This window comes from Typha angustifolia, chromosome 7 (genome assembly GCF_048772165.1).
Source record: "Typha angustifolia cultivar Huaian chromosome 7, ASM4877216v1, whole genome shotgun sequence".
Taxonomy (NCBI): Eukaryota; Viridiplantae; Streptophyta; class Magnoliopsida; order Poales; family Typhaceae; genus Typha; species Typha angustifolia.
This window is the reverse complement of record NC_133245.1, coordinates 13,389,381-13,456,042: the sequence shown is the minus strand read 5'-3', so window position 1 is coordinate 13,456,042 and position 66,662 is coordinate 13,389,381. Positions and strand designations below refer to the sequence as shown.

At 37.8% G+C, this 66,662-nt stretch overlaps 7 protein-coding genes across 11 annotated transcripts; 3 read left to right on the top strand and 4 right to left on the bottom strand.

The window, feature by feature from the left end:
• Window positions 1-1,774: 1,774 nt before the first annotated feature.
• Window positions 1,775-16,362, top strand: LOC140761907 (uncharacterized). Its single transcript, XM_073099434.1, has 18 exons — window positions 1,775-2,488; window positions 3,185-3,295; window positions 3,487-3,543; window positions 3,692-3,768; window positions 3,877-3,976; window positions 7,530-7,603; window positions 9,008-9,108; window positions 9,335-9,438; window positions 10,293-10,346; window positions 10,442-10,497; window positions 10,589-10,627; window positions 10,940-11,081; window positions 11,206-11,390; window positions 12,533-12,600; window positions 12,750-12,822; window positions 13,108-13,169; window positions 13,512-14,778; window positions 15,868-16,362. The coding sequence occupies exons 1-18, from the start codon at window positions 2,408-2,410 to the stop codon at window positions 16,124-16,126; spliced, it is 2,910 nt and encodes a 969-aa protein (XP_072955535.1). The 5' UTR covers window positions 1,775-2,407; the 3' UTR covers window positions 16,127-16,362.
• Window positions 16,363-16,759: 397 nt separating this feature from the next.
• On the bottom strand, window positions 16,760-27,312 carry LOC140762578 (uncharacterized). Its single transcript, XM_073100452.1, has 6 exons — window positions 25,034-27,312; window positions 23,749-24,094; window positions 23,083-23,137; window positions 19,527-20,800; window positions 18,108-19,331; window positions 16,760-17,025 (listed from the first exon to the last, which is right to left on the bottom strand). The coding sequence occupies exons 1-6, from the start codon at window positions 27,136-27,138 to the stop codon at window positions 17,002-17,004; spliced, it is 5,028 nt and encodes a 1,675-aa protein (XP_072956553.1). The 5' UTR covers window positions 27,139-27,312; the 3' UTR covers window positions 16,760-17,001.
• A 2,134-nt stretch (window positions 27,313-29,446) lies between these two features.
• On the bottom strand, window positions 29,447-40,043 carry LOC140762506 (uncharacterized). Of its 4 annotated transcripts, none has more exons than XM_073100356.1 (17): window positions 39,784-40,040; window positions 38,340-38,746; window positions 38,139-38,260; window positions 37,717-37,859; window positions 37,047-37,348; window positions 35,265-35,323; window positions 35,078-35,172; window positions 34,866-34,968; window positions 34,675-34,769; window positions 34,530-34,592; window positions 32,815-32,890; window positions 32,609-32,717; window positions 30,947-31,059; window positions 30,536-30,594; window positions 30,271-30,379; window positions 29,806-30,187; window positions 29,447-29,721 (listed from the first exon to the last, which is right to left on the bottom strand). In XM_073100356.1, exons 1-16 carry the CDS (start codon window positions 39,786-39,788, stop codon window positions 30,053-30,055), a joined length of 1,995 nt encoding a protein of 664 aa, XP_072956457.1. In that variant the 5' UTR covers window positions 39,789-40,040; the 3' UTR covers window positions 29,447-29,721; window positions 29,806-30,052. The 4 variants fall into 4 exon arrangements, with proteins under 4 accessions (XP_072956457.1, XP_072956458.1, XP_072956459.1 ...); XM_073100357.1 differs by having other exon boundaries at window positions 39,875-40,039; XM_073100358.1 differs by lacking the exon at window positions 29,447-29,721 and having other exon boundaries at window positions 30,049-30,187; window positions 30,540-30,594; window positions 39,784-40,043.
• Window positions 40,044-42,234: 2,191 nt separating this feature from the next.
• LOC140762254 (pentatricopeptide repeat-containing protein At3g29230-like) lies at window positions 42,235-45,429 on the top strand. 2 transcript variants are annotated; one of them, XM_073099949.1, is made up of 2 exons: window positions 42,235-44,672; window positions 44,873-45,429. In XM_073099949.1, the coding sequence occupies exon 1, from the start codon at window positions 42,341-42,343 to the stop codon at window positions 44,096-44,098; it is 1,758 nt and encodes a 585-aa protein (XP_072956050.1). In that variant the 5' UTR covers window positions 42,235-42,340; the 3' UTR covers window positions 44,099-44,672; window positions 44,873-45,429. The 2 variants fall into 2 exon arrangements, with proteins under 2 accessions (XP_072956050.1, XP_072956049.1); XM_073099948.1 differs by having other exon boundaries at window positions 42,235-44,730.
• Window positions 45,430-45,796: 367 nt separating this feature from the next.
• On the bottom strand, window positions 45,797-48,854 carry LOC140762256 (uncharacterized). Its single transcript, XM_073099951.1, has 3 exons — window positions 48,376-48,854; window positions 47,898-48,011; window positions 45,797-47,057 (listed from the first exon to the last, which is right to left on the bottom strand). Exons 1-3 carry the CDS (start codon window positions 48,493-48,495, stop codon window positions 46,875-46,877), a joined length of 417 nt encoding a protein of 138 aa, XP_072956052.1. The 5' UTR covers window positions 48,496-48,854; the 3' UTR covers window positions 45,797-46,874.
• A 321-nt stretch (window positions 48,855-49,175) lies between these two features.
• On the bottom strand, window positions 49,176-53,162 carry LOC140762255 (uncharacterized). The gene is made up of 5 exons (XM_073099950.1): window positions 53,065-53,162; window positions 52,651-52,709; window positions 52,466-52,563; window positions 49,737-50,053; window positions 49,176-49,651 (listed from the first exon to the last, which is right to left on the bottom strand). Exons 2-5 carry the CDS (start codon window positions 52,657-52,659, stop codon window positions 49,284-49,286), a joined length of 792 nt encoding a protein of 263 aa, XP_072956051.1. The 5' UTR covers window positions 52,660-52,709; window positions 53,065-53,162; the 3' UTR covers window positions 49,176-49,283.
• A 9,316-nt stretch (window positions 53,163-62,478) lies between these two features.
• On the top strand, window positions 62,479-66,336 carry LOC140761963 (cyclin-dependent kinase inhibitor 4-like). The gene is made up of 3 exons (XM_073099525.1): window positions 62,479-63,174; window positions 65,281-65,481; window positions 65,698-66,336. The coding sequence occupies exons 1-3, from the start codon at window positions 62,756-62,758 to the stop codon at window positions 65,765-65,767; spliced, it is 690 nt and encodes a 229-aa protein (XP_072955626.1). The 5' UTR covers window positions 62,479-62,755; the 3' UTR covers window positions 65,768-66,336.
• The last annotated feature ends 326 nt before the right edge of the window (window positions 66,337-66,662 follow it).

Genomic DNA, 66,662 nt, shown 5'->3' with positions numbered 1-66,662 from the left:
ATATTTATTTACAGCCACTAAAAGCTTCAATTATATATCATTAATTGAAGAGGGGCCAGCGCATTCCATCCACAATATGTTGGAACTTGGAAGCATTGCGTTGCTTCGATGGTTATCCAATCCACCAACAGGATGTGATGGGAGAGAAAAGCATATCCTTGCCGACTTGTGAATAAGTTATTGTTTTAATCATCGTTTGTCATAGTAAACTTACTTAGGGGGTGGCAAGGTTTGTTTGGTTCGAATTATGTCATCGTAATGTAAATGTTTAGATTTCTAAATGAAATATCGAATGACATAAATTATTTAAACTTATATAAGTTATTTAGATTATAAATATTATTCAATTATTGTTTGATTCATTAGTTTTGCAACAGTTGAAACTAAAAGATTAGCCAGGGATATAACCTGGGTAATGCAACTTGCAGGTGGCTTTGCTCAGACCTAATTCATATCTGTATTCATCTATCAAAGACATAAATTTCTTTATTTCTTCCTCTGTCTCTCTCTCCTTTTCAACTCATCTAACATTGAGACCTTTTCAATTCTTTGATACACAAATGAGTTATTTTCTATTGTTTGGAAAAGGAAATGTGGAAGTGCTCTTTTTTGGCCCCCACATACCATGCCCCATTATCTTATACACAAACCAAAGTCCAAAAGCATATCCCTTTTCTCCACCAAATGCCAAGCTTTTCTAGTCAATGGAAAATAAAAATAAATCATGGACCTCATTTTCCAACAGCTAATGTCCCCATTGACCACTTCCTTATGGAAAACGAAGCATCACAAGTTAAAATCGCCCTTTGGAGTCCACAAGTTTTTCTTTTTCACCCATTACTACTATGCCAATGCCCCTGTGTGGAGAGATGAGAGAAAGTGGCCACTGGTTTCACACCCACATCACTCCTTTTCCTAGTGGGTGGATGTAAGGAGCCGGGTTGATGCCGGTTTTATAGATACCCTTGGATGACTAATCCAGGTACAAAAAGTAATTTGACGTTTAGATATATATATATATATATTTTTTATAGCATGCTTCTCTTATAAATTTGCTATATAAGATAATCAATTTGCTACAAGTTTTAAGCTATTAAGAAATAGATATAGTAGTACTTATCATATATGTCATGACTCATGAGAGATTCGATTAATGAAATAAATCTCAGTTATATAATGTTATAGGAGAGCACCGGATTCGATAGGTTGGACCAATTTGGGTCTGATTTCAATATGTGCATGGCTTATTCTCTTTTTTAAATTCCAAATTAGATGGAAATGAGGTGCTTTTGTGCAAATATTACAAACCAAAACTCAGGATATATCTCACACGGTTAGTACGTCGCTCACGACCACGTTAAATATTCGGAGCCAAATTGGGCCGCATAAATTGTTAGTGCGGATCATCTTATCATGACCGTTTGAGAAATTATACGGTGGCGTAGTTTACCTCCCTCCATATAATTTTTTATGGTTAAGTTCGTACATGCAGAGAGACTTCGTACGGAGAAGAAACGGAAGGAAGGTGCCGAGTCTAGAAAGGTAAGCGGCATCAACGTTCCACATCGGCGCCGGACGCCAGAAAAATCCATAGGAAATCTTCGAACCCACTCTGACGTCCGGATTTACTAACGTCGACACGTGGTCGCTTAGCTGTTGGCCACGTTATCAGTTGTTTTTCTCTTCTTCTTTTTTTTTTTGGTTGAGAAAATAAATATAGGGATTTTAAAACTGGGTGAAAATAAAATGAGGAAGGTACGTTGAGTCTAAGTACTTGAGGGCTCGCTTTCACGGTAGTTAATTGCGAAAATAAAAAAGAGGAAAAAGAGGAAGGTATCTGCATTTCTTCGTCCCCAGAGCTACAACGATCCGAGTCGTTTGGAGAGTAAGGGTTCCCGACGCGACTGAGGGAGAATTCGGTTCTTGATTCGATCCTGTGGCGCCGAATTGGGGCGCTTGGTGTGTGAGTTCTTCTATCGGATCGACGGTTCCTTCGCGTGATTTCTGCCGGTTTCTTGGTGTTATTTGTCTCTTTTTTTTGTTGGGTATGAAGGATTAGATGAGTTGTTTTGGGTTATGGATATGGTTTGAGGGTCGGCGTCGATGGAGGTGTTGCGGTTTTGGATTTTGAGGGTCCTTGATTTGTGGATTTATAGGAATTTAGGGGTTTTGTGATCAGAATAAGTGTAATCCAGAAGGAGGTTGTTTGGTAGATTTTGAGTCTGTATCAACAGTGATCTCTAATTTTAGTAATTGTTTATTCGCTGGGGTTGTAATCGCTCTTGAGGGATTTTTGTGAGGATTTGCCTACCTTGAGTGGTTAGTTTTAGATTTAGGATTGCTAATCGAGGGAAGGTTGCTCTTTTTCCTCCATTGAGATTTTGTGTATCTGTTGATAACGGTAAAGATGGTGAGTGCACATCTTTTCCAGTGTAGAAAGCACTCATGGCCCGCGGACGAGTATGTTAGTAGAGCTACTTTGCAATTGGTGAGCGCCTATCCCTGTCGATCTAATTTTATATTTAATACTCTTTTTGCCAATATATGTTGATTCTGATAGAAAAAGTTCAGTCCTTTTTTTTACCTTCTTAAGTTTGTTGCAGAGAATCAAATATCGAGCAGTGGAGAGCTGTTATCCCCTTCTCTGCTCTGATTACTTGATTCGTATTTCTTTCTTTGTAAACTTAGGTCATCTCTTAATGCTTGTTGATCTGTCATATGACGCCTCCATAAAAAATGCAATGTAACTTACAATTGACCCTTTTTTCTATAAAATTTAGATGTCATGTTTCTGATCTTAAAAATGAATTTGTTTTGCCTGAACATGCTAGGGGTGTAATTTGTAGAAAAAAATGTATGTTAAGCATATTTATGTGGAGAAGGATGAGGTAAAGAATTATGCATATATCAATAAATTTAAAAGAGAATATTCTACTTTGTTAAAGGTCTGGTGTAAATGGTCTCATCAAATCTAAATGTAGTACTTAATCTTACAAGTTTGATGCACCTAGGTGTCTCAGTTATGGTATGCAAATCTATATATTTTTTTTAATATAAAAGAAAGCTGTTCTGGCGGATATATAGTGTTAATTCATCCGGAGAGTCTTTCCATAGCAGCCGATTTTGTTTGCCAAGTCCAATCCATTTGCAACATTATGCTGATTCTCATTTTCTGTTATTGCAGCTGGACTTTGATGGTGGAGCACCTCCAGAACAAGCATGGAGAAGGAGGTTAAATAGTCATGCTAACATATTGAAGGAATTTAGTGTTACATTTATGGAAGCAATTAAAATGGTATGTTTAATGCTTCCTTCAGTCCATGTTTACCTTTTAGTGAGGATGTACTAGCTACAAATTGTTTCATTGCTCTTGATGTCTTCTTATTTGATTGCACAAAAAGCTGTCTTAGATATACTAGCATTGTTGAACTCTTATTTGATTGCACAACAATCTAGCTTAGATTTACTTGCATCATTGGTGTGCAGATGCGCCTAGGTGTGCGTCTTTGGTCATATGTTAGAGAAGAAGCTTCTCATGGAAGGGTAATTTATTCAATCTCTGCTGTTTCTCCTCTTCACTGTGAAGTACTAGATAATCTTGTAAAGCATGTTTTTTTTATATCATAGTGTTTTTCCAGTTTGCACCTTGTCAAATAACATTGCCTTTTCCCATCTTTTTCCACACTTGTAGAAAGCACCTATTGATCCTTTTACACGAGAAAGTTGTAAGCCCTCGGCCTCCCAAGGAGTTCCACTTGGTGGGATGGGGTATGCAATTTTAAGTTATATTTAAACTCTAGTTCTTGCATTTTAATTATTTTCTTCCTTTTCTTTTTAAGAGCTGTTTTCCTAATTTAATTTAACCATGTTTTGCAGTAGCGGCAGCATCTCGAGAGGTTTTAGAGGGGAGTTTAAGCACTGGCAGATAATCCCTGGTTCATGTGAAATGTCACCGGTGATGGCAAACCAGTTTTCTGTAATTCTCATATTCTTTGTCTTTTTATTACTTGGCTATTATGTTCTACTTGCACTCTGAAACTTCAGGGGTTATGGCAATGGCAAATTAGTTTTCAACAATCATCTGATCTTCATCCTTCTCTTACTTGGATTCTTAATATATTTTATGTACTTGCACTCAAACTTCACGGGTGATGACAAAATAGTTCTCAATAATTATCTGATCTTCATCCTTCTCTTACTAGGTTATTGCAATTTACCTACCAATAGATTTCATTGCTTGCTCTCTTATACTTTAATTTAAGTTTGTTTGAATTTTACTGTACTTTCTTTACGTAAAATTAACAGTCTAGAATAGTATGAAATATGATGAAAAGAGTATCTTGTGGTGCATTTTGTGAATTTCCCTTGATATCCCATTAAATATCGTGTTTACGTGTTGTCGGGGCTAAGTTCAATAGGGATGTAGGTTAAGACTTCTCCAACTATCAATTGCTAAATCACGCACTTAACTAATGATCTTATGAAAGCGGATATAGTGATTATTATATACAATGTTAAAAGGTATTTATGATAGCTGCCTTGGCAGGAGCAGCTAATGGACTGTGCAGCATTGGGCATATGAGGCCTAGCAAGGCAATCAGGCTGCATATGCGTCTTTGTTGATGCATACACAGTTTCTGGCAGACCACTAAAGTAGTTGGGTCACATATGTAGTTTATGGCAGCCATTTGGCAGTTTTAGATGACCATTTGGTAGTTTAGGCGGAACTGTTGCTGGTGAGGGTGCAAATAGGTAGATTAGTCAACTATTGAAAAATCATGATGCTAACGGCTTCTTGATTAAAGTATCATCTGTAAGTTGTAGTTTTATATATCTAATAAAAACATGATCCCAAATGTTATTTGTGTGTATGTAATATGGTTCCGCACATATCATTTAGTACTCTTATACATATACTAGTTTATTATTAGAGAAATTTGCATTTAACATCTTGCATGTTCACCTATTTGTGGCATACACCTTCCATTTTCAATATTTATAAATCGAGTTCTACATTTACCAAATATTTCAATACCTTGTTGTTAGATCTGTTTACAAAACTCTCAGCCCCCCCTCCTCTTCTCAAAAAATAGCTTATCCAACCTAACTTGCCCAACACAAGATAAGGAGAACTCACTTTCATTTTTGGTTGGGTCCAAAATTGTGCCCTCGACCCTCGTACTTCAAGATTTTGGCTAAGAAAATGAAATCTTGTTATGCCCTAAAAGAAAGAAAAAATAGGTGCATTTTAGACATTTTAAAAAAAGAATGATTTGGAATGGATGGAATATTCCTTTTTATGTCATCTACCCAAACGGTGTTAGTGTTAACCTAACCTAGCATATTTCATGTAATGTAAATATTTGTTAGAACGTAGGGTCCAATTTGTAAATATCGAAAACACAGGGTGTAAACTGCAAATAGGTGAAAGGGTTGTTTTGTAAATACAAATTGTTATTTATGCTAGACTGAGTAAGCGTCTGCATAAGTGCAATGAGGTGGGTGGGCCACTCATACTGTGGGCGCTTTTTACATCATTGATTATATTGGTGCTTCTACTTTTAGGATTATGTTGGAAACTTCCAAATGACATTGATAAGAAACAATAAGCAACATGTTGTCATCCTCTTCAGGCCAAATTTGCATTTTTTTCTCTTTTATACATAAATTATGACTACAAAAGTTTCCACGAGCGGACTTTGGAATTTGACAATATCAGAAATGTTGCTACTCACAACAGTGAAGCTATTTTAGAACTTGCAAAGCACAACCTCTTTAGTTGTCTTCTGTTGAAATATACAGTTCCTTGAATCACTCTTTTATAGTCTTCCTCTCATTCCTTTTCTTTGTCCCTAACCTTAGAAATATAGATTTATATAGATTGTTTTCTTCTTGCAAAATTTTTAATTGTTTTAAGTGGTAACACCAACATTCAATGGATCATGTATTTGTGGATGACCTGCTCTTCTTATAAAGTAGATTTATATGTTAAATAGAACGTAGTTTGTGCTTTGGCAATTGGCTGAATTTGGAAACTTCTTTATCCACAATATATTTGTGGTGCAGGCTGATAGGATTCTGAATAATTAGGCAAAGCATAGTATGCAAGTGGGAGGATGCCAACTTTGGTTATTTGATAACTTTTTGAACAAAACAAATGTCTGGTTGCTCTTGTAGCATACTTTAACTTTCCTAAAAAAATTGATGTTGCTTTGAGTATGCATTTATGTGCGCATGTGTGTGTGTGCATGCACTCACACTTGAAGGTGTTAAGAGTAGCTTCTAGGGTATCAGTCTCCAAGGAAATTTGTCAATATATGGCTTCTAGGCTATATTTTTATATCAATAGGACAATATCTCATAGCTATCTTTCATGAGTACCTCATGCTATATGTTTCTTATCCTCATTGGAACTAGTTTAAGGTTTAAACTGGACTATATGCTCAATCGTTTGTTCTGGGGATCCACTATTTTCATTGAGACTGTAAATTTTTACTACTACGAGAGGGACAACTGTTTACTATATATGTAATTGGTGCATTTTCTAAGTTCAGATGGTAGTGTTTGGGTTCTTGCACCAAAAATATGGGAGTTCAGATTTTTTTGGTTGGTTGTTTTTGTTAGTTGCCACTTGTCACTATGGAGAAAGAGATGAAAAGATTTGGTTAGAGTCTGAAGAGAACACATGCAGGTTCATTTATTGACAGAGGGGATTAGCAATGAGAGAGCATAATGAAGAACATCATAAAAAGGTTTCCTAGGTCAACGTTCATTAGGTTGCTATTTTTATTGTTGACATCTTCTAGGTATCCACTTTATTACTTCATCTGTATACTTTGGTTATATAGGATTCATAACCTAGGTGGTTTGGCAAATTTAGGAGAGGGGGCTTCACAATTTGATGAGGTGGATTATTTATCTCTCACAGGCATCATGGTGACCAGAAGATGGTTCTCCTTCAGTAAAGAAAGGGATTGCCACTTTTCAGGATCTAGTACCAAACATATTTGACATATTTGTTTTAGCTCTTCCAGGATTGACCCAAAAAGATTTCATTTTACCTGTAACGTATCATCATGTTAAAGGACATGTCTCAGACTCTCTCGTACCGTAATCATATGTTTAATATCTCAGTCCCACTCTCCTTCATGACCTCATTTTACATCCCTTCCGATTGTTTTCCATTCTTGCATATCATTACATGTGTGGATGCTAATCTGACCAGATTGAGAGGAAGGTTGGCAAGCCTTGTGAGGTGGGGTGGCCTTTTAACAGTTGAATGTCTGATATTTCTGTGATTCTGTCTCTAAATTGTGGAGAAAGTAGATAGCTTTTTTGCATCTTTTAGCATATAAAGCTCTTGATCTGCATTTGGGACTTGAGAGGTAATATTGTCTAGTGTTCCATTTGATGCATTTTTTTTGTATGTAATGATCCTTCTGTTTACTGCAATAAGATGGATGGCTGTGGGTTAAATACATAGTATGTAACACATATTTCTTATAACCCGTTTTCCTTTTGGTCTGCAGATTTTCATATCTCGAGATGGAGGAAACAAAAAATACTCATCTGTTTTAGCTCCTGGCCATCATGAAGGTCTAAAGTAAGGACACTCTTCATTCTCCTGCTTTATTACCTCATTTCTTCCTCATCTGCAGATGGCATGAACTAGTTGTGTCAATTCTGTTTACATGCTAAGTTTAATGGGCCGATTTATCTCTGCAAATTAACTTATACATTTGGAGGGGTCGCTTAGGATGAAGGTTAGTCTTGGTACTTGTGCACATCATGTCATAGATCATCCTCTCTAGCAAAGATGATAAGGCTACTTATTTGTTGACCTTCAGGAACCCTGCATTGAAAATCCTTGTGCTCTTGGACGACCTTTTCTTTCTTTGTTGATTATACACTAATTTAAACTTTAAAGTGCATTTGAATAGGTTTATGATAGTTGTCAATTATGGTAGGGATTCTCAGATGTCATCTTTGGGTTTTTTTTGTTAATATAGCATTTTGATATATAATTCTTGTTGGATTATAGTGCAGTCATTGTTTGTAACTTTGTATCGGTTTGGCCATTGTTGTGCTTGTTGCTCATATATGTTACATCTTTCTGTATGCTTAATAATGCTAACCTTGTCGATTGATAGCATGTGAATCGAATCAGAAGTTGATTGAAAAGTTTGTAGTCTGATTGATATATGCTGTTCTATATCTGCATTGGCGATTGAGCAAATTGTGCTTTGGAAGAAAGTATGTTTCTCTACAGACTCATTATTTTCATGTTCTTACATGTTAACAAGTTGGCACAAATCTATCCTGGAAGGAACAATTGTCATCAAGGAGGTCATACAATCTAAAGGATCTATTGCGATTTGTAACACTTTTTATATACAAAAGGATGTCTGAACAAGCTATCCCCAGTGGGCAGGGATGGCTAAGAAATGTGTGCCTGATTATATCCTAGGTTAACTAATAAGTTGCCAGGTTGTGGATTGTAAAAGTTCCTCAGATGGAAATTTCTTATTTACAGGCCCAATTGTAATATGAGCTTGTGATTTTCTTTGGATCTTCCATAACAGGAAGACCTTGGACAGAGTAGGTTCCTGGCAGAAAGGCTGAGAATAATCTTTTCTCAATCTTTCCTGTAACAAGGACATCCTATTCTTCCTTTGCTGGTATGCCTTAATTAGACTAGTTACTTTGAGTTCTGGCAGTTAGTTACTACTTGACATCTAGTGAGGCAGCAGCGGAAGCAGTATCTAATATATAAGATGGTGATATTCCAAGGACCGACCTGTTCTTGTAAATGCATTAATATTGAACTTCAGTTGAATGGCTTTCAAGTGCTAATCACTTTGGCAACACTCTTCCAACATGTTCTTACAACCTAATTGTGTGACTTAACCTTTTTATACTTGTTAATTTTGGCACTCTTCTTTAGTAGACTACAACTTCTGTTCCAAGTTGTGTACATATCGACTTAATTTCCTGCATTCTTTTTCAGGAAATTAGGTGATGAGGGGATTTCATCATGGGACTGGAACTTGAGTGGTCAGCATTCCACATATCACGCGTTGTTCCCTAGGGCGTGGACTGTCTATGATGGTATGATCTGGTTTATTTTTATAAATTAATGGCTTACATATTCTTTAGCCATTTTAATTAGGATGTTTATTAATTGGAGGAATCAACTGATAGTGATTCTTCTCATCTTACTTGGAGTCTATTGATGGAAAACTTAGCTTATATGTGTGGTTCATTTAACTTTTATAGATAAACATGAAAACATGCTTATATTCTGGTGAAGTAATATATTTCCCTCATTATATAGGTGAACCAGATCCTGAACTTAAAATTTCTTGTCGCCAAATATCACCATTTATACCTCACGATTACCGGGAAAGCAGTCTTCCAACATCCGTGTTTGTTTACACTGTAAGTATGAGCTACCACTAAGCTATGACATATCTGATATCCTAGTAGGCAGTAGCAAATGACATGATAATAGAGGCTGATTAAAAATACTTTCTTATGGGAGATTTGTGCTCTCTGGAATATGTCAACACTCGTTTTAGTTGGTTTTTGCAGACTTTACTAGAAATCTTATTCTGTGCAAGCTTTTTTTCACATAACTACAAATAAAATTATTGGTATAGTAAATTACTAATTGCACCAAATCCTGTTAGAAGCAATATATTTTAGAACTCTACCTAGAAAGGTACACGAAAAAATTCTCGGTATTTGCAATGTTTGAAGCAATGATGGCCGTGCCGGTCGGTACTTGCCGTGCTGGCGATACGTGCATACCGGCACGTGGCACGAGGGTGTCGCACGGCACCTTTCTTAGCAGCACTTTACTGAAGACCTTCATTGTTGTGCTCGAGGTCGTCGATCATGTTGCGGATGCCCTAGCCTTTGCTCGCTGGAGGAAGAAGATGTACGAATGGGTCGGGTTGTTGAGTTGATTTTTTTATTTTTGAATAAAAACTTAAAGTTGTGGATCTGCGGTCGGCGACCTTGGGCACAATGGGCGACAACGACGAAGCGCTACTAGTCTCCCTTCTCTTTTCCTCTTCCTCTCTTGCGGCACGTGTCATGCCGACCACCGGTCGGCACAGCCATCTATGGTTTGAAGTTTACATAGTTTAAATGTTATTGATCGTTGATCATGCGACATGCTAAAATCTATTATTTGCTACCCATATTGCATGTGAGTTTGTGACTTTATTGAATATTACTACTTTATAAATTGGTATAATCACATTGTAGAAGTATTCTCTTAATTGTAGCTTGTGAATACTGGAAAAGACAGAGCAAAAGTAAGCCTGCTACTGAGCTGGGCGGTAGGTGATGTTTTGCATCAATTTATATTTTGTGCTGTATTTGTTTGTTCTATATGTTTTTATAATTTTGTTTTACCTATTTCATGTTTGCACAGAATTCCATTGGAGGAGTTTCTCACCAATCTGGAGGTCACGTTAATGAGCCTTTCATGTTAGTGAAACTTTATTGCATAGTTTGTAAATGAAGTGATGTTTACTAAATCCTTGACATTGATGTCAATCTTTGCTCTACATCCATGCAGTGGAGAAGATGGAGTTTCTGGAGTCCTCCTACATCACAAGCAAGTGTCAACCCTTGATTCCTCTATTGTGATGGTTGGTTAGCAGATTTCCCTTAGGTTGTTCCATGCAGTTGATGGAAAGCCAAGTGCCTGCCCAATCTTGTTCCGTCTCCCCTCTAATAAATTTCTTCCATTTTGAAGAACTTGTTTGTTTCATCAGGCCTTCTCTTCTATGTACCAACTGCCTTTTTGACACTTCAAGTCCATTTTATAAGCATGATGTTTCTATCTACTTTTTATTTCTTTCATTGTAGGTTTGGTCCGTGCATTGTTTTAAACATATTTTGCTTATCTGTACTTGTAAAACTGCAGGACTGCAAAAGATAACCCCCCTGTAACTTTTGCTGTTGCTGCTTGTGAAACTCAGAACGTGAATGTCACAGTTTTGCCAGTTTTTGGTCTTTCTGGAGACAACTGTGTTACAGCTAGGGAAATGTGGGGTACCATGGTTCAGGTTATTGCTCCTGTTATGTTTGGTCATTAGTGTAGTTTGGTTTTGATGCTGTTCTTGACCTTTGGTTGCTAATTGCTTTGTCTATGGTTATCCTTGCTTAATGGCAAACTTTTACCATCTGAAGGATGGCCAGTTCGATCGAGAAAATTTCAGCGCTGGTCCTAGTATGGCTTCTTCCTTGGGAAATACAGTTTGTGCAGCAGTTTCTGCCTCTACCTGGGTTGAACCGCATGGAAGATGCACTGTTGTCTTTGCATTGGCTTGGTCATCACCCAAAGTAAAATTTCAGAAGGGCTGCACATACCACAGGTAACTCTTCCATTTGATCCTTTGTATGTAGAGTCAATTTTTCTCTTTATTTATTGCTTGTCCTGCAATGTGGACTGCTCTATGATTATGTCTTATTGGAAGTTAGTACTCAAGACTCACTTGTGATGCCCAAAGTGTGGCTCTCCTACTTATAATAAGCATATGTAAGAGATTATGCATAAGTTTTGATCAACTCCATGACCCAGACTTGAGTATTTGGTTTAAATCTTGAACACGATTATCTATTACTTAGCATGACAAAATAGCATGTAAGCTTAATTTTTAAAACATGCAACTTTCCCACTATAGTTCTTTCTGGTATGGAATGAGTCACTGCTGGCGAATCCAAAGACAAAGCTTTAGTCTTTGTTGACAAGCAAATTGAGGGCATGCCACCTGTAGTTTTATCGGGGGGATGATTTTTTCTTGACATGCAAACTTTTTGAATAGCTTTTATTTTTGCAAATGTCAGGAAGAGACGTGAAATGGTTGTGCCCTGTTTGAGTCTGAATGCCTTGTTTTTTACCTTTCATATTTTTAAGTGGTATTGGCGCCAAAATTTAGGCTTATATAGGTCAGGCTCTGTTTTCATTATCTTTTACCTGGTTAATGGAATTAATTGCCTCTAAGAATAAAGCTTTTTTAACGAGCTCTGCAAGTGGCTGTCACTGGCATGCTATACTGTTGGAAGATTTCACTGACATTCGCTGGAATGCTATACTGTTGGCAGATTTCACTGACAGAGGAAATGGATTGTAGGAGAGAATCTTGGTGGTGGACTGGAAAACCCTACAGATACATAGTACTAGTCATGCATCCTACTAGCAATCCAAATAATCCCATTGTTGCTGGAAGATCATGTTTTATTAGAAGATATAATGCTGATTTCATTTGTTGAACACTTGCTGTAGGAACATGGAATCAATTCATTAAGAATTCGTTATGGTTAATTACAGCATTGAGGTTTACTTTATTGCATTATCAATATGTCTTTCTACAGGGCTCTTGATTATGTTGAGCTGACTCCATTTGGGGTAGAGTTAATATCTGACATCTCAATGTTCCAATTAAGACTTAAAAATGTATCCATGTCCTTTTTCTTTCTTTTTTACAGATCTTTAATGGCTACTTTCCTATTGCAGGAGATATACAAAATTTTATGGAACTTCTGAGAGATCGGCTGTCAATTTGGTTCATGATGCCTTGATGAGTATGATTTTGATCACTAAAATCTTAAAATGTTGGAAATTTGGAATTAAGAGCTTGTTTTTGTGGTCTGGATTGCATTTCTCTCGAAATTTGCCTGTTTCTAGTTTTTTTGTTTGCTGCTGATCTTTTCTTCATTTATTTCATTGTCAGAGTATAAGTGGTGGGAAGAGGAGATTGAAAAGTGGCAGAATCCTATACTCCAGGATGGAAGACTTCCAGAGTGGTAATTTCACCTTAACATAGACTTTTTACTTTCTTTCAATTCCTTATTGCTGTAATCTTTGGGGTTGTGTTCCATGTTCATCATCTGTTAATAATTCTTTTCATATTTTTTTAATACCTTATCTTTCATTCTTGCTATTTGTACATATTACAACCTCTGAACAGCATTTTTTATTCCATATCTGATTCAATAGTTATTGCTTAGTTTTCCTCTACAATTAATTTTGTTGTCATAATTTTAAACTTGCATCCTATTTGAACTGAACTTTATTTTGCATGCTTTCAGGTACAAATTCACTCTATTTAATGAGCTTTACTTTTTGGTTGCTGGGGGAACCGTTTGGACAGGTACTTTATGCTTGTTGTTGTATAACTTCTGTTGAAAGTATTGTCAAGCCAACATTACTAGCTCTGCAAAAGATTATGTTCTCAAGTTAACCCCAGCTAGAACAAAGTGGTATCCGAGAGACCTAGGCTTCCTCTTTTTATTAATCTTGGTATTTGTATTCAGCGATCTGCACGAGCCTATTAATTTGTTGATGAAATAATTGGTATTTTTATGTTGTCCCTAGTGCTTATGCACTCTTTAATGTTGTTACTTGTCTTAGGAACTTCATGGTTTTCTTGGTTATTTCATCATTCTCTGTTGTTTAGGATGTTGTCTTATGTAGTTTTCTCTGGAATATGCAGATGATGGAGCTCCTGAATTTGATGATAAGTCCAGGCCTGGTTCCTACACCCACAAATCTGTTAAATTTGTAAATAAAGATGTGAAAAATGTATCTATAAAGAATACCCGTTCTAATATGGTTGAGGAACAGATTTCTTCTGACAGTGAGCTAAATAATTGTGATGAGAAGATGACAGGCCGCATTTCGCCAACTTATGATGACATCTACGACCATGATTCTCTACAGGATGGCCCTCTTCTGCATCCGCAAAATAGCCCTGAAAATGTTGGGAGGTTCTTGTATTTGGAAGGAGTAGAATACATCATGTGGTGTACATATGATGTGCACTTCTATGCTTCTTTTGCTCTTCTTGATCTATTCCCAAAAATTGAGTTGAGTATTCAACGTGATTTTGCCAGGGCTGTTTTGTTAGAGGACAAAAGAAAAGTTAAATTTCTAGCTGATGGTAATTGGGGAATCCGTAAGGTCAAAGGTGCTGTTCCCCATGACCTCGGAACGCATGATCCATGGCATGAAATGAATGCCTACAATATACATGATACAAGTAAATGGAAGGATCTAAACCCAAAATTTGTGCTACAGGTCTATAGGGATTTTGCTGCAACTGGTGATATGTCTTTTGGTAGGGATGTTTGGCCTGCAGTTTGTGCTGCTATGGATTACATGGATCAGTTTGATCGTGATGGTGATGGCTTAATCGAGAATGATGGATTCCCAGATCAAACCTATGATGCTTGGACAGTTCATGGAATAAGTGCTTACTGTGGATGCCTCTGGCTTGCGGCCCTACAAGCTGCAGCAACAATGGCTCAGCGTCTTGGAGATCAAGCATTTGCTGAAAAATGCAAGGTTAAGTTTATGAAAGCCAAGCCTGTGTTCGAAGCCAAGTTGTGGAACGGCTCCTATTTCAATTATGATAGTGGGACAAGTAGCAACAGTCGGTCTATACAGGCAGATCAACTGGCAGGGCAATGGTATATAGCTTCTTCAGGATTGCCACCAATATTTGATGAGGGTAGAATTAGGAGCGCTCTTCAGAAAATATTTGAGTTCAATGTAATGAGGGTGAAAGGAGGACGCATGGGAGCAGTTAATGGTATGAATCCCAATGGGAAGGTCGATGAATCTTGTATGCAGTCACGGGAAATCTGGACAGGTGTGACCTACGGTGCTGCTGCAACAATGCTTCTTCATGGGATGGAGTACCAGGCTTTTACTACTGCAGAAGGTATTTTTATCTCTGGGTGGTCTGAAGAAGGATACGGGTATGTATCTGAAAAATTGATCCTTACTTTCAATATCTGTGATTTATACTTAGTCTCTGATATTCTTTTCTATGCATTAGTTAATCAACCTGACCAATGTTATTATTGATGATTTGCTTATTTATTTTTAATTTCCTTATATTTCCTTTTGACTGGTATTTGTCTGGAGCAGTCATGGCTCATCAATGCATGTAAATTTAACAGGAATTACAATCTGTGCTTCAGCTTCCTTGTGTAGGGTGCTCGTTATTACTTAGTTTATGGCTTTATGCCCCTTCAAGACTGTTCTTTTACTCTTCTTTTGCCCCCTGTAATTGTGTAGTCTGTAATTTGTAATCCCCTTAGGCTGGAAATGAGGCTCAGTCTCCGCATTCTTTTCTTTATTCTCTCAGTGCAGCGGGGTAGGGAAAAGTTACCTAGGAAAGAAAATAAAGATGATTTTTTCCTTTTTGGAAACTTTGCTTTGTTGACAATTATCTTTCTTGTCTAATTGTGTTGCATTCTATGATTTTTTAAGTGCTAGTAGTTAATCTAATAGAACTAGGTATTTTCATGATATTGTGACTGATCTATGCCTCTCCGGAGCAGCCATGGCTGGTCAATTAACTGTGGAACTTTATATCTTTGGAAGTATTTTATGAGAAATTACAATTTTTTGCTTGCTCTTATAAAACTAATGTCTGACACTAGATGGCTTTCCTTTCAGAGATCAAAACTGCATAGGTTGTGCCCCTACTAGAATGTTACATTTCTTTCCTCTGTAATTTTATAATCTGTAGCTTAGATTGTTTTGGGCCTTGGAACTGTCAGCTCTGTCCATTTTATATCTCTGTCAGCATTTCTCTTTGCCACACTTCCTGTGCTACTGGTCAGAGGAATGTTATTTGAAAAAACAAGAATGTGGACACTTGGCAGATGATTTGTTTTTCTCGGAACTTCATCTTTTGTGATTATTTTAGCTTGCTGGCACTTGCATTATATATGTATTGACATATTTCGTGCCTATATATTCGCATTATCAGATGTAATAATTCTTGTGTTTTAGTTCTCTGAAGGTTACTAATTCTTGGTTCTTGTGGGCATGTATAGGTATTGGTTCCAGACTCCGGAAGGATGGACTACAGACGGGCACTATCGATCCCTAATATATATGCGACCCCTTGCAATCTGGGCTATGCAGTGGGCACTATCTCCTCCAAAGACAATTCTTGATGCACCGAAGATAAATATCATGGACAGGATTCACATCTCCCCTCTCACCATCAGAGTTCTTAATGAGTCACATGTCAGAAAACTTGCGCCAAAGAACAGCTGTTTTGGTAACACTGTATTTAACTGTGAATGCTGATCAACCTGGCACTTGAATGCGTAAAACAACACATATGTACGACATTTGATTTCTGGCTTTTCTGACCCTTAAAAAGAAAATTACAGGGTTAGAAGTTTTTCCTCAGGCCTAGGAAATAAATCTTGTAATAAGTTTGTAGTCTAGAGTGGTTAAGCAGTGGAAATTTGGTTGTTTTACAGCATTCTCTTTGTATAACGTTGTATAATATGTTTCTGTTAAAGTTCATATGTTGGTCATTTCTTTTGACGTGTATGGATTGCTAGATCGTGTCCTAGATATTCTTGTCAAAGTTATGTTTTCATGTCTTTTGCCCATGTTAACTGGACTCCATATTCAATTGTATTCTTATTGGGGATTCATCTTGGTCCTACGAGTAACGAGTAGTCTGCTATTGTCAACCTAGGACGCTCGCAGATTTTTTGTTTTTTGTAGAAAAGATGCGGGGTGGGTGCCAAGCAGACGATCTCCAAGTTAAGTTCCATTTGTTCCTCAGAGATTTTATTTCATTAGGAAATTTGTACGATGAATAATTATCTGAAAGCAGTTGAGAATTCAATTCAATTCTTTTCCTCTGATAGGATCTACTTAGAAGAAGAGAAAAGAAAGAAAGAAAAGATGCAAAGAGTGCAAAATATGATTTCATAATCTTAAGACAGGTAATCTGGTTACCTGCATTATGTGTTTTGATAATTTGAACACACCTAGATATTTGGTAATACGTAAGGTTAAATTCATCCAGTCCACTTCGTCTCCCTAAACAAAAAAGATAAAGAAAACCAAAGACAAAAACAAATCCATTCAATTCATTCTGCTGAACGATAGCTCGTGTGAAGAAAGACCTATTCTCCCGGAATTGGCATCCTGCCTCGTAGCATTTATCTGACTAATTTTCTGCTTACCTGGACCAGAGACACAAAAAAGTATAATTTATTCCACTGTACAAAAAATTAGCACAATAGAACTGAAGAAGAGGAAAGGATTTAAAAAGGAGCCAATGTAAACTAAATCCTTACTATGAGAGATGAAGAATTGATGATCTTAAACTATTCGTAGCAATATGATGTGATTAATTTGAGAGCTTGTGTCAATATGTGGACGCTTCTGGTGAAGCCATTGGTAATATGGTGGCAATGGTGCAACGCAACTTCAAGAGTGAGGCTATGGGTTAAGACCTACAGGAGATAGTTGTATAGGGATCATTACGATTTACGAACGTACACTTGATGGAGCAAGGTACTGGATCAATGTATGCCAGTGTTGGTTTGGAACATAGCCTAGATGATTGTGTTCATCATGATTACCGAATAAAGATATGGCAATCTACGAGAGTAGACTCGGACAACCCATACAAGTGAAAGAGGGGAAGATTAAATAGAAATAGAGCTTAATATAGAGCGGTTGGCACACAAATGGAGTATGCGGAATTAATTCACACAGGATAAACAATCAAAACGAGAACTATACTTACATTTCTGAGCCAAAACCTAATAGCTTAAACTCTATCGCCCACCTTTAGAAACTTAGAGACTTTGGGAGGGTATCCACTTATAACTTAGAATATCACAAATTCAAGTCCACCTCTAAGCAAATTTATTATGGACAAATTATTTGGGTTTTGATAACTTAGCTAAGTTTGGCAGCTCAATTCAACTTAATTTAATAGCTTAGCATTGTGTTGGCTTAAAGGAACAGCTCAATAGCACAGTAATTAAGAACTCAACAACACAATGACTTGGAGCTTAAATTAGATGGTGGCTAAAAACTTAATGAAGCCTAAATAATAAAAAAAATAACTTAAACTCTTGGATTAAGTTGGTTCATATGTGCGTTTGTCAAGACCTGTTTGTTTCACTAGGACTAGAGTTACCATCTCCCTAACATTGACATACGTGAGCAATACAGCTAATTAATGGATGGAATATATTGCAACATTGATGCATGACGCATCTAAGTAAACTAATCTGTGGATGAAGTTTCTAACCTGATTATGAGCACCGGATATATCCTCAAAACCATATGGGCACCAATTCTTCAGTGAAGAGCAGCTGCAGTGGATGTCGACGACTTGAAGTGCATCTGGAAGACGCGCATCTTGAGAGAAGCTGAGCTCAGGACAGTTTTTCAGTTTTAGCTTCTTAAGGGAATTCAGGAGTTGTAGGCCATCGACCGAGGAAATCTTGTTACAAGATTGGATCTCTAGTGTCTCGAGTGCGTCCAGTGTGCTTGGAAGTGCCAGGCTCGTCAGGTTCTGCAAACCTTCAATTTTTAATGTTCGAAGAGATTGAAGATCTGGAAAAGGAAATTGGCCGCAGCAGTGAACAGAGAGTTCAACCAGGGATATAAAGGAGGGCAAACTCCTTAGCCTGGGGCATCTACTAATGGAAACACTCTCAAGGCGAGGGAAATCCGTTTCGTTCACATCATTCCAGCCTTCCAATTCATACATCTCCCACAGCTTCAAACTTTTTAGTGATGGAAACCTCCAAGCATAAGCACCACCAAGATCCGATGCTACATGGCGAAGACCATTGACATTTTGCATGAAGAGGTACTGGAGATTTCCTAATCGACCAAGGTTTGGGAGTTCATGACATCCATAGCAGTTAACAAGTGTGACAGAGGCTAGTTCAGAAAAAGGATTTGCCAACCAGGTAGGAAATTTAAGACCACAGTAATCTCGGATGATCAGCTCCTCTAGAGATTCATGGGGCCGAATGTTCTCAAGAACTTCTCCTGCAGTCGTTACTCTCTCAATACCTTCTAATTTTTCCTCTCCTCTATTCCATTGCAATGTCAATTTTTTGAGGTCCCATATATCCTTCAGGAAGGCTGATCTGGCATCGATCCCCCGGCCCACATTCTCAAGACATCCAATGCGAAGGTGGCCTCTGAGTCCATTCAAGTTCTTCAACTCTGATAGCTTGCATAGTTCTCCAACACTAAATGTTCCTAATGTCTGAAGATTGGTCAGGCGTCCAATCCCAAGAGGAGTGCGAATAACTCCCGTCTCCTTCCACACATCAAGGTGCCGCAGGTTAACCAGGTCCTTTATCCCATTCGGCAGGTCACACAGACAACAACAATTTCGGAGTTCCAATGTCTCCAGATTGGAGAGTCTGCATATCGAATCAGGAATCTTTCTGATGTTCGTGTTATTGAGACCGAGGAACTGCAAGCTCTCCAAGTATTCGATCGAATCAGGCAACTATTTTATACTCGTGTAACTCAAATCCAGAGTTCTTAAGCATCTTGATTTCGAGAGAAGATCGCTTAGGGATGCTAGATTATCAACATAAAAAAGACTGTCGACTGATCTCAATGGAGAGCTATTTATGACTAGCAAAGAGTCCAAACCTGTGAGCTCTTTGAATGGCTCAAACTCTATTACGGGATCGTGTACTGTAGGAGAAAATGATAAGTGACGAACATCTTCGGATATTTCAGATGATAACTTATAATCTTCTGCTCTCAAGAATGCGTCACCTGAAACAGATCGTACCAGATCGCAGAGTAGCTCATGCATCACGAACTTTCCTTCTTCAAAAGTATGAAGAGGTGAACACTGAAAGAATTGCATGCGCAGCAAGTCGTCAAAATACTTATTAGCACCATATTCTCTTCCTCCTCCATGAAGAAGACCGAAAAAACTAACGTAGCTACGATGTCTCCCTCCTAGTCCTGGTGCATCAATGAACCCTTGAGACAACCATAATCGGATTAGGTAGTCCTTCTCGAATATGTAACCTTTTGGAAACAAGGAGCAATACATAAAGCACTGTTTTAGGCTTTGTGTCAAGTGATTGTAACCCATTCTTAAAGCCGGCAGCATATTAACCTCCTGTCTACTCATGTCCCATAGGTCACTCTGTAGAACAGCATCCCACCATTGCTCATCGGATACTATGCCGCGGCCTAGAGTTCCGCTGACTACTTTGGCCAGTAATGGAACTCCTTTGCACTTGGCAGCAATTCTTTCACCAATTCCTACCAAGTTTGGAGCATCATTCAAAATCTCTGGACGAAGGAACCAGTTGCTTTTGATGATCCTCCAACATATGTGATCTTCTAAAGGATTCAGCTGATGCGAATGATTTAATCCCTCGATATTAGCAACCAGTTCAGTCCGCGTGGTTACGACGACAACGCTCCCTTTGGCACCGGCGCTTAACGGGGGAAGCAGATCGCTCCAGAAGTTTGGATCCTCGTTGAAGGCGTTGTCTAACACGAGCAAGAACCTCTTGCCCGTCAATTCCTCTTCCAAGATTTCTCGAAGTTGATCCAGATCGGTCAGCCCACCACATGATACGCCCGTAAAGCACTCTATAATCGCTCTTAGTAACACTCCCATATGGTTACATCTTTCGGCGGACAGGAAGACCCAGCCCTTTGCATCGAAGTACTCGCACACCCATGTGTCGTGGTAAGCAAGGGAAACGAGCGTGGTTTTCCCGAGGCCACTGGCTCCCACCACACGGACAAAAGAAACATAGCGTCCCCGACAATCATCCGACAGTATCAGCTCTATGATATGTTCCATGTCATCCCCTCTGCCAAAGGAATGGCGCGACATACCTGGTAAGCTGGGGGATTTGCCCCGGACCTTTCCACTCATGAGGGGCTGAGCGCTGGACTTTGACGGCGACGGAATTCTTGCGTGCTCCATCTCCTTTTTACCTTCAAACCAGAACGATAGGATTGCGGAGAAAGAGAGGAGGAGATTCTTCTCTACGCTTCGTAACTTTTGATTGATTGATTTATTTTATTATTATTTTGGGTGAAGAGAATTCAACACTTGATGTAGTTAATATATATATATATATATATATATATATATATATATATATATATATATATATATATGAACGAGTAAATCTGGATCACGGGCCACAGTAGGGGTTGCCTGTGAGTGCCTCGGCCGGACCGAGTTTGGGATGGGCCATTCCCATTTTTTTTTTCATAAGCATTCCCTTAAATAAAAGGCAAAAGAAAAAGATAGAAAGTTGCTAGTTAATTAAACTCCTAGCCGTCGTGAAGACCTCTTCATAGGAGGTCAATGAAGAAGAAAAAGAAGAACTAAATTTGTAAAAGGGTGTAACATTGGAGCCTGAGACAAATGAGAGGCTAATTATAAGGCCAAGAAGAGAGATTAGAAGGCCAGCACGCTATTTAGATATGCTAGCTTATGCACTTTCGGTGGTTAATAAAAATTCTCCTACTATCTTTAAAAAAACCATAATGAACACTAAAAGTACAGTTTGGAAAGTGGCAATGAATAATGGAATGAAATCTCTTGATAAGAATAGACGTGAGACTTGGTGCAGCTTTCTCAATGAAAAAAAGTAATTGGATGCAAATAGATATATGCCAAGAAGAAACATCCTCAATTGAAAGGCGACATCATATACAAAGCTAGATTGGTGGCAAAAGGTTACGCCCAAAAGGAGAGAATTGATTATAATAAATTATTTTCTGCAGTTGTGAAACATTCATTTATTTATATTTTACTAGTTTTGGTAGCACAGTTTGATCAAAAGCTAGCTCAGATTGATATGAAGACTACATTCTTACATAGCAATTAAGAGGAGAAAATTTATATGTCCCAGCCCGAAGGATTCAAAGTCAGTAGGAAGGAGAATATAGTTTGTAAATTGAAGAAGTCTAATATATGGGTTGAAGCACTCTCTAAGGCATTAGTATAAATGATTTGATCGATTTATATAGAAACAGAAGTATAAGAGAAGTCAATATGATTATTGTGTCTATTTTAGAAAGCTTCAAGATGAATCATTTATCTTTGCTTTTATATGTAGATGACATGTTGATAGCATCTAAGAGCAAAGTAAAGATTGATAAATTGAAGCTTTAATTACATAAAGAATTTGAAATGGATGATCTAGGAGAGGCTAAGAAGATACTTGACATAGAAATTATAAGTGATAGAAGAAAACGAGCAGTATACTTGACACAAGAACAATATTTGAATAAAGTATTATAGAGGTTTGGCATTGATAGTAAGACAAAATCAGTTGTCATACTATTGGCACCTCATTTTAGACTTGGTGTAGCTATGTCATTGAGTATGGATGTCGAGAAAGATTTTATGTCTAAGGTACCATATGCAAACACAATTAGAAGTCCCATGTACATGATGGCGTGCACTAGGACGAACATCTCACAAGCTATCAGTATAGTTAACAGATATATGCATGCTCCAAGGAAGGAGTATTGGCAAGCAGTGAGGTGAATTTTGGGGTACATTCATGGTATCTTGAGAGGACTGAAATTTGCAAAAGATGACAGACTTGGTCTATATCTTACTGTATATGTGGTTTCAAACTATGCAAGTCATTTGGACAAGCGCAAATCTACTATTGAATATATATATATATATATTCACGCTTGTTAGAAAGTCGGTGTGTTAATGGTCTACTTTATAATAGACGATTGCTCTATCTACCACAGAGGCTGAGTATATGGCAGTTACAGAGACTATAAAAGAGATTATTTTGTTAATTAGCTTGACGGATGACTTAGGTGTATATTAAGAGCAGGTGGAGGTACATTGTGATAGTCAAAATGCATTTGTTTAGTGAAGAACCAAGTTCATAACACTAGAACAAAGCACATTGATGTCCGATTTCACTTTGTGAGAAAAATTTTGGAAGAAGAGATATTTCTCTTTGCAAGACTAGAACTACAGATATGTTGATGAAAGTAGTGACAAAAGTCAAGTTCCAACATTATTTAGATTTGATCAATGTCACACGTATTTATCCTTTTGGATTTGGTGTCTTAGGATGCAAATTTGCAAGCGGTGCATTTTGAGAGGTTTTAGTCATTTTGCATTGGAGAGGAATTTGTTTGAAGTCTTTATGTTCTCGTCAAGGTGAAGAATTGTTGAAAATTAGCTCAGATCAAGTTATCTATTAAACACGGCTAGATCCATCCAAACGGACCTGCAACAGAAGTAGCGTTCCAAGCTTCATGTGTCGGCCCAAGAAGAATTGCATACTGAAGGCATTCGAATGGGTCCTAGAGGCATTTAAACATCCTTTTGCATAGTTCTAGATTGGCGTTGCGGGGCGTTTGAATGCGTCTGGGAGCATTCGAACACCTCGAGATTTTTCTTCTCTGTCAAATCACCCCTATAAATAATTAAGTTGTGGTTTTATATTTATTATGCAAGAAAAAATCTAAGAGATACAACTACCATTATATCGAGAGAGATTAGTTAGAAAAATCCTTTGTACTTGAATTTGATTAGTGGACTAAAACTTTGCACCACCCATAGATGCAAGGCTTAGGCATATCATCGAACCACGTAAATTTTATTTCTCTCTTTTTATTGGCTATAATTACTTATAGTCATGGTTAGAGTATTTGATTACTATTTCTTTATCATTAGCTTCATATTTTTGTGATTTTTCCAATTGGATTGCTATGTCCATTTCTATTCATTAGATTATTGTGTGGATGATTGGGGATTTGCTTCCGCTGACCTCCACCCAAGGGAGAATTTCACTACGGCCCGTCACATATAGATAACAAGAAAGAGTGTTTAAATATCTACTACGCAGAGGAGGGAACCTCTTCGGTGCGGATAATCGCAAAACCCAGCTTACTGTAGCCTTCTTGAAGCCTAACCTCCACAGGCATTTCTCCGGCCGTAGCGGTGTACTAAAAGTCGAACTGCCTTCGGAGTTAACCGTCGCAGACGCCGTCCCGCCGATACCTACCGAAGTCCCAGGCTCCCAATCGTGAGGAATTCCCAAGTTAAAGGTAATCACCTTGGTCATGAGCTGAGCCTCGGTTTGAATGTTCATGAAGACGATGGGTACATTTGAGGCCTGAGAAGAGTGGAGGCATGCATTTGCGCGAGCCAAGGTGTCATCGAGAGAGTTGTAGCGAGAGGTTGCTTGGTCGAGAGCCTTGGGAAGGATGAGCATGGAGGGGAAGGAACTCGATTCGCTGATGGGGATGGGCATGGAAATTCACCTCGTAGCATTTGCCTGACTAACTTTCTGCTTACCTAGACAACAGATAGAAAATAATAATATTTATCCCACTGTACATGAAACAGAGATTAGCCCATATAACTGAAAAGGGGGAAAAGCTTTAAAAAGAACCAACATAAACTTACTGCAAGTACATCTATAGCATTCTTGGATCGGTTAGGAATTTGAATGCCAAATTAAGTGCTATCAGGAGTCTTATCATCATTTGTATCTACTCCTAAACTATCTCAGAAACTAAATGCCTCAGTTTATGTTAAGAAGATTCAGGAAAGTATACTTCTGGAACTACAGCATTGTACAGATAGTAAATACACGACTTTTTCCAGCATTGTTTTCCAACAAGTACGGATAGTAAGCAAACTAGCTACTACATTATACATATTATTTGTCGAAATACTCTGCTATTGTCCCATAGTTATTGTATTCAAACACAATAACTATGGGTTTCATAAAGACATTTTCTGATTCAGAAAATACTTGTATGGAATACGTAAATACATCATTGATTTATCTATAGATTCCAGCACAATAATTATGGAGTCCAAGAATACATATTCAACATATACATACATCTGGATTACGAAAAAATATATGCATCGCAAAAAAAAAATTGGCTATAACATTATATGGATAGTATATCAAAATATCCTACTATTGTACATAAACATCTATAAATTTTAGAAATAACATCTATGGATGCGCTTGTTATCTTGCACGATAACTGGTTCACATAAAAATGAAACTCGGACCCTAGAAGGACCAAGATAATCAACATAAATCAAATAGTCGCCTCCGCTCCATATCAAATTTGTGTCACCACACATCCAAAGGCTTGGGTGTTTCATGTAAGTGTGGAGGCTGGCTCGATCACAATCGAACACTCGATCTCCATCAACTAGCAATGCCACTTCCAACATCAAATGTAGGAAATGTTTGGCGATCAGTTAATTCTCCAATCCCATATGACATGCAGATATCTTTATACTCTTGCTGTGGCAGTTCAAGATGCCGTAATTTGAGGAGCTTTATTCCTTGAGGCAACTCAATAAGTTCGTTACAGTTCTTCAGGTTCAGACACTGCAGGTTGACAAGGCAGCATATCGATTCTGGCAACCTCCTGATTTTGGTGTTCACCAGAGAAAGATATCGCAGGTGTATCAAGTTCCCAATCGAGCTTGGCAGCTCCTCGATGCTGGTGTTACTTAAATCAAGCGCCCTCAAGCATTTTAAAACTGTAAAAAGAATATCAGGAATCTTAACATAGAAGAGGCCATGATTCAACCTTCCAATGAATAAGAATGTGCGTAGAGCTCCACCATCAAAGGAATCACACCCTATCGTTTGCTCAATCTCTGAATGCGATGGAACCAAAGATGAATGCCTAGCCTCCTCATGTATATTGCGTAGTCCATAATCCTCTGTTCTGAAACATTCGTTTCCTGCAATAGATTCAGCTAGCTCATGAAAAAGATCATGCATCACATACCTTCCTTCGCTTTGGTCATTTTGTTGAAACAAGCACCTTTCTACCAACTCATTGAAATAGTTTTCACCAATATCTCCAGGCTTCAGTCTTTCATTAGGTTCCAAAAAGCCTTGCCCCATCCATAACCGAACCAGTTGCTCTTTCTCGAATATGTGGTCCTTTGGAAACAAAGAGCAGTATGCAAAGCATCGCTTCAAGTAAAATGGAAGATGATCATAACTAAGCCTGAGAGCTGCCATAACCTCATTCACTACCTCATCATTTGTCCATAAGTCACTCTGTAAGACATCGTTCCAATGTTCTTCATCAATTGATGAGCGGAGAAGGCCTCCGGCCACCTTTGCTACTAATGGCACACCTTTGCACTTCTTGGCAATCTCTTTACCTATCGGCTCCAAAACAGCAAGTGCATCTCGATTTTGACCATCAAATGCTTGTTTTTGGCAGATCAACCAACAGCTCTCATCCGACAAGCAGCTTAAATGATATCCACAACCAGACCCCATGATTTTAGCAACCTTCAAATTCTGACTAGTCACTATTACTTTACTTCCATTACCTGCGCAATTGAAAGGTGCCTGCAATCTTTCCCAACTCTCCTTATCCACACTCCAGACTTCATCAAGAACAAGCAAGAACTTCTTCCCTGATAGAAGACGTACAAGATTCTCTTGCAATAAGCTCAATTCAGTTACCTCTCGGGCGTCTCCACCACACGCTTGTATCATCGTTCTTGTCATGTCAACCACATTAAAATCTTGAGAGGCCCAGATCCAAATTGGGGGGTGATGGAAGTGAGACCTGACTCTCTCATCATTGCACACATACTGGACAAGGGTAGTCTTCCCCACACCAGCGATGCCGACTACGGTGATGACACCGTAACTGCGACCATTGCGAGAATCAGAAAATACCAATTCCAGAACTTTGCGCAAATCCTCCTCCCTACCATGACAATCTCCAGTTGCAAGAGAGCTACTAGGAGTCCGCGGTTTAACATCGACTAAACTTTTCCCATCTCCCTTTCTCAATCGAAGCGCATTGCGATCGAATGCGAGCTCATGATACCTTTCCCTAATATTTATGATCTTACGGTTTAAGTCACTCAAGGGAGAAGGGAGGAATAATGATCCGGCCTCGCGCTTCCGCTTCCCGTCAGTTCCCAAGAGTAGTTCCACCTTGAAATCCTCGAGCTGGTTGGCGCGAAGAGACTCGAATTCAATTTCCTCCAATATGTCCTCGACGCTGAGCTCGATATCGCGGAGCTCACGCAGCCAGAGCTTGACGGATTCGTCGGCGACGGCCAAGGTTTCCGCGCCTTTTAGAGTGGCGCGGATCCGATTGTGCTTGGATCTGAGATTCTTGAGGTCGTCTTCGTCGATGGTAATCGGAACGGAGAGTGGTCCAAAGGTTTGGAGGATTGGTTTGGAGAGCTTTGTGCTTGTAAAGATGAAGGATTCTAGGGCGTTTTTCACGTTGTTGTAGAGGTTCCCTCTTTCTTGGTTGGTCATGGAGGTTGAATTGGAGGGGGAGGAGGAGAAGAACTGAAGAAAGATAATGGTCGAACTGGGAAGGAGACGAAGAGACTGGTGATGGACTTTTTGTTTCTTCGGGGTGATTGGAGGAAATGACCGAGTACCGGATTGGGCTGAGACAGGGAACTCAGTTGCCACATTTTTTTTTCTTTTAAATCTTATTTGCAAATAGGATCCTTTCTTTTCAGAAAATTGCAAAAACATCCTCATTATATATATATATATATATATATATGAGAATAGGAAGAGGGTGAAAAACTAACATAGATTCGTAACAACTGATGAGAAGTTTAGTTCATATAGAAACGATGTTTTGTATCAGCCAAAAATGGAGCAAGAGCCGGGCTCCATATATATTATAATAATAATATAATATATATTATTATATTAGTTATTTTAAATTGCTTAATAGATCATCTTAGCGTTATTATTTTTTATTAAAAAATATATGATTAGAAAACTCTCATTGTGATCTTTAAAATAAGACTAATATTCAATAGTTTTAGAAGTAATTTTAAATTACTAATTTTTTAATTAAACGCATCGAAATTACATTACACGAAATAAATATCGAAATAAGCATTACATGTCATTAACTAAGAATATCAAAATTATATTACCTAAAATAAGCAGAAATTAACCAAACATAATAAAAGCAATAGATGTTTAATATTCTGGTAAATCATCTCCGTAGCCACCGGTTCCGGTTCCGTAGCCACCGGTTCCGGTTCCGTAGCCAACGATTTCAACAATTACTTACGCGACATAGGAAGATCCAAGATAGAGAGGCTCATTTCGAGCTTCGAAATATACTAATTGAACACTTATGGAAGAGACACGGGAATGAAGGAATATAAATTTTAATATAATTTTTATTTAATGTATTTCATGTTTGATGTATTTCATATCTAATATATTTTAATTTTTAATATTTACATTGGGGATAATTTTGAGTAATTATATTTTAGGATACATAATTTATTATACTCATTTTTATAAATAATAAAAAAATTTAAATTTAAATTAACTCAAAAATAATTTAATATTAGACTCATTTTTATAAATAAAAAAATTAAAATTAAAATTAACTGAAAAATAATTTAATATTAGACTCATTTTAAAGGTCTCGATGAGACCTTTCCAATGGTATTATTTTTGTTAAAAATTGATTAGTAAAACTAATTATATACTCAGTTTAACTAACTAAATTATTTAACAAAGGATACAAATTAAATTAAAATTATTAAATATAACACTTATTGGGCAATTTTGGTATTTTCAAAAAATTGATATGACAAATAAAGCCCGGCTCCATTTTCATGGTGAGGCTCCAAATTTAGAGCCCCACTATTCATAGCTCTAAATTTGAAGCCCCATTTAGAGCTCGATTGGAGTTGGGTCCAAATTTGAAGTTTTGGAGCCCGGTTGTAGATGCTCTTATAAGAAGTTAGTTTTTCAGCAAATATACTGAAAGAGAAGAATCAAGTATTTCCAAAAAGATGCGCATCAATTATTACAGTAAAACATATATGGTTTCTTCTATATTGCGTGTTTGTGTTGATTCAATTTTTATTTTCTTCAGATCATAAACATGTAAGCTAATTAAGGCTAAAGGGTTAGCTGCTACCTTTGCCAAATACCAACCCTTCTAAAAAAACAGATCACAATACTATATAGCCATCCAATAAAATTTTACTAAATATCAACTCTAATATTCACGAAAAAATTAAACTCACCGCGAGCTGATACAACCCAACCACTTGGTTATAGTAATAGCCTTCCATTTTATTTTCTTGAACATACCCAATGCGAGCAGTAGGGGATCAGCTATAAAGATTCTTTTGCTGGTTGTTTAATCAAAGACAAGTTATAACCATCCCTACCAACTTGGCATTTTGAGTGTGAAAAGCAAAATAGCATATATTTGCTATTCGACTGTTGATCTATGTAATATTACGTAGACATACTCCAATAGCTTAAAGAGAGAAAAAGTGACCTCCGTTGTATTAAAAGTGAACAGTTCTGAAAGAGATCCAAAATCAGTTGACTTATCCTTGGCTGACCACATTGTTTCCTTCTCCCATTAGTTAGTACTAAGAGGAAAAAACATTGGTGGTTTCATTAGAGGAGAATATACAGTTAGAATACTAAATAAACCCACGACAACTCTAAAAGCTTCCCATATTTTCTTGACGAAGTAATGTTACAATTTAGATCTGCCTAACAAACCCACAAGGCTCGACGTTGAACTGAGAAGAAGCAATAAATTAAAAGAATGCTAATGTAGGTGATCAAATAAAAAAGTTGGTCTGTTAAACTTCTCGTAACCCAACAAAGTCTAATTATAGAAAACAAAATAGGTCTGTTAAACACCCAGCCCCATTAGCATAGTTATTAGCGCCACAACTAAACCAAAGAACATGTAAGAGAAGAAATTATGAGATGCTTGCTAACTAAACCATTCAGGTTTCTACAGGTTACCAAATGGGAAATTCTGTAGGAGCTTTCATCACCTATACAGCATGGAAGTTTGTCGAGCAGCAGTTCCATCTTTCAGATCTGTATGTACAACATGTCAGACTTTAATCAGGTCAACAACCAAACTCATACAAAAACCACAAGATTATATGGAAAACCTGGTACCAGATAAGTTTGACTTGTCGTGGCAAAAAGGATATTGATGTTGTAGAGGGTTCCCTCTGCCCGCCGCTCAAAGAAACAATGACAACTCAGGAGTTTACAAGGATCATTGGTCACTTGCAACTACCTTCACGAAATCTTCCCGCAGTAAAACAAGCAAACTAAGCAGGTTTTTTTCTTGTGAATGATTTAAGATTTTCTAGGCACCTCAAGCAAGTAATAACCAGATGCAACTTAGAGGAGAAGACCATCAAAGAATGGATGTGACTCGAACTGAGTGGTCTGCTGACCCAGTTATAAAAACAGAAAGTGTTGGATGCCAATCCACACTTGTAATAGCAGCACTGTGGGCAAGTGTTCGCAGACCACTCATATGTCCTTGTACCTAAGCAGAAATGTGAATATTTTTGAGTTGCCTCAACCATTTAACAATACTGACGATGGAAAGAAAAAGATACTCTTGAAGACCTGATATATGGGGGATCTGACCAAACCAGATGTTACCAACAATCTCCTGCCACTAGAATCCAGGGCTATTTCATGCCTACATTTATTTAAGCTCTCCGGATAGCAAAACCTATCAAGAGAAAGAGGTAATATTGACAATCATTTCTGCTGGTTTATTGTATAATGTATAATGTATAAAATTGTTACAACTATCGATTAGAGACTAAAACTCATGCAATTCTTTCAGAACGAAGATTTGACATTGTTCATAGTGTGCAAATAGTACCTACTGCAGTCTCTTGACCAAAGAATCTGGCCTTGGTTTTGCAAGCTCCATTCAAATATCTGAAAGATGTAAATATACCAGAGCTTACATGGCTGGAAACAAAAACTTTAGATGGCAATTAGACATGGAACTTATATCAGATGCTTCACATTACATAGACCTGTCAAATCCATTGTGCTATTTAACATAACTCTTTAAACCACAGTAGATAAGTCGGCTTATTTACTGCACAGATGAAGCATAAGATAATTGCAAGAGTTGATAAGCTAACATTGTACAACATTTTTGACAGTAGAATGCAGAATTTTGCAGGTCTTTTAAAATTAACAGCACAGAAAACCATCAAATGTTTCTGAGAATATTTCAATATGGAACTTGCCTACTAGAGCAAGAAAAAGGATAAGTACTTGCCTTTCCATCAGATCCTAAAGTGAAGATGCTAGTCTCATCAGGTCCAAATAGAACTGAACTTACAGCTGAGTCATGGGCAGGCCATCCCGTGATTTGCAGGCCAGCAGACATGTCTTTTGGCTTGTTAAGAAACCCTTAATAAGTAAGAACACTGTTTAACTTCTTAAACATCGTATCATAAACTATGCTTGCGCTGTAGCTTGAACATTGACAGAAGAGTAAAAGATATCATGCTTGAATAATCAAATGCAAAACATTCAAACATTCTATCACATATGACTTCCCATTATATATGACTTCCTTCTAGTGTTTATAACCAAGTATCAAGGTTGGTCAGTAGTGTTATATAACACATTATGCAGGCAGAAGGAATTAAAACAGAGAATTATCCAATTAGCTTGTAGGTTTCCCTGTTCACACGGACTTGTCTAACAAAATAGCTGCCATGAACTTGCCAGAGTGTCTGAGTCACCTATGTTAAGAGTCCAGCTCATTGTTCTTGATTAATATTTTAACCATAAAGTAGTTGACTAGTTCAAGAATTAATCAAATAAATGTCAGAAAACCCATGTTATATAACAAATTAAATAACCATTTTCCTTAGTATTGTGGTTTGAAGTTTCACTCTATAAGGAACAGTAACTGCCGAAGTTTAATAAAATCTAAAGCTGAAATTAATTGGTTAAGATCGAAACTATCAAGATTTCTGGTTTTGACATTTATTTTGGACAACATAGGTGGGGCTTTTGCAATTTAATTGCCTTTTGTTTTTCAACTTAGCATATAAAACTAAGTGGATATGTTCCTATAGTCAATACACATTTTGTTAAAGTAGAATGCGCATAATTTACATTTGCGTTGCACATTAGAGTCTATTATTACAAATCGAAAAATCAAATGCAATTAAATTGCAAAAGCCCCCCACATAGGCTAAACCATTCTGTTTCGACATAAAATACTTGTTTTTTCTAGGGGTTAAAACCAAAAACCAAATATTAAAACCATAATGATGTCATATTATACAAACAGTGTGACAATTTATCTTTTGAAAACTTAAATTTAATAAGCATGGTCAATCTTGATATAAGTTCTGCCTATGCAATTCAAGCACCATCTGACATCTGTCAAGATCTGCAATATTTTGTGCCATAACCCATATATTTACTTGTGGTACGTGGGCATGCTAGGCAGTGGTCAGCACAGCATAAGTCAGCATGCGAAGCATTGAGCATGCTAATGCTCCAGGGATGCAGCACTGCACATGCTAACAATCGGCACAAACTACATGACTATATGTGATGGCATGCTTCGCAGAAGTCAGCTCAACAAGGCATTAGTCATACATCATCATGTACAGCATACTTGCCAACCAACACAGTGAAACATGCAATAAAAAACAGTACCCATTTGGCATACCCACTGGACATGCTAGCAGGTCATCAGTATGCAGAGGACACTTCAGAACTGTTAGACCAGGAAAGCCAATTGTGTGTTAGACATGATATCATGATTCTTTGCAATTAGACTTCAAGATAAGAACTCTAAATGTGCACAGGTTAGAAGCAACAAAAAGAAGCAGCAACAAATAAGGCTAACCATATTAATTATTAAATAATATCTGTAAGTGCCCTAGATAAATACAAAAGCCATAATCAAGGATACCAAACATATGAATCATTCCATCTGTTGCAGAGGCTGCTAAGATTTTTCCATTATGATTGAAACATAATGAAGTGATTGCTGGTGGATCCTCTCCAAGAGGAAGGACTGTCTTCACAAGTTTAAAAAAAAAAAAACATTCATCTATCAAACATCTATTTGATTGAATCCTAGTTTAAATTAGAAGGAATATTTTACAAACAACATACCGTGGCCTTCCATGTCTTCATACTCCAGGCTGTTAAAGAAGCGAAACCCACTTTGTCAAGGTTACTTGAGCCATGCCTAAAAGAATTTCATGAAAACAGTACAAGAGATCAGTACAGTAAATAGGATTAATACCAGAAAATTATAAGCAATGTCATTTATCAATTAAAATTTTGATATATCACAGTTCAAGAAATCAAAAGGAAATAGCTCAACATTATTGGTATCGACATGACAGAACTCAACCAAAGCAGGAATGAGCATTATAAGGACAAGCTCCTTTTAAAAAGTCTCAACATACTTAGCATGTAGCTCCTACAGATTACAAAGAATAAGCCTTTTTAGTCCCAACTATTGGGGCATGTTTTATCATTTATGGATCATTTCCTCCCTTTACTTGCCAAATTAAATGTTATGTCATTTCTTACTACTTTCTACATGCCAGTTTTCGTCTTCCCTTCTGTCTTAAGGCACATTTAAATCACTTCACCATACGACTGCATGTATAGTCTTTGTTGGATAAGTATGAACCATCTCAATCGATCCTCGGAAAGTTTATCATCTATAGATATTGCCCTTAGTTTCTGTTGGATACAAACTTCCTGAAGTATCAGCTTTTGCTTATGTTGTTTCCTAATTGACCAACGTTTTGTTTCCCAAAACTATTGCACAACAAACTAGTCACTTCTCCATTTTAACCATCCTACACTAAATCCATCTGTTGATGTTTTTCTTGATGGTGTCGGCTTCTCCATTTTGATACTTCAATTTAATAAGATATCATTATACTGTTCTGCACCAACTTATTACAAAACCATTCCTCCATTAATCTAGCTTAGATTTTTAGTCAGATCTTAGGTTCATCAATCAAAATGATGCCAAAGATAACATTACCGATAGTTCTTTTTTGAGTAACCTCACTTAATGCCATTATAACAAATGCAAACAATTAATTGCAGGTTCCAAGGTTTCAGCGTCATGGCACAAGGGCATGGAGCAGTCTTGCCATTAGTCAGGCGGCACAGGTAGTGACAGAGAGCACAGCATCCCATGCCAACATAGGATGAGAGAATACCACCAAGGGGGGAGAGAGTACCAAACGGAACAAAATGCCAGGGAGGATAGAGGGAAGGACAACAGACATTGCAGTAGTCCACATTATTGCAATTCCAGGGAGAAGACAGGGAAAGAGTGAGACAAAGCCGATGACCAAGCAGTGAGAGTTGAGGAAATAAAAGGTACAAAATAAAATCCAGCACGATCCAAAGGAAAAGCAAAGCAACGGGAACCAAATGGCATATGCCTCCGTCGTCATTACATTCCTCAAAGACTGGAAGTTCTCAATTTGATACCACCTCAGTGACACTAGGTGTGCTTCCCTGCATGCACAGGGCACTACAGTCTACAGAACTTAAAACGATTGCTTGATGAACCCTTTTGCTGCAAGAAATCCACAAATGGATTTCCAACCATCCTATCACTATTAAGAGATCTGTCACAAATATCTTTAATAGCATCATTTGGCAAACTTTTCTTTCTGCAAAATAACCTACCATGATTTCATGCCAGGTGCCAACATTTATCACTTGTCAGTAATTCCATATAATGGGTAGTCTTCAAATTTATTTTGAAGCATTTTAAACCTTCAAAGTTTCAGTTCCTTGTGAAATCGATATTAATTAAGATGAAGTAACTTTGGACAAAGTTCTCAGTTTACCGTCTTGATGCGGCTGCGGAGACAAAAATTGGTTCTACAGGGCTACACTTCAGGTCCAGGATACTGCACAAATTTACAAGTGATTAATATTCATTAGTTCATAATTTAAATAATTCACAGCCTGAAGAAAGATATTTGAAAGAACCTCGGAAACTCTTTTGTTGTACTGAGATCACAGACAACTCTCTTAGCATCAGCATTCCAAGCTTTAATACCCCCATCAGCTGTGCCTATGAGCAGCTATTGTCAAAAGGAATGAACCCAAAATATAAATTGTCATAGTTTTTTTCCCCAAAATGAACATAAAACTTTGAATATGAATTTATTGTGCCATACCAAACGATCAGATCTGCATTCCCAATCAAGGGCCATTATTTCAGCTCCACAGTATATAGTAGCATTTCTTGATGATGGTGTTGATGAATCATACGTCCATATCCTTCAACAGGAATCCAGAATAGCAAAAATTTTACTCAATAACTTAAGCTCATGGCAATATGAAATCTTTCTTATAAGTACAAAATGTTTATACACAATAGCATATTCACCTGACAGTACCATCAGTCGAAGCGCTGGCAATGTTGGTTCCAGATGCAGAAAATCGGCACCGACTAATTGGACTAGTATGCCCTAAGAATGTTTCCTGAAAGCATGAGACTTCCAATATAAATTTATTTAATAAATAAAATGAAACTAGACGTATAGTAAAAGAGTTCTTTAAGTACAGTAGCTCACTTGAAAATCCACTTTCACTTCAGGGAACTCTTCTTCTCTCATTAAATCATGTTTGCTTTCTGCAACATCACATCATATTGAAATAAATTAAAGTATCTTAAATTGAATGAGAAGTATCAACTTCCAAAAGATCCATTTGATAAAAAAAAAATGTAAGCATTAACAGAGAGAAGGTTTATTGATTCTTAAATGATAAAGGAACAAAGACTCACAAGATACATGGAATATTCTTGGTATCCATTGTTCATAAATATACAAGAATGTGATTTCAACTGTTAAGTAAAACTTGCATCAAGATATTAAGAGATGCAACCACAGCAAATAGGCACTGGACAAAAACAAAAGGACCACAAAAATACATAGAACAGAGATAATATACAAAGTTACTCAGCTAATAATAGTATGATAACTGAAGGAAATTGTAGTTCCAACAGAAATTGGTTATTTCATATCAGAAGGTCTAAGTATTTACATGTTCCAAACTTAGATAGAAATCTGTTCGACTAAAACGGTTCAAATACATGTTACAAAAGTGTGCCCATCTTATTGTAAGAATCCCAAATATTGGCAAAAACTAAAGTTTAAGTGTATGCTCTTAGGAGGAATACACATGCCCTATAATTTAATAGACAGTTACTAACAATGTTTTAAAAGGCAGTTACAGATTGCTAATGGTCACCCCACCATATAGCGCCCACAGAAGGCAAAAGATGGAAGGCAAGAGCCAAGTCAACCATTAAGACGATCTAGCATTTTTAATATATAAAAAATAAAAAGAAATTATATATGACATATAATATATACTAATATAGCATACTAAAAATTCATAATTTACAACAATAATTTACAACCATAATTACAAAAATGACAAATTAAGTTAATTAACTATATATATATATATATATACCACTCACTAGTATGACAGCTAGTGAAAAGATGACATGCACCCTCACTACTACACGAGGGAGTAAAAACAAAAAAAGTTGTGGATTCTCAATGCAGAGGGAGAAAGAAGAGGGAGCATAAGAAAATAAGTAGAAGAGAGAAAAAGAAGAGAAGGAGAAAGAGGAGCACGGCCTCTCCACTCTCATGAGTCGCCTTGTGTTGGCCGCATTGCCTTTGTGGGGCAACCTGTGCGCTGCCCCGCCAAGGCAACTGCCAAAAACGCCTTCCAAAACTATGGTTATTGCTGTCAAAAGTCGCTGATAATAGGACCACAGTCAGCCAAGGCGATTATGCAGGCAAAACAGCCTGACATGTAACTTCCTAGGCACTACAGATGTAAGAACTCTCTAATCAACTAGGAACCACAAAAGTAACCACAGGTTAGAATTTCGGCAATTGGGCAACCATAGGTACATCAAGAAATTAATATATGCATGATAACAAAGCATTGACCAATACCCTTTTCAAATATTTTTGTTCCACCAACTACTTACATTTAGTCTTTCATAGTGTTCTCTGGAATTCTTTTATGCTCTCATCTGATATTCCATATCTTGGATTAGTACCTCAAAGTTTGCATAGTACATAGACGATAGATTGATAGATCTAAAACAAAATGAGTTTCTTATTATTCCTATAAAAACATAGAGGTCAGAAACATGATATTTCTAAATATGTTTCATAACAACTTAAGTGGCATAACATACCTCAGCAAATTGTTTATATCACGATAGCAAAGAAGAATTGATGAAACTATGATATTGAAGAAAAACAAGGAAGATGACAAGACTTCAAATACAAACTCATACTAAGAAAGTTGAAGGAATAAGGCTGAACCTGGTTGGAAAATCTGGAAAGTTTTTTGAGCAGTGGCACCACTAAGAGGAGATTCCGCTGAACTTAAATTAGGTTTGAACTTGAATGAGGTGGACACCTGGGAGACATTATCTGAAGAAGAAGAGTCCCCATGAGCTCCTAATTTTCTTTCTTCCAGATGAGGGGAAGTAGTGGCCCCAGACTCAACCGAGTTCCTCTTTCCAAGATCACTGCCATTATCCTTCAAAGCAATCTCACCTGACAAATCACTTGTAGAGCTTTTCTCTTGGACTGTGGGCAGTTCCAGTGCAGAAGTAGATAAACTGAATGGCAAACAACAACATACATATGTGGCCCTTGCATTAGACTAAGAAAAAAGCATTTTGCACATTTCGGCAAGAGTAAGATTTTCATTAAAACTCCAATGAATAGAAAAATGATCAAAATAAAGTGTTGAGTTTAACTGCATTACTATATGTGATGCCTGAACAATCTGAAATGCCTACAGATTGCAACTTAAATAATACAAAATTACAAACATGTACCACTCACGAACAGGCATAATGTGGATTCTAAGCAGGTAAGGAGCACTGCTGTCACTGAAGAATAGTTGCAAAGGAAAATATTCATAAAGAACTTGTGTGCAAAACCACATGTAAGGTGCAAATAGAATCTTGCAAGAGATGTTTACCTTCTCAAGCGGAATATTTCAGCTTCTCTTGTCTCTAGCGATGCTTGGAGTTCTGACAGCTTATGATTCAGCTGCTTTATGTCATTTTTCAGATGTTTGACAGTAATCTTTTCAGTGCTTATCTTCAATAGAGCCGGGATTCGTGAAACAATTAAGGAAAACAGCAACGTTTAGGCAGCACATAACTTTAAGACATAATTTCTTTTTCAAATATAACGAAATCAAAAGATACTCTTGAAGTTGGACAAATCAAGAATGGACAACATTCTTTGATTACCTTATACTACACAGAATGTATTTCAGGTTAACTACTAATATCTAACCAGACAGAGAATGGTATCAAGTAATGCCAAAGGAAAGCCACACCACATACTGGGGGTGGAAGAGGATAAAATAATATGCCACATATAATGGAGGATATGAGTACCATTGAACATCTCACTTGAAAAGTTCCTGAATGAAAGAAGCAAGGCATCAAACCATTCCTTCGAGAAGTACACGCGGAATTGAGGATCCAGGCTTGGGTTCTTGAGATAAGGAATAACTGCATAGCATACAATGTAAGATAAGATAGACAGCAGGAAAGATGACAAAAACCAAATTAGGGATATATGATGACACACCAAACCATTGTATCCAATCTTCACGTTTTTGCAACAAATAACTGCCATTTGTACCAAAGAATTCCACTACTTTGTCTTGTCTTCCAGATTTAATAGCATGAATAATATAGTATCGTAATATAGAAAGTTCCAATTTTGATACTGTAGAAAGAAGTATCGTCTCTGAAGATGAAGAGAAACAATGCTTGAAGAAATTTAGCAAGCTAATCAGTTTATCTGCTTGATATTTTGGTACATACACTGAGAAAATCAAATCTAGAATTTTATCTACTTGAAAGTTTCTGCCAATATCTGTAGACAACTCAGATTCAAAAGCTTGCAGCGTACTCGTAAACCCTCTAAAGATAAGAAATTCCCTCACAAGTTCTTCAGCACACTGTATGTTCTCCATCAAAATCCAGTGATTTCTGCAGAGAAGACAGAGATACTAGCACCATAAAAATTAAGTCCAGGTTGTACTAAGTACAATAGCTTTAATATTTAAAAAGGAAAACTTTTAAGTTGATGAAATTTGCATAAATTCTCTAAGTAATTAAAGAAATCAACTGAAACTTGTCCTATATTGTGGAGCTTGTATTTTAAGATCATATTTCAAGTATTAGTTAACACAGAATCAAGAATCCTCTTCTGATCATATTTGAACCAACAGAAGATTTTTAAAGGAAGATGTAACCCTCTGTATATTGCAAGAATTATTGTAACGAATCTAAAAAAATAAGATGTAAGAATAAACATTATATAGTGAGACATGGACATCAGATAGGGATCACATAGTGCATTCATATGAAAAAGTGAAGCAATCCAAGTTGATGGTTCCATATGAGGTAGACAGCCGAGATGGACTTCAGGAATTATAGCATAAAATGGCATGATACTCCTACATTCATGGAAATCTTGCCTGAAAACAAATCAAAATTGAGGAACAGAATCCACATGACCTGCCTGAAAAGACAGGGCTGAGGTTCTGGGCATTGAGGGTGATTGTTTCTGCCCAGAACTGGCTCATATCACCTAAGAAAAATCAACTAAAGTGATCTGAGAATAGCAAAGGCATACACCTAAACGACGACATCACAAAATTATTACGTCGATGAATGCCTGGTAATAAAAAAAGCAGTCACACTATGCTAAGTGCTACTTATCCCTAAATAGCTTTTCTTTCCATCTTAACAGGAAAACCGTACTATTACTCCTCTTGCACAAAACCTATATTCTCCATAATCTAAGCGGCCAAAGCCACTCTTACTTATATCCCTACCGTAGATCTACATGCCCTCATCCCAATCACAAACTAAGCAAAAGCAAAATTCCACGGCCCAGCGTTCAAAAACAAAAACAAAAAAAATCCCTCAAATTGCCCATCGCTCACGCTTAACATCTCAAATGAAACGTCTTAGGCGTCTTCGAATCAAAACTTCCGGAAATTCGCATAATAATTTCTCACCGCATATCATACTCGAGAACCCGGCATAGAAGAATTTCTACAATCCACCAGATTACGTAAGGAGAAGCACTTGAGATCGAATTCTCTTTACCAATTCGAATTCGTTTAACACGAAAATAAATCCCTCGAAGCTCCCGAGATCGATGGGAGTTCGGGAGCAGCGCGGCTGTTGCTTGCGCGAGATGCCCAAGCTAAGCTGGGGAAGAAACCTAGAGCGCTTCGGTCGGGACTTTGGTTAACCGGTTCCAGCGGGGCTGGATCTATCGGTCTACGTATATTTCTTGGATTTCCATCTCATGGAGTCATTGATTCGGATCGGGTCGAGTCTTACATAGCTAAGCGCCTAAGCCGGAAATTATATTTAAATTCAAGTTGGAATTAGATCAAATTGACCAAAAAAAAAAATTAAACAATTTGGGAACTTTATCTTTTGCTCCTAACGCGATATTTTACTTTTAATACATCAAAAAATACTTTATTTTTACCTCAAAATTAAAATTTTTTTAAATTCCTTAAATACTCCTCATTTTACGTTAGAAGTTTATTTCTTTTTTATTTTTACTCTAATTTTAGTTAATTTATTTAAAAGTATTAACTCGTTTATACGGTTAATGACAGTTAATCAAACAAACGCCACGGTGTTTGCAAGGCATGAAAAGAAAATTGCAGTAATTAGATTGGTAAATACTCGTTTGGTAGGAGCCAAAGGGATAGTGCTCACTTCTCAGATTCCATTAATTTCTATCTTAATTATGTTCTCATATGTATTTCTCGCGGCAGCGGCAAGAAGGTAGGTCGCGTGTTGCCCATGTAACTACGGTTTACTCTATCGTTCGACAAAATGCCTGAGAGAGAGGATGTTTTGTCGACTGCACGCTTGGCGCTGATTTGATGGCATTTTGGCAAACAGTCTTCCATTTGGATCTAAATATGTTGTTACGCTACTAGTTTTACATCCCCAGTGTACACAGAGAGAAAGAGAGAAAGATTTTATTCAATGCTATGATCAGCAATTACTTCCTCTTACAAATCTCCTCGCCCTCATCAAGATGGTCAAAATGAGGGAGATGGGGTGCAATCTTAACAAGCAATATCCTTTCGACAGCAGCAGCACAATATTGGGTCTGGGTCATGGCGAGATAAGTAGAAAGAACTGTAGCCCTCCCAGATGCATACAGAACGGCAGATTTCTTCCGCCCAGCTCTTGAAAACGTGGCAGATGCGATCATATTTGGCCGGCTTGTATGCAGCTGCATGCACAAACAACGTCTTGCTTTGTTAGCATCACAAATATTCCAACTATCTAAAATTTTGTGCATAGAAAAGTATCTATTTTATCTCCTTGCAGGTAGAGTCATCTTATTGCAAGCTTTCTTACTTCTGCATTCTAAATATTGCAATACAAAGAACAAGAAGATCACAGTTTTAAAAGGTTCATCATTAGTTGTGGATGAGAAACTAACAGTTACATAATATGTACTACTAAAACAAATTTATATATGTGTAGAGAGAAAATACCGGCAGAGATGATGAGGGCCAGAAAGGAAGCCAAAAGCAGGGACCTTGAGAGAGTAAACATCGCCATCTTCCTGAGAATCTTCAACAGAGGACAGAGTCTTATATAGGCATTGCAGTTCAGTGCCAGAACCGGGGGGTTATAACTTATAACCTATGTAATCATTATATTTTCTAATCATTACTATTCAGCAGTAATCTAACTGAAACTATACATTTGTATCTAATTCTAAATGGAGTCTCAGGCATAAGAAGTTTCTTCATTTGATGATGTTTTTGTTCGGATGAGAGTGGCTTGTTTTGGAAACTGACTAGATTCTTTCGTGTCTATTAATGTTGTTCAAATCTAATAGAGGCACAATAGAGAATATATATATATATATTTCTTTAAAGAAGCATATAAGAAAATAAGAAAAGTTTGATGGGTATACATGCCAAAAAGAAAAACCTAAAATAAACAATAATGACTAAAGCCAACCATCTTCTTATGTCTAAGCTGGCAGAGAATGTGATATGAATATCTGATGATATATGTTAGCAACTACTTATTAGCATTATCAATCAATGAATGGGGACATCCTTTCCTGCCATGACTCCCCTTGTTTTGGAAATATTCTAATGACTGCTCCTCTACAATAGTAATTCAAATGTGTTTATATATATATATATATATATATATATATATATATATAAGCAGTATACATATAAATATCAACTCTAAAGAGAACAAGTAAATAAGAGATTTTTTTAAAAAAGAAGAAGATATATACAATAAAAATATCCTTTTTTTCTACGTATAGTGATATAGTGTGAACCAACGTTTGACTTGATCTTTAATATATATATATATATTATTATTATTTTTTTCATAAGTCATGAACTTGTAAGCTAATAAAAAAATAGTAAATATTAATTTAATTAGAGGAGTTAAATAACCTTTGTAATGAGCTGATAGAGTCCGGTCACTGAGCCAATGTTCAAATCTTATCCTTATCATCCACTCACCATCTCCAACTCCAATTAACAATCGAAATAAGGCTTCATGTTATCTTCCAATGTTGCAAAAATCCACCAACTCTCTAAAGTTTGCAACTCCACATCGCATCTCAAACAACTTCTCGCCCAAATCATTCTTTCCAACTCTTCCAACCACTCTTCCTCTCTCGCCGCACTCCTCTCCTTCTCCGCCAACTCTTCGCATGTAGATCCCTACTTTGCTGCTCTTCTCTTTGCACATTCACCGCTCCCCAATGTACTGTCGTACAACTATTCGATACAATCCCTGGTTGACGCTCGGCTCCCAGATCAAGCTTTACTTCTCTACCTTCGGATGAATCGGAACAGTGTCACCCCTGATAATTTCACGTTTACCTTTCTTCTCAAATCTTGCTCGCTCTTGTCGTTCGTAACGACAGGTAAAGCCTTCCATGCGATGATTACGCACTTGGGTTTTTCTTCAGACCCCTATGTCCAAAGTGGTCTGATAAGATTGTACTCTGAAGTCGACGAGATTGTTGATGCACGTCGCTCGTTTGATGAAACGCCTGAGAGAGATGTTGTTCTATGGAATACGATGCTTGGGGCTTATGTGAAATGTGGGTCGTTAGAACTAGCTCGTGAATTGTTTGAAGAAATGACACATAAGAATGTTGGCTCTTATAATGCATTAATTGGAGGCTATGTGAAGTTTGGAGACTTGATTAGTGCTGCAAAGTTGTTTGAGAAAATGCCTGAAAGAGATATTGTGTCATGGAACACGATGATTGGAGCTCATGCAAAATCAGGGAATGTCGAGAAGGCAAGAGAGTACTTTGATCGTATGCCACAAAAGAACATTGCTACATGGAGTGCTATCATTTCTGGGTTCACGCAGAGTAGCAGGTTCAGAGAAGCTCTTGAACTGTTCAAAGGCATGTTGGCCGAGGGGATGAGGCCTGACCAATCTATTTTGGTCAGCGTGCTGTCATCATGTGCTCACCTCGGAGCGCTTGAGCAAGCAATGTGGATCCATAGCTACATTACTAGGCAAGGATACAAAGTGGATGACTTGCTTGGTTCATCACTGATAGACATGTACTCTAAGTGTGGGATGCTGCTGGGGGCGCAGCTAGTGTTTGAGGGACTAGAGAAGAGAGCTGTGTGCTCTTGGAATTCAATGATATATGCTTTGGCAATTCATGGACATCCTCAAGAGGCAATAGAAGCATTTGAAGAGATGCAAAGATCACGAATCCTACCCGACGACTTAACATTTGTAGCTATTTTACGCTGTTGCTCTCATGCAGGGTTAGTGGAAAATGGGCGTGAAATCTTCAGTAGCATGCGTCAAGTTTATGGAATCACTCCAAAGATTGAGCATTATACTTGCATGGTTGATCTTCTTAGCAGAGCAAATTTATTAGACGAAGCCCGAGAGCTTATTGGGTCGATGCCAATGGAACCAGATATATTTGTATTGGGAGCACTATTTAGTGGGCTAAGGATTCATGAACAACGACAGACAGCCTATGGCGAAGAAGACTTATGTACTGAAGTTATGAAGCTGAGGCCTAGAGACAGCGGCGCCTTCGTTCTTGTATCAAATTTGTATTCTTCAGTTAATAGGTGGGATGAGGCTAGGAGTACGAGGAAAGTGATGGAGGAGTTTGGTGTAAGAAAGAATCCAGGGTGTAGCTTGATTGATGTTAATGGAATGGTTCATGAGTTCTTGGCTAGTGGCAGAAAACATGCCAGGTCCAAACAAGTGTATCAGATGCTGGACAATGTATACAGAGCAATGAGAACAGATTGTTTAACTTGATGTCTTCTTAGCTTGTTGTCTTCTAATCCCACAGGCAACAACAATACCCACTCTGCTCGTCTCAAAGGTATAATCTTACTCATTACTCCTAGCAGAAGAAATTAACATAGTTGCTGAGAAGTCCCCTCTAGGAAAAGCTTAATGCCATTTTGTGATGAGGGAATCCAAAATTGTAGGTTGTAGCAATACTTTCCTGGAGAGGATTAGGATAGAACTATGTCAATTCTTCTTTTGAGGGAGAACATATTCACATTGGGTCACTAAAAGGTAGCATATACTGTGAGATACATTGGCCCACATGACCCACTTATACTGTAATGGAATTTGGATGGAGGAGTCTTGTGGTTGATGTTATGTGACCAAGAATTCCAACAACACTCAAAAGATATTGAGAACCACCATTCCTTTTCCTTTCTTGTGCATCACCCAAAAATATCTTTGCTAAAAATCTCTTCACATCACAACAGATGATGGTAGTATTCGACAAGATTAGCACCAAAAAAATTGGCAAGATCTAATCCACCCGTTGAAGCAATAACCCAGCCTATATGAGATTGACACGTGGCTCGATCAGGTACGTCGGGATCTTGTGCAGCGCCATCAGATCTGGTGTACCAATCTCAGAGTTCAAGGTTCCCCCCCCCCCCCCCAACTCCCCCACCCCCATTTCGTTGCCAACGCGCGTCCTCCATGATCCATCCTCGTAAATGACAATTTTGCCCCGAAAACTCTATTTATTCGCTGACCTACCCTTTCACCCGTCGCATTCCGCAGGAAATTTTTAGGGTACGAGAATACCCACACGGCTGATCGCCAATTACAACGTTGCCCTTCCCCGTCGCTTCAGGCAATGCTGTGACCGGTTCCCCGGCTAAATTGACTCGTGACCCGTGGAGGACAGGTTGGTCATTCAAAACTTAGTGATGGCAACTCAGTGATTATTTGGAAAAATGGGGGCGTTAATTGGTCAAACGGACATATATATATCCAGCTCGGCCTCTTTCCATCTGGAATTCCTCCCTCAAACCCCAAATCCATCTCTCTCTCAAATCTCCTCGAATCCTTCTCTACTTCTCTACGAGCTCCGGCGTTAATCTCCGTCCCTTTGTAACGCAGAGGGGTCGGATTCCGGTGACCTCCCACAAGTTTCTCCTTCCCCGTTCTTTGACCTCCTCTTTCTCGCGTTTTTACACTTTTGCCCTTCACCTCTTGTTTTTTTTATTTTTATTTTTTATACACCCGACATCAAATATTAGTGTTTTTTTATTATTTATCTTCTTTTCCTTTCGGCTTCTCTTGTCCCATCGCTGACGTGGCGGCGACGACCCAGATGTCGAACTACACGCGTCGCGAGGGGACACTTGGCGCTTCTGGGAAGAGGAAGGACCGGGACTCGTCCGATCCCCAGCCGAGCCATGCGATAGCCAAAGCCGAGCCGGCTATTGAGTCAACTCAGAGTAATAATAAGCTCTTAGCCGGTTACTTGGCTCACGAGTTCCTCACAAGAGGCACTCTGTTCGGGAAACGGTTCGAGCCAAGCCGGCCCGAGTCGGCTCGTCCGGCGCCGGTCGAGGCTGGGCCCGAGCCGGCCAAGCCAGGGAGATCGTATGCGGACGTCTCGTACCTTCTGAAGGAGAATGGGGCCCACCTGCCTGGCGTCGTTAACCCAACCCAGCTCGCTCGCTGGCTCCAAATGTGACGGTCAAAGTCGACCCGGCGGGGCACCACACCGGTCAAGGACGACACGCGTCGCGAAACTTTTGGATGTTAAAAGAGGGGGGGAGGAAGAAAAGACTTCGACGTTTGCATGCGTGATTCTCGAGGTGGTGAGGATCACATCTACCCTTCTTTTGTTTTTATGTCATTTTAAATTGTAGTCGAGATTTTCCGTTTAATCGTTATAAGTTTCTTGCTTGCATTTCTCTAATTCTCTTCCATCTTTTTTTAGTTCTAAAAGTAGCTACAATATCTAGTTTTCTCGAGGGTTAAATTGTTAAAAGTGAAGCGTATTCATCATGCACGTCTTCGTTCCCACGAGGTGTTTGGAATGGATTATGGATGTGATTGAAAATTGTGGGTCTTAAATCTTATTTATCAAAATATTTCTTCATATTTCAAACGTAATATAAAACCTATGTTTACGAAACTCAACGAAGCTTTTTAAGTTCGTTCCGAGATTTTATTCCAAACGTAAAATATTAATTTCATCGATGTTTTATTCTTATTAAGAATCAATGTCAAGTAGGAATGAGAAGATTATTTCTTAATTCGTGTTTATCTGTTGATAAAATAATTAAAGTAGAGTTTAATTAGAGAGAGGTCTATTATTATATTACGATTGAATAAACGAGAGTAAAATATTAAATTTCAAATTTGAATGAATATAAATACAAATCAAATCTTCTGATCCTTTATATTCAAAATATTTATAATTTTATATATAAGTTCGATGTAAAACGCCAAAAATGTTAGTATTGTTTGGCGGGTATCACACTGTGTCCAAATTAAATCCTCTTAGCTAGAGTTTTAGATAACGATTTTGGAACGTGAGCCATATAAATAAATAAGTTTACGAGGAGACTTAGTTTAGTCAAATTAATGCTCAGTTGAAAGTAACCATAGATTCATTTGGTACGTGTATGAAACATTAGATCATAGAGGATTTTTGGGCACATGGAAACTTAAAACAGATTAAGAAGTTCCTTTCGAACGTAATCATATCAAATAATTAAAGGTAAGCTAGCTAGCAGAAGCTCTTGAGATGAGTTGTTGGAGTTCATATAGCAGGCTTGGCCGCAGCCTTGGCTTCTTCTCCGTTGCCGGCGACGGTATCCTTGACCTTTTGGAAGGTTTCTTTGGTCGATCCCCAGGCGTCTTGGACTGTTTCCTTTGCCTTTCCGCCATGGTTATTTGCTCTTCCTATCATCGTGCCTGCTGCCTCTATTGTTTTGTCAATCACCTGATCATCACCACCACCATCATCAACATCATCAGACGGGGGAGTTCATCAATCATCTATATGAACACAGGCAGTAGAAGAAAGAGTAGTACTACTACATGCAGCTACGTGAGAATGTGTTGAGTAAAATTATTTATCCATAGGTTTTACTTTCTCTGTGTCAGAATTAGTAGAAGTGCAACTTATGCCAACTGCTATAGTAGTAGGTGTTTGCTTGGGCTATATTAATAGTCAAAATGCTAAGAAATACAAATTAGCCGTAAGATTTGAGTGAATGAGATCGGAGCACGCATTCGATGACATGCCGAATAGGTCGGCTCCCGCCGCATCTCAATCCTTTTTCGCTCTCCCCCTTGAGCACCTTGCATATAGCTTCTTCTAGCATTTTCACCAAAGAGATGAAACACAATGAGGTTTTCCTTATGATTTTAATATACCTAGAAATGTGAGAATCAATTGCAAATTGAAAATAAGAGCATGCATGTAATCGCTTTTGTGACAATATCGTAGGACGCAATGCTTATCCCTTCAACATAGTGAGGTTGGATTAAGTCTCTTACCTCTCTTTCTTTTCAGATAATTTCAAAGTGGGGCCTAATAGTGCATTATAAGGTATCGAGTATTTAATTGAAGTTTAAGCTTTACCTTGATTTGAGCACGTCATTCTAATAGATACGGACAAGAGTCGGTGAGATCCTACTAGATATTCTATATGGAGTTTGCTTTATGTCACTGTCCACTGCTAGTGCATACTCTCGTCTTGTTTAACTACCTTGTATGTTACACAATTAAGTTGGAAATTAGATAACTTGTTTTTATATTGCTATTGAAGAGAAGAACCTCATCAGCAGCCACATTGACCTTCTCCCGGATATCCTCTGCAGTCTTCTTCACCTCATTGGCTGCATCTTTGATGTTCTTATGCGTTTCCTTGGCCTCCACCTCTGCACTTGCCTAATGGTCAACAAAGCTATTAAAGTTATTCTGTGACAAAATAGAGCATTTTAGAAAGCTATCCTAATTGTACTAATCTTATATGTAATACAAATTCGAGCAGTGATTCATAGCATACCAATGAAGTAGATTTATACGACCAATTAAATTAACTCCAAAATTTAAAGAGCAAGTTTGTTCAAAATCTCTTTACAAAAACCATTGTGGAAAGTAAACTACTTGAGAAAGTTTGTTCTGATTCCTGGGACCACGCAAGAAAGAAGAAAATTTATTGGTACTTCGGATCATTTTTATAGAGTATCGTATAATTTCACTGTTGGATGAACAGAGAGGAATTAGAGAATGTGGACGAACTTTAAACTACCTGCAGAGGCCTCGAGGCAGCAGTGACGAAGGATCTAGGATAGCATGGGCTTCTTATAGCCATGGATAAGCGGAGCTTGGCAAACATGGAAAGGGAAGCCGTGAGGGACATGGTTGCCATGTTCTCTACGTTCCTGTCCTATTTCGTCTTTGTCTTTGGTGAGTTTTGGAACAAAATGGAGTCCTTCCTTGTGGTAAACTGCAACATAGAGATTTTATAGAGCAGAGGAGGGAAAACAACTGAAAATGGCCACATGGCATTGGCACAGCTGGGGTCGTATTTTTTCTGAGAGTGAACAGTGCAGAGAGTGACATTCTACAATGAGTCCGGTGTCTACGGTTCATTCAGTTACTGGAAACTTTTGACTTGGCCTTTGCATGGATTGCAACATGGCTTCAAACCTTAAAGAACTCTCCATGACGCACTTGTCTTTTATTATTTTTTGCCCATTGCCACGATAGAATTTATCTCCGGAAGAAGGAAGTATAGAAATATATCTAGTAAACTAGACTGATATAGAACTCATCTGAAGGGAGAAAAAATGCAAGGTTTGGACAAAGAAAAGGAAAGTATATTTGGTCTTTATACTAGAACCAATACAGGAACAAGCCATCAAATGCACAATCACGGAAACTGAGAGAGAGAGGGATAACTGAATAGCACATTTGAAGAATGAGAATTTATCATTTCCTAGAATAATTTTTCGACAATAGTTACCAGATTTGTTGACCGAATTGTATGACAACTTTGCAACTGCAAAGCAGCCAAAGCTTCACAATCTCCAACATAACACCAGAAAGTCTAGAAAGGTTTTGCTTACACAAAACAAACTAGTGGAAATTGGCATATTAGAAGCAGATAGCTGCTTGACAAAGATTCAAGAATGATGTATATTTTCTTTTATGTGCCTATCCCTGCTGCATGGGCACATTCAGCCGCCCATGCCGTTCCATCACTCTTCTTGTGGCGAGGGCCGCGGCCTCACTTGCTCGGAGAGTCCCAGTGGCCATGATTGCAGCAAACTCCCTGCTGATCTCTTCCTGCACTCTGCTCCTAGCCTCCCCAAGTGGATCCACAACTGCAGCTTTCTTCGTCTCTGGATCTGCAGTTGGTTTCGCAGCAGACAGAATTGCACTCCCACTCTCCCTCGGCTTATTAGGACTCTCAGCATCAGTCTTAGGCATCGGTTGAGCAGCAGCAGCAGGAGGCCTGAACTGCGGAGCTTGAGGAACTGCTCCAGATCTAAGTGTAGTTTCTAACCTCTGAATCATGGGTACTGCACAGAAGGAGAGACAACCAAATTAGAAAGATGGCATCTAAAACTACAAGATAGAGCCAAGACAGGATATTGGATGACTCACATATCAATGCACCCATTGGGCTGTTCATCACGTCATTCGGAAGTGAAAGGATGTAATCGGGTATGGTCGCACCAACCAGAAACTGAGCAAGTTCATTGCTGAAGTTGTTGCAGTTGTGTCTGAGGAGATTATAGGTCTCTGCAGTGTAACGTGGACTAATCTCCTGTAGGTATTCCTCAAAAACCTCCTTGGGCACATGTGTCACCCCGAGCTCTACAGTCCGCATAGGAGCTCCATAAGGTGTTCTTCCTTCTGGATCCTGTTGGATGCCTGCTCCAAAGTAGTACTCGGTTCCATATGCCACCACACCAGTATGCCTGTTACACTAAACAGCTTAGGGGCTAAACATACCTACAGAAGCATAACCCAAGGGAAAAAAAAAACATCTCATGTACAAGGAAATACTGTGTTATGATGTTCCCACTGTTCTAAAAGGGAAAATTAAAGTGAGAAGGCAAGAGTGCGACAGAGTCAAACATCCATAATTTTCCGCATATGCCCACTGCTAACTCCTTTAAAGGCCATTCCTAAGACACAATCTAGGAGAAATGAAGGTACTTGTCTTCCAAAGGGCACCATATGAAAAAAACCATATAACAGGGTTGCTAATTCAAATAGCAAGTAAAAGAGTTAAGAAGAAGCAGAGGAACTTCTCAGTTTTCAAATAAGTTGATTAACACAACTAACACAAGCAATGCCAGTCAAAGATGGTCTATGAAGGAGAATGAATTAGTATTTTTTCCGAGCAAAGATAGGTCATCCATGCTTGTTATCCGAGTAAAATATTGTGCATGCTAACAAATAACATTCATTGTTAATCTACACATGTAAGACTTCTCCCAAATAATTATCCTGTCTTCCTGCATTAACAGGATCCAAAACCACACAAATTGACTTGATCTCCAAATAAACATATCAAACCTTTTATGCAATGAAAAAAATACTATAGTCACTGTGCTTTGACAACGCCCTTTTCTAGAAAAAGATCTATTCTAGACATGTATTGCAATGGCAAAACCCATGACCCGCATATATCCAACAATGTAAAACTGGCAAACTTCTTATAAGATCACATCAACTTCAAAAAATATTGGTATATGATGGTATTAAAGTCATCTATACAGAAAATACTTGGTCTTGATACCTCAAAATCCTGTTATCTAACTAAAATATCTATAAACAGACAGGATACAAGCAGGGTCAGATCAAAACATGCAAGTCATCAAGGACGATTGCAGTGATACAAAACTGTCACCCAAGATCCCATCACCTGTTGTAATCTATAATGTAACTTCAGGTCTCCTCCAACAACCACTGCGTCACTAACCTTAATTCTTTACCTGAGTCAAGCATCTTATCATCAATGTGGGAACTTAACTCCATCTGAGGATGTCCTGTATTAAATATAATGGTGCATTCTAGGTCTCCTAAACATCCACTAAATTTGACAATCAACTGGAAAAATGGAAAGGCCAGTATAGGAACTCCAAGAAATTATGCAAGTAACCACGACAAATGTGACAAAAATATGTCATTGTACCTTTTAACTATATAACAGATGTAAGTCAAGATACAGTTGATTTCTTAGTTAAGACTCTCAATGAATTTCAAGACAACACAATAAAGGAGCCATCTAAATTTTCTTCCAATGGTCAACAAGTAATACATTTTCTCTTCTACATCTCCAAAGAAACTAAACTGACAGGCCTACTCTTTTCCACTTTTTTTTGTTTCACATGCATATGGAGGTTCATACATAAAATGCAAGAAGATGCTTACTCAGCACTACCTTGCGGAAGGCGATACATTTACTTAACTTCAGCTCTGGTAGGCTGACACCTTGCCTCTCTAAATCTCTGAGTACCAAAGTACATCTAACTAACATAAATCATTAACTCAACAGATAACAGGAAACATGCTCCAGAAATCAAAATGTGGAAATTTCGATTATACTTTCATATTGAACATCATTAAACTTTCCCTTAAACACTATTCCCTGTAGCTCCATCAATCGATATATTATATATCTACATGAATTTACACTGGCATACACTACCAAGATCCAGATCAGCTACAGTTTTCTCATGACAAGTTGGATTGAAATAAGACTGATTATCAAACATTTGCAATTCAGGGTCTCTAAGAACACTCATGAAAGCTTAGACCCTTTTAAGCATTTTGGTCCTGACTCCTGCAAGACATACAGTAACTTTGCTCTGCCTACAAGTTTTTTCCCATTTTTTGTCCAGTAATTGCGTGGCTTGGTTGATAGTAATTGTTGAGTGTATTGATTAGATGATAGCGAAAATGAAAAGGCCAAAAACAGAAGATCAAGTAGCTAGAATTCTAAACTCTGAAGACCGAGTGGTCGAACAGAGACAAAGACGGCCATGGCAATCAGGACATTAATAAGTCCTTCATATATACCGAAAGAAGAATGAAACATACGTAAAGATAAGAGCAGTCACATATCCGGCTGAGACACAACAGGATGGACAGGACTATAGTTAGGCATCATTTTTCTTAACCTTATTACTCTGTCCAATTAAAATGATGGAAGGTGGAGCAGCATTATCCCTGTTTCTTTGTCCTAAATCAAATCAACAAGCACAATACACTCCATTTATTTATCATGCCCATGAGTCATAAAAATTAAAATGATGGAAAATACACGTTAAATTTTGGTTGCTCGCAATAACAAAGTATATCCTGCTCTAGCATACGCTTACCATATGGCTTCAATAGCTTTTCCCAAAAATGTTGTCGAAAGCTGACGAGCAAGCCCCTGGCTTAGATCGTACACATTCAACTTGACCTTGAAACCATCCTACATCAAGCATAGCAAAACTTATTCAAAGCATCACACTCATTGATCACCAGAGTAAAATCACAAGATCAAACACCTTCTTCCTACCTCTGCCATCTTTGCGAAAGCACAAAGCGCCTTGCTGGAGATTTTTGGCGCAGAAAAACCTTAGGAAAAAGAAAGAAACGCGTTAGACAAATAAAATACGACATTCTCTAATTATGGGCGAAAACCCAACTGATTATTTCAACAGAGGGGGAAAGAACACATCAATGAAACCAATCAAAACGCAAACTTTAGGGTGAATCATTCTACATAGAAAGAGAACCAGAGAAAAGGAGCAACAAAGGTAAGGGACATTGTTAAAAACTCTCAAAGTCTATCAATAGATTACCCCTTAAAATCAACCTTGAAAAAGGAGGAGAAATCTCGAACCGAAATTAACCAAAAATACAAGAAAATTACGAAAAAATATATATATATTCTAACAGTAAAAGGTAGAAGATCAAAGAAAAGAATTACCTCGCGTAGAACCAAATAGAGGAAGGACGACTCAAACGACGTTTGGAAAGGAAGGGGATCTCGTGTTATATAGGCTGGTCTCTCCCACGACAGTGGGAAGTTTCTGGGTCCTGCGGAGCTTCTAGAAATTTCTCACCGTTTACTTTCCCCTCCTCCGCGTGCCAAAACGGCGAACCTACCCCCCATGAGTCCCAGGGTAGACTGGATCATCCGAACGGCCCACAAATTATGGACCGGGACCGGCCCATGAGTTGGTTACAAATAGATTAATATATGGATACTATGCCAAGCGATCTGTCTGTGTTTACCGTCGACCCTGGCACATGTCATATTTGCTTTAGGCTATCGCGCTGTCGAGCTGTTCATCTAAACAAATCGTACCACTAAATTATCAACCGAATCAAACCGTTGAACTAAGCAATTAAAAAATACCCACTCATTGAAGTACTAAACAATTTTCTCTATAATAATTACTTAGAGTTGAAGTCGATCTTATGACTACCTTGATCATGGGAGGATACTCCAGAGTTGTTAGTGATGCCTACCAAAATATTGATCACTCATATTTAACAACCAGACCCATAAGGCAGCTGAATTAACTCTGGGATCAGTTTATATGGAATCCTAATCCATTACCCTGACATAATTTGAATAAATATCAAAATCCAAGAATTGATTGATTAGGTCGACCTTAGCCCAGAATTCCTGCTTACTGGGCTTAGACAAAGCGGCCCAAAAATCAACAGATTCAGGTCTTCTTTATAACCACTAGATTTAGACATGAGAGAGAATGTTCGAATTCTGGATCCAATTTCTAACTTAGTGGTCAGACTAATTTTAGAATCTTTATTAAGTTAGCCTCTCAATCGAATAACCCTCGTATTATTCTCTCACTGGTTCAAAACAAGATAGGAGTTCTCAACGCGGGATCCGAAGCACGTCTCTATATGCAAACCAGTACGACTCCTAGTGAGCATGACAGAACCAATGTATAATTTCGCAAAGCAACTCTTACGAAAAGAAAATAGCACAATTTGAGATGGATTGGGGAAGAATATCTTCTGACTCGAGTTGTACCTTTGACCGAGTCTTCAAATATTCATTTCCTTTCACGAGAACCCAAAGTCTTTGGGTCTTTGTAGAGTCTTTGACCAAACTAGCCGAGTCTTGAACTATACTTTCCGATATAAATCATCCTTCAAACCTTCAAACCTCAACGTTTATATTTACAAGTTTCTGAAAAAATTTAACTAAATTTGTGCCTTATTTTATTTTATTTTGCCATTATATATATAAATTAAAAGAAGTAGAATTTATTAGCATCTTTTTTTTTTCTTAGATAAAATATTCATAAGTTCGGTATTTTTTAGAAAATAGTACAAAAGAGGGCTAATTTGGTCACACAAAAAAAAGAACTGTCTTTGTATGTGTGTAGCAGTGAACTGCCAAGCTATGATGCACAACCATGACATATAATAGATTCAATAGCAGTACACACTCACTCATAGCTAATTAGCTACTACTACTGCTACTGCTACTGCTCATCTACGATCTATTGGGATTCCTATTAGCAGTGGCAAACACCCAACTCGAATTGCTGTGCTTCCTTCCAGTTTCCCAATAAATTATTCTTCTTCCCCCACAAAGGACACCCACACAAGGATGAGCTCCTTTTGTTTTCCCTCCATGCCCCCCCCCCCCCCCCCCCCCCCAGTATTCCATCTCTGAACCTTTGGAAAAGAGACTTTGCTCTCTCTCTCTCTCTCTCTCTCTATATCTATGTGTAATGTGTGTGGAGTTTGGGGGAGGGATGGGCCTCATGTCTCATGAGCAGGAGGAGGAGGGGGAGGAGGAGGAGGAGGAGGAGGAGGCCATTGGAAAGCGGTGCCTTGGAGATTCCTTTGTTCTTTCTGTAGACCCAGGAGGGCTTGGGGGCATGTGATGTCTATATGCAGCAAGGAATGTGGTTGGAAATTGTGAAAGTTTCCTGGGGGTGTGCATATAGATACATTGGGTAGGATATAGGAATGCATGAGAGAATTCTGGGGGTTGCACAACTTGCAAGTTAGAAATGTCTAACAAGAGGACAAATCTTTGGACTCGAAAGTGTGTTGCAGCCTAGCCGCCCTAGGCATGGTTAGGGCTACAAATTGGGTCAAGGATTTGGCTCCTCTAATGTTAGATTTTTGTTCTTAAGTGGTAAAGTAATTTGCTAGTATGTACTTCTAAACGTCTCTTTTGTTATGTTGTAGGACAGTAGATCAAATTGTTTACAGTTCTTAGAGGGGTCGCCCTTAAGTATTTAGATAAATCAAAAGTTATAATATTTTGACCTCACATCATATATTGTATATTTATACATATACTTAATGGCGTAATCACCACGAGTACTAAAACGCTATGTTAATAACCATAATAAATAGAGAGCCGTTTCTAATAATACTTAGAAAAGTAGGTTATAGCATACTGAGGCATAAATTTTTTACAAATCACACCTTATATTTTAACTATTTTATTATTTATATTTTATTTTTAATAATTTTATAATTAGGTTTTTCTTTTTTTTATAATTTTTATTTAACATCCTAGGTTAACATAGATTATAATAAAAAGTAATATTTTTATTATAATATAAAAAATATATAAATACATAAATTATCCTAAAAAAGAATGAGGAGGAGGAAAGGTAGAGAAGATGATGGATGAATATAGAAGATAAAAAGGTACAGTGGAGATATTTTAGTAACTTAGTTAATATTAATTAGTCAAAATAACGTCAAAATGTTAAATTAGAATTATAGAGAAAAAAATAAATTAAAAATTAAGTAAAATACAATGTTAAATTTATGAAAATTCTTTTCTATAAATGTATGAGCTCTATCGTGCACTATTACAACAAACTAAGGCTTTGAACTTCTTACGGACTCATTACAGAGACTATCGAGAACAATATTTGATGAATCTTTCACGAGAATGCTTACATGTACATGATTTATGCTCTTTGTGGTCTAATTTTTTTTTCTTCTGACCCATATATATATATATATACATAATTCACAAGAATTATCCTCTTTGCCTTAATATTTATCAAAAAAGAAAACAAAAAACTACCATAGGGTAATTACCAGAAGCCCATTATTCTTTACCATCAACTACCCTACAAGATGAAAGAGCTTGGAAGCAGTGTGCCAAACAAAATGAGGCAAGCCCTGGCCTCACCGTATATCACTTTCCATGGTACAGGATGCATGATTGCTATATGCTAATGGCGAGAGCACCAACTGATCAAGCTCCAAGCTTAGTGGGCCATGCAAATCCTGTCATCCCAAAGTTACAAGCTTTGTCCTCTCCATTGCTAACTTTGTGACAGAAAAGCTGGCCCCGCACGAACTGCAGCAAAGCATTCAAGCCTGACTACATCATCCTCCCCCCTCTCCTCTAACACTTGAAGAAGAAGAAGAACTTGGAAAGTGGACGAGAACAAAAATATAAGAAGTATAAAGTGGGAGGAAGAGGACGCATCTCAATAAAGGGGGAGGGGAGGAGGAGGAGGAAATCTTCATCAAAACCATCATGGTGCAAAGATTATTCCGTTACATACCCTACTTCTTGATTAAGATATTGTGGTGGATATCATTCCATTAAAAAGAAAAGATTTCCCTACTTTTGATAGTTGGAGTTGGGAGAGAAAGGTGGAGAGAATGGAATCTATGCTTTTACGGATGTGGATTGAAGAACCTTTATTAAATCCTCATCCTCACATCTATATAGTTTAAAATACTATGAGATAGAAAGGTAGGAATATGGATCAATAATATATTTTTGAATGAAATAGTAATGTGCCTAATCTCCATGTTCTTTAAAACTTTATTGTCCCATTGCTAGGTAGGCTAATATCTTTAGTTCCATTAGAAAGAATGATATGATTTACTATAGGTCAATTCTGGTGACTCTTAAAAAAACTTCTATTTACTTGTAATTGTATATATACATTTCAAAATTTTAATATAAAAAAATAAAAATACTCAAAAACTAAAACAAATATAATTTTTTATAATTTAAAATATAAAAATTTTAAAGTAACTCCAAAGAATATTTATGTAAGATATATGGATTTAAATAGGGTTGTCAGGCTTATCGAGCAGCTCGGGCTCGGCTCGACTGGAGCTCGAGTCCGGCTAGGCTCAGTCAGAGCTGAGCCGAGCCCGAGCCGCTAAAAGAGGCTCAAAATCAATATCGAGCCAACCCTAAGCTGAAGCCGGCTCGCTCAGGCTCGGTTCGATCGGCTCGGTATAAAACTAAATTAGAAAACCCTAATCCGCAAATCTAAGTCCCACTCCCACATCGCATCCCCTCCCCGCCTCCCACCCCAAATCTAATTTCCCCATGCTCATCCCCTCGGACTGTCGCCGCCTCTTCCTCCTCCTCCTTTGGCACTCATCACGAAATTTCAGCAGTCGGCACCCGTGCTAGTCGTCTCCTTGAGCTGCCGTGGTGCCGCCTCATCAAGCTGCCACGGACCCGCGGTAGTCGTCTCCTCTAAGCTTCGCCTCACCTTCCTTCTCCAAACCGCCGCCGCCACGTCGTCCTCCTCCCACAGCAGTCGTTTCCTCTAAGCTCCGCCTCACCTTCCTTCTCCAAGCCGCCGTCCCCGCGTCGTCCTCCTCCCGTGGCAATCGTCTCCTCTAAGCTCTGCCTCACCTTCCTTCTCCAAGCCTGAGCCTAATAAAGAAGCTCAAAATTAATTTCGAGTCGATCCTGAGCAGTAGTCGGCTCGCTTAAGCTCGGCTCGTTTACACCCCTAGGTTTAAACATGTAATACATGCAAAAGAAAAATGTGTATATATATATATATATATATATATGTTTATATAAATATGAGCTTTAGAGGAACATACAAGCAAATAAATTTAATTTAAACCTCTCGCCAAATGTCAAGCCAAAGTCCAAGAGAATTTTAAATCTTATGACCTTTTTTTCACATGATCTACGGTGGTGGTACACGTAAAAAGTGTCATACTTAAAAATTAGCAGTGTTATTAAATTAATTCATACAACTAGTTACAAAGGATCCGAAGCATTCTTTCTCTTTCTTTCTTTAAGTTCTATGATTCTTTTGTATCAACTACTCAGGTTTCTGCATTTAAGTCTCCAGAAATTTTTATGAATCCTAATCCTTGGATTCTCATGCAAGTCTATTAAACAAATATAAAGAAAAGGAACGTGTGATGTTGGAAACTGAGTATTGATATGGAATGAGTTGCATACCAACAAAAGAAACTCTTTGTAAAAGGACAATGAATTGACTGTTGACCTCTTGTGCACTTGTGTGACTCTCCTTCTCCGGCCCTTTCACTAGTTGGGTAACAAGTGGTTTTTATTGAAAACTTTATCAATATATTTTACATTTTATTTCAACATTTATTACTCACTTTCCGTTCTAAAATATTAGCTAAATATTCTAATAATTTTATTTTAAAATATAAATATTATTCATTAAAATTATATCTTATACTATACACTAACTCAATTACTAATTGATATCTATTATGCCAAATTAAAAGATACTTACGGTAGTTTTAGAAAAATAAAATACTTTTTATTTTATAATTTATTTTGTTATTTTATATTATATTAAAAAGAATTATTACTCTATTTTTCTAAAATACAAGTAAAAATAAAAAAAATTATTTATTTTAAGAATAACAAAAGAAACACCTAGTCTATAATTAATCTTATTTCTAAATTAAACAGAGTCTAAAACACTTTAACAAAATAGAGAATATTTTATTATTTTTAAAAACTAAAAGAATAAGATATCCTAGAATGCTTCTTGTTCAAAGCTATAATCTAATTCCATTTTCTTTCAAAATTTACCATACTTAAATAAATTAAAGTAATTATCTAAGTGATAATATTTTATTATAGTAATACACAAAGTCATTTATAAATAATAAAAATATGACTTTAGGAGCACTTACAATTATAAAAAGATGCACATTTTATATAAAAATAAATATAGCCGGTAACATGTAAGTCAAATAATAAAAGTTTGAATGATAATAAACAATATATCCTATGTTAAGATTGCTTATAATGATCGATGATCTAAAGTTTATTAGTTGTAATTTAATCCTATAATTTTCTATGTTAATTTTGGAGAAAATATAACAATAAAAGAGATAAAATGGTTATAATAAAATTATAAAAGGGCGAAGTAAATTTAGAGCTACTATACGAAACGTAGGATGAGAGATGGGGAAAATTACCGTCTTGTAAGGTGAGAAGAATCAAGTGGGTTTTGGGCCCTGCCATGATACGCCTAGTCATTGCTGCCATAGTACGTACGGATGCCATGGAAGCACGGATACCGAGGCGATTGGCTTTGAAACTCGTGCCGGCATAGTAGTAGTTTATTATTATCTCATGCTCGATCGTATCATGGGGTTTTAACGGCTCCTATCCATTCCGTTTTGGCTTTGGGAGCGGAGGGGGGAAGGAAAGAAAAAGTGGCGGGAGATGAGTGCGCCGGTGAGTTCGTTGGCGGGAAACCGGACGAGTCGTGGCCAAACAAACCACTTTGGCGGGAAGTTTGAATACATTTACGCTGTTATCTGAGCGGGTATATCCAAGGAAAGATTCGCTCCGAGGGAGAGGGAATTAAGGGGTTGTATGGATAAATATAGCATGAATTACTGCTCTCTTTCTCTTTTAAAAAATAATAATAAATAGGTCTATATCGTAGTAACTTATCACTCTTCGAGCTCATAAAGGAAATATATGACTCATTTATCGAAACTTTTTAGATAAATAACTACATAAATAGACTCATATTTGAATCATAACAGTATTATATGACTGCGCGTCAGTTGAAATCTATGCCGTGTAAAAAGAGAAGAGGAAAAAACTATGCCATATTAGCATTGGATTCCTTGTCAACAGACTGTGGAGGAGGACATTGAAGTAGATATATACAATGATATAATATTGAAACTTAACGTTGAAAGGTGCAGGAAGAAACAACGTAAGAGGTTACATGTGAACAGAGTCGTTCATGGGGAGTGGTGAAAGAATCGAAAGGGCTAGCTATATAATTCTGACCTTTTCTTTTCTTTTCTTTTCTTTTTCTCTTTTTTCCTCTCCTTCCTAACATCTATCACTTCCTCTGCGCACGGGGTGCATGGTGAAACGAGTTTATTAATGGCCTCTTTCTAATTCTGGACGAAGAAGATACAATAAATTATTACTGCGATCCATCAGCTCTACAAGTTTAGCTTCTTCTTATAGGTTGGATTGAGTCCATAGCCTTCTTCTCCCTTCTCCCTCCCTCCCCCTCCCTCTCTCTCTCTCTCTCTCTCTCTCTCGTTTAATTAGGCGCGAGGTTTAAAGGTGGTCATCAATGGAGGCTCCTCTAAATTTGGGAGCACGAACTCCGAGGTGGTGCAAAGGAAAAGGCAACAATTAATAGCGTGCAACTTTCATGCAACCATCTTTTGTTCACGGATAAACGAGACTTATCTAACCTCTTCTACTCCGATAAGCAATACAGACTGACCTAACTATCTAGCTTACACAATGCTTAGTGAAACTTGATCTGTTTCTTTGTGTTTATTGTTTGACCAACTGAAATGTAATTAATTACTGGGAATATAATATATCCCAGAGTCAAACACCAGTAAATGATCATTTTTTAAAGCATGGGATGTTCTCAAGTTCGTCTTAAACAAAGTATATTCTTTAACTTAAAGGAGAGAGAGAAAAAAAAAGAAAAGAAAAATCTTACATAAAGTGATCTTAACCCAAGTTGTTTCTTTGCAGTTGCAGAGATTAATCATAACTCTGCTTGCTTTAAACACTCAGTGCCGCGTACGATCAAATTTATATAATTCCCCCACATGTAAACTATACTTTAATTACGCTAGCTGATCATCAAAAGAGGGCGAGAAAAAAAGGAATAAATCCCAATAGAGTGAGAGGAGAGAAGCTATGGCAAAGCGATTCATCATGATTCATTTGACCTTTAATTTTTTCTAGGTTGGCCATCACATCCGTATTTGATTTGATATTTGGATCCTAACGCTTAAGATATGCCGTGATAAGTGCAGAGGCAGAGTAGAGTGCCCTGCTTCAGTAGACCAGTGGTCTTTCTTTTTCAAACAAAAATTATTATTATTTAAAAAAAAGGGGGAAGAGGATAAGTGACTAACATTTGATACATTTCTTTAATATGATTGGATTAATTTTTCCATGCATTTTTTTTAATAAATATTTTTAATTCAAGGTTGAGTAGAATGCAGTTTTGAAATTATATATATATATATATATATAACGTTTGAAAAGCTCAGGTGAGGTACAGCCATTGCGCCAATAAATTTGAAGTTTAGTTATGGGGGGAGAGAGGGAGAGGGAGAGAGCGCCACAATGCAGCAGCATAGCTTTCGAGTTTCCATGTGTCCATTTAGGAAGAGGATCCAATGACTTGGAGGTCAAGCCACCATACCACTTTCTCCTCTTCTCGCGCACCGCTATCTCGAGAGAATTTGGACTTCCTTTTTATCGCCCACTTACTACTATTTTAATTTTATTACAAACAGCGAATGAACTGCGGACCGAAAAATAAGAAAAAAACTGCAGCAATGAATAGTGATTATGCCCTTATTTGCTTTTTAAATTTAAAAACACCGATTCATTCAGTAATTAAACATCTTTTTATATTTTATTTAATTTATTTTTAAAAAAATTAAAATTAAAAAGTTAGATTATATTCAAAATTTAAACTCAAATCAAATAACGTCGTAATGCTATACACAGACCCTTTTGTCATTCACATTAATATCACACGATAAATTATTTTTAAATTAAAAAAATTAATTATGTATATTTTTAAGTTAGTGAATTTTTTTTTTGTTATAGATGGTTCAGTTTAGCTAGACAATGGCTTATAATATTAAATTAGAGTAATGATTCAATAAATGACTTAATTAATAAAATAATTAATCTAATTATCCAGCTCACTGGCTAATATATTTAAGCATAAAGTGACTTTAAATGAAAAGATAATTAATTCTTTGCCCTACGTTTCATGAACGATAAAAAAAAAACCGTCTGGATGAAATAACATAGTAAGTTGCAGTTGGCAAATATTAATGAGATAGGAAAGTAGAGGGGAAAAAGTATCTAATCACCCAATTACTCTATCTAATTGAACATTATTAGCCCCTCTTAATTGACACTAATGAGTAATTAGCCATGAACTTAGAAACGAGAAAGTCACTATCTCCCATCCATTCCCATCCAATTTCTCCCCAAAATACCCTTTATTGAGAAGTTTGGACGCTAGTACAATTCCCCCACCTCTTCTGTTCTCTCTCTACCCTACAAATACAACTAGAAACCCTCCTCCTTCTCCCTCCTTCCCCTCTCCCAAAACCCTCCCCCTCCTCTCTCTTACCTTAAACCCTTCTCCTTTTCTCTAACTCCATCTCCACTTCTCTCTGTATCTTTCCCTGCCCCACCTGACTCCCTTTCCTCTTTCTCGCTTTCCACCACTTGGGTTCTTCTCCACTTCCCCTTTTCCCACTTGGGCACCCTCCATTTCTCCCTCTCTAGCCCCAAAACCCCACCTTTCTCCCTCTCTCTTATGCTTCCCTTCCCCTAAACCCCCCTGAGCACTAAACGACCATCGATAGCCATGGGCAAGTACATGCGCAAGGGGAAGCTCTCCGGCGAGGTCGCAGTCATGGAGGTCTCCCACCAGACCCCTCTCGGTGTCCGCACTCGTGCTCGAACCCTAGCACTACAACGCCAGCAGAGTCCCTCTTCTTCTCCCGACTCGTCTCTCTTTTACCTCGAGCTCCGGAGCCGCCGACTCGAGAAGCTTCCGCCTCCGGCCGCGAAGGCCAAGGAGGGATGCAAGGAGAGCAGTGTAGCGAGACCCACTTCGCCAAAGGCGATCTCGAGGACGAGGACCTCGAATTCGGATTCCGGGGGTTCGGCTTCGACGAGGAGATGCTCGAAATCGGCAGCGGAGGTGGAGGAGTGGCCGGAAATAGATGAAGGGATCGAGGTGTCTTTCGGGGAGAATGTTTTAGATGTGGAAGAGAGGGATAGGTGAGTAATCTCTTCATCTTGCTCAAAGGTGGTATCTTTCTACCTTCTTAGGGTGTAATACCAAGCTAGCGTTTTCGATGAGTTTTTTTTTTCCTACTTTCTCATAGACTTAAAAAGTGTGGTTTTCAGCATTTTTCTTCTCCTATTGCTTGTAGTTGGCTTCTAGGGTTCTAATGAAGAGTCTACTATCACTTACTCGGTTTTTGTAAATGCACAAAAACTTTGTTACAATGTATTATATTTTATTTTCTAGAAAAAACTCATGCTTGATGCTTAGTTGTACACCAATACTCATGGTGGGGAGATTGGTATGTTCCTGTTTTGTGCTAGGGTTTTAATATTTGGGCCTCTAGTTAATTAATTAGCCGGTTACATCCAAACTTATAAAAGCTTTATTAAATTTTAGCGATGACAATCTTTTTAGCGCTTAGGTATAGATATAAAAAGTGCCCTTTTTGCTCGCCTTCATCTCTGTTTTATCTTGGATTGTTTCTGTTAGCTTTACTGGTTACTTGACCTCTGCTCATAATACCAATCTTTTGTAATGGAAGTTTCCTTTAGTTCAAAAATTTTATTCTCTAGAAAGAGTGCTTTTTTTATATCTTTGCTTTTTTTTAATGGTTCTTTCCTCTCTTCCTTGAAAGATCACCACTGAAAGATATGTCTTTTCCTTTGCTATGCTTCTTATGCTTTAGAAAAATGTATCTGTGCGGATTGGTCACTTCTCATGCATATTTCGTTGTCATTTGATTCTTCTCTGGTTCCATGGCATGTATGCTGGTGGACCTCCATTGATGGCTACTTGTGCCTCAAGTAGGGTTTTTCTGTATTTGGTATGACCTGAAGTTAATGCTCTTCTCTATGTTGTTGTCCGTCTGGTTTTGCAAAGGTTCTTGAGAGTATTTATGAATTGCAAGTTGCCTCCTAGAGCTTCACATCCATCTTGCTTATTGGCAAACTTCGAGCACATTATATGATAGTACTAATGAGAAACTTTGTGTGTTTTCTTCCTAAGTTTTGATGCTATTCTTAAAAAAAATCTTTTATTTTCTGAAATAACTAGTCTTTGAAGTAGGGTATCAGAACATGGTATTAGCCTTGTTGCAGGAAGGTTCATGTAACTCGTGCAGAATTAAGGATCAATTCTGGTGGGGCCTCAAGAGAGGATCTCTAGTTGGAGATATCTCTTGTTATTATGCGTTCTTTGGCAAAAGTTGGCTGTTTGCAACTTTATACTTCGAAATGATAAAGCTGAAAGCTTTGATTGCGTTGTACCAAGTACTTAATTGTGGCCCTTCCTTTCAAATCTTGGTTCATTCACAATGAAGTGATCCTGGGGCCATCTCCTGATTTAGTGTCTTTGTTTATTCTCTCTATCCATCTTGGCCCTTGTCAAGAGACAAGAAAACCAATTGAGAGAGGAAGCGATGTTCATTTATTGACATCTCACATGTAACTGACAAATGTCTTTTATCATTGTGAGAGTGTAATCTTATCTGTGGTTCAATAATTTGCTTATCTGCTGCCCTTTGCACTCTTTTCTTTTGGGGTTGTCACGTTGTTGGCAAGATATAGGTCCATGCTGCATTAATGTTACTTTGTTCTCTTGTGCTATCCCTCTGTCCAGAATCAGAGGGCTGGTTCCTCATTCTTGACTTAAAGCAAGCCAGCATACTTTGGGCCCATATCCACGGTGGCACTCATTTTATTTACATCTTGAGTCCTTGATTTTCTTAGCATGTGATCTGACAGTTACTGGATTTCTCAAGTAAACCTGAATTGCATTCTCTTGTTTTCTTAGATTACAGCTGCATGCATTAGGCTAAAAGGAAGGTTACATTTTTTTTTCGTCGAATGATCTTTTCTGATGCAAAAAGCTTAAAGATGCTATGCTTTATGGATGATTTAACCCTTTTAAGGTTGTTTCAGAGAAAACGTTCAGAACTTTTGGAAGGATGTATGTGTTCTCTATATTTCATTTATAAGTTCTTGGGACCTTAGCAAAACTAGGTTTTAGGAGAGAGTTGGAAAAGTTGTCTGTATTTTGTTGAGAATGACATTAGAGATATGGGAGTAGGGATTTTATGTTCTATTTTTCATATGCAGGAATGCCAGGGAGACCACTCCATGCAGTCTCATAAGGGATTCGGAAACAATAGGGACTCCTGGGTCCACCACAAGACCTAACTCAACAGCTACCAACCGCAGGGTGCAGAGCTCAATACGAAGAAACATTCCAACGTCCCATGAAATGGAAGAGTTCTTTGCTGCTGCCGAGCAACTCCAGCAACGGATATTTATGGAGAAGTATGTAATCCTTCCTTATGGTTCTTGATCTTTTCCCTCACTGTGCTCATTTTCTAGTAGTTATTAGTAAGTTTTATATTTTCCATTGGAAGAGACCGTGATGGGTGAGATTCATAATGGTTAGTTGTTTGGAGCAAGAACATATGAGTCTAGGAATTGGTAGGAATATACTAAGTCATGTTTGTACATCTAATAAATCTTGAATATAATTTGCAGGTATAACTTTGATCCTGTGAACGAAAGCCCACTTCCTGGCCGATATGAGTGGGTAAAGCTCGACTATTAGAACCCTATGTTCATCTGGGCATTGCTCCTTATCATCAGAAGTTATCAACTGATCTCTGCCCAGGATTTCTAGAGCAGGGCAGGTCTTGGCATCATTGAGGCGGCTGTGGTGCCGCCGCCCTCTTCTCTCCTTTCTGCTGTAAAAACCTTGAGGTCTCGGATGTAGTCTGTTGTTTAGTGGTCTGTAACATTTGGAAGATGATGAGTTCACACCTAGGAAAGAACAGCATCACAACTCCTGATTTACTACAACTCTTTAACACTTCATTGAGGAGGATATTTCAGAAAAAAGAAGTCATCTCTTGAGTTTTCCTTAGTGTAGAGAATTAGATGTGCATCAAAGTCTCTTGGTCTGTAACATTTGAAAGACGACGAGTAACATCTAGGAAAGATTAGCTTCACAACTCCTGATTCACTGAGGCTATTATTGGAAGAATCATCTGTTTTAGAGGAATAGATGTTCATCAAGTTTCTTTACTTGTGGCATTGACAGTGCTGTGTACCTGAATGCAGTGTTTTTGTCCGACACTGCTGCTGGTTGACTGAAATAAACGTAACCCATTTGCCCCATGTCTATTACTACTAGCCTAGCTTCCCATTAACTCCAAACGATTTGACCCTTCTTCAAAGCAATTCATTCATGCGAGGTTGGATTCTCTATGAAGTGCTGCTGCATACTTCTCTTTTCCTCCTGCCAGTGTTTTTACTGTAGTTGCATTTTACCAGGCATTGCATTACTCCTCTTTCACATCTTCGCTGAATTGTTTGACTTTTTCTGCATCAGATTCTTTTACTGCTCTGTAACATTAAACTTTACCACTTATAGTTGGTAATTTACCTCCGGTTAAAGATTGGGCTACAGCCTGAGCAGTGGAGGTTCCACGGCTTAATAAATG

Coding starts and splice junctions, on each gene's coding strand:
- LOC140762255 (XM_073099950.1), bottom strand. Junction 50,054..52,465: donor AAAGCTATTGAAGCCATATG/GTAAGCGTATGC, acceptor TTAGTGTAACAG/GCATACTGGTGTGGTGGCAT. Junction 49,652..49,736: donor CCCAATGGGTGCATTGATAT/GTGAGTCATCCA, acceptor CCTTCTGTGCAG/TACCCATGATTCAGAGGTTA.
- LOC140762256 (XM_073099951.1), bottom strand. CDS start 48,495: ATGGCAACCATGTCCCTCACGGCTTCCCTTTCCATGTTTGCCAAGCTC. Junction 48,012..48,375: donor CTGCCTCGAGGCCTCTGCAG/GTAGTTTAAAGT, acceptor GTTGACCATTAG/GCAAGTGCAGAGGTGGAGGC. Junction 47,058..47,897: donor TCAATGTGGCTGCTGATGAG/GTTCTTCTCTTC, acceptor GGTGATGATCAG/GTGATTGACAAAACAATAGA.
- LOC140761963 (XM_073099525.1), top strand. CDS start 62,756: ATGGGCAAGTACATGCGCAAGGGGAAGCTCTCCGGCGAGGTCGCAGTC. Junction 63,175..65,280: donor GATGTGGAAGAGAGGGATAG/GTGAGTAATCTC, acceptor TTTCATATGCAG/GAATGCCAGGGAGACCACTC. Junction 65,482..65,697: donor CAACGGATATTTATGGAGAA/GTATGTAATCCT, acceptor TATAATTTGCAG/GTATAACTTTGATCCTGTGA.
- LOC140762254 (XM_073099949.1), top strand. CDS start 42,341: ATGTTATCTTCCAATGTTGCAAAAATCCACCAACTCTCTAAAGTTTGC.
- LOC140761907 (XM_073099434.1), top strand. CDS start 2,408: ATGGTGAGTGCACATCTTTTCCAGTGTAGAAAGCACTCATGGCCCGCG. Junction 9,109..9,334: donor GGCGTGGACTGTCTATGATG/GTATGATCTGGT, acceptor CTCATTATATAG/GTGAACCAGATCCTGAACTT. Junction 13,170..13,511: donor TGGGGGAACCGTTTGGACAG/GTACTTTATGCT, acceptor TGGAATATGCAG/ATGATGGAGCTCCTGAATTT.
- LOC140762506 (XM_073100356.1), bottom strand. Junction 35,173..35,264: donor AAGTGAAAGTGGATTTTCAA/GTGAGCTACTGT, acceptor TCATGCTTTCAG/GAAACATTCTTAGGGCATAC. Junction 34,770..34,865: donor AATGCAGATCTGATCGTTTG/GTATGGCACAAT, acceptor TTTTGACAATAG/CTGCTCATAGGCACAGCTGA.
- LOC140762578 (XM_073100452.1), bottom strand. CDS start 27,138: ATGACCAACCAAGAAAGAGGGAACCTCTACAACAACGTGAAAAACGCC. Junction 23,138..23,748: donor TAGGCTTCAAGAAGGCTACA/GTAAGCTGGGTT, acceptor GAATGCCTTCAG/TATGCAATTCTTCTTGGGCC. Junction 19,332..19,526: donor ACTTATCATTTTCTCCTACA/GTACACGATCCC, acceptor AGTATAAAATAG/TTGCCTGATTCGATCGAATA.